The 58,231-nt window shown below is 46.5% G+C and overlaps 1 long non-coding RNA gene and 1 pseudogene across 2 annotated transcripts; one reads left to right on the top strand and one right to left on the bottom strand.

Annotated features, from left to right (window-relative positions):
• Nucleotides 1-1,767: 1,767 nt before the first annotated feature.
• LOC144376213 (uncharacterized) lies at nucleotides 1,768-4,576 on the bottom strand. The gene is made up of 3 exons (XR_013436442.1): nucleotides 4,371-4,576; nucleotides 3,365-3,440; nucleotides 1,768-2,225 (listed from the first exon to the last, which is right to left on the bottom strand). It is a non-coding gene; the product is annotated as an uncharacterized LOC144376213 (long non-coding RNA).
• A 35-nt stretch (nucleotides 4,577-4,611) lies between these two features.
• On the top strand, nucleotides 4,612-32,191 carry LOC144376212 (ribosome quality control complex subunit TCF25-like; annotated as a pseudogene). Its single transcript, XR_013436441.1, has 16 exons — nucleotides 4,612-4,924; nucleotides 12,421-12,515; nucleotides 13,158-13,222; nucleotides 16,009-16,091; nucleotides 17,642-17,772; nucleotides 18,282-18,381; nucleotides 19,074-19,167; nucleotides 20,201-20,257; nucleotides 20,383-20,459; nucleotides 21,757-21,915; nucleotides 23,319-23,413; nucleotides 28,343-28,501; nucleotides 29,309-29,393; nucleotides 30,045-30,124; nucleotides 31,533-31,605; nucleotides 31,953-32,191. The product of XR_013436441.1 is annotated as a ribosome quality control complex subunit TCF25-like (transcript).
• Nucleotides 32,192-58,231: the final 26,040 nt, after the last annotated feature.

The raw sequence follows: 58,231 nt of genomic DNA, 5'->3' as shown, positions 1-58,231 counted from the left end.
ATTTCTTATTTTTAAATTTTGAGACAGGGTCTCACTGAGTTGCTGAGCTGGTCTTGAACTTGCAAACTTTCTGCCTCATTCTCCTCCCAGGTAGCTGGGATTACAATTGTGCTTCTTTAACTTTTTTTTCCCCTAGTACTTGGAATTGAACCCAGAGGTGCTCTACCACTGAGCTACATCACTAGTCCTTTTTTTTTGTTTGTTTTGTGTTTTGAGACAGGGTATTACTAATTTGCCCAGGCTGGCTTTGAACCTATAATATTCCTGGCTCAGCCTCTCAGGTTGCTGGGATTATAGATGTGCACCACTGTGCCCAGCCTGGAATTTATTTATGTTAATGAATGAATTTTTGTGATACATGGGATTTAACCCAGGAGTGCCCTACCACTAAGCTACATCTCCAGCCTCCTTTTTAATTTTATCTTTTTGGGGATTTTTTTCAGGGTAGGGGTACTGGGGATTGAACACGTGTGTGTTTTACCACTGAGCCATATCACCAAACCTTTTCATTTATTTATTTTTTTAAATTTTGAGACAGGATCTTAACGAAATTGTTGAGGGCCTCACTAAGTCTCCTGAGTCATGGGAATTGCAGGCATGTATCACCATTCCCAGCTTATTCTATCTTTTTTTTTTTGAGAGAGAGAGAGAGAGAGAGAGAGAGAGAGAAGAGAAGAATTTTATTTTTTTAATATTTATTTTTTAGTTCTCGGCGGACACAACATCTTTGTTGGTATGTGGTGCTGAGGATCGAACCCGGGCCGCACGCATGCCAGGCACCGCTTGAGCCACATCCCCAGCCCAGCTTATTCTATCTTGAAACAGGGTCTTGCTAAGTTGCCCAGACTCTCCTCCAACTTGCAATCCTCCTGCCTCAGCCATCCAAGTCAATAGGATCACATGTCTACACCACCATGACTGGTTTGGCTTTGTTTTAACTTAAGTCTTCAGCAATCACAACTTCGGTGGCCCAAATTACACATGGTTCTTTTCTGGCCAAACTGCAAGTTTTTCAAATCTTTCTGCTATGTTTTTTGCACACAATTCTCATGACAACCCTGGCTAAAATCAGCCAACAATGCCCGTGCTGTAGCTTAAATGCTGTGCTGCCTTGAAATTTCCCCCACCAAAAAAAAAATAAAAATAAAAATTAAAAAATAACACTAGTCCATCACCTTTAAATGCAGCCTCACACAGTTTCAGGGCATGGACAAAATGTAGACAAGTTCTTTGCCAGAGTGTCATCCGTGTGGCCTCTGGTCCAATTCCCAACAGTCCTTGTTCACCTGAAACCTCATCAGTGTAACTGGGAAGGAAGGTTCCACTCCTTGTCACGCTCCACAAAAGCTCAGGAGACAGACTGCTGAAAGGAAACAGCCTCGAAGCTGGCTTTGTCTCAAATCTCCATCTCTGGGGGTTTATGAGAGCAGTTTTTAGAGGGGAGAATAAGGGCACAGTGGCTCAAAAGGCAGAAAATCCCTTTTCTAAGAGCATGCTCACCTCTGTTGCCTCCTTATCACATTAAAGGGAACCTTGACCTCCTGGGGTCAGTGTCTGCATTTTTTTTTTGGATTGACAATTACCTTTTGAGCTGAGGTGAGGAAAGACTTAGCAGAGGGCTTTCTTTAGAATTTACAATACCATGAGAAAGAGTAGTGTAGGGACGAGGTTGACAGAGGAGGAAAAAGTAACTTGAAGAAAAACATCTTTCCAAGGGAATTGAAGGGAATACTTTTGTTTGTTTTTTTAAAAAAAAACTTCTCAGAATTATGGTTACATCAACACAGTCTTTAATGTCTACATTCCTATCAGCATTCTAGCTAATGTGCTCCAACCAGAATTGCCTATTATTCTCAGATTATGGCATTCTAAGCTTTTCCTAGAATGCTTCTCTTAATTTTTAAGTTCCTCCTGGAAACCAGCTCCAGAGGCTCTGACCCCACTGTCCCACACCAACTCTGTGTGCTAGTCAGCTTTCCACCACTGTGATAGATTGCCTGAGACAAACAACTTAGAGCAGGAAGTATTTACTTTGGTCCACAGCTGTCTCTGCTGCTCACACCTCTTGTTACTTTTGGATCTGCAATGTCCCCCAAAGTCTCGAAGCTTGGTCCCTCGGTGGTGGCACTTTATCCAAGATGGCTTGGCCCCGACACTTTGGATCTGTGATGAGGCAGCACATCATAGTGGCGAGCACATGGCAGAGCAGAGCTTCTTCATGGTGGCTAAGAAGCAGAGAGGGAAAGAAGGAGCTAAGGTCCCAGTACCCTCAAGGACATGCCCCCAGTGAGCCACTTCTTCTGAACTGGCCCCACCTCCTAAAGTCTCCATCTTGTCTCAATAGTGCCACCACCTAGGGACCAAGCTTCGAGACTTTGGGGGACATTCAGATCCAAAAGTGACAAGAGGTGTGGGCAGAGACAGCTGGGAAGGCTCTGAGGGGTGGGATTATCCTGGGAGGCACTCAGGCACTCTCCATCTGGGAGGCCAGAGGCCAAGCCTGTTCTCTGACTCTGCCCCAGTCATTCTTCCCTCCAGGCCCTACCACACCTGGTTCCATCCTGATCACTCACTCCTCGGTGGCCCCAAGGGCCCAGTGACACTGGGTGGTCCTAATATAGGGAGAAGCAGCTCTGTAAACAGGTGCACATGGCCATTCTTGGCCTCACAGCCTAGGATATGTACAAAGACTGAGTTATGGCAGTTAGTATATTTTCTCAAGGTGGGAGCTTGGCTCTGAAGGACTACCTGTCTTTCAGGACAGAGAAAGTCCTCCCTGGCTCCACTATAAGGGTACCTATCACAAAATGAGGTTCCAGGGCCCACTTCTGTCCATAAAACCTGGTCATCTTAGGGTTGCACACAGAAGAGCTGCTGAGGTCACTGGCTGCACCTGCTGGTCCAGAGGACACTTTGGTCTCATTTCTCAGCCTGTTGCCCTCATTCTCCATGGAGATGATGTGCCTGGAGCTCATGGGAGCTTGTGGCTCCAGGCAGGCTCTGTGCTGAGCACCTTCCTCCTCACACACACCCTGAGGTGGTATGGTCCTCACTGAACCTTTCAGATGAGGAAAATGAAGTATCTGGACACTCACTCAGGAATATGCTAAGACCTTAGCCGAATCCTGTTGACTCCAAGTTGTAACATCTGCCCAGGGTTGGAGGAGACCCAGAAGGAATATGACTGGTAATAGATGGGCTTGTGGGAAAGAATATTCCTATCATTTGGGTTCATGAAATTCAAACACATAAAATTAGAGCAGCCAATAAAAATCACCAACTCCCACTACTTTAAGCCCCCTCACAGACTGCGTATACTCACATTTTTTTAAATTTATGTTTTAGTTGTAGTTGGACACAATACCTTTATTTTATTGTTTCATGTGGTGCTGAGAACCGCTGAGCCACTACCCCAGCTTCTTGTCCCCATATTTTTGTTCCTGTTTAAAATTAAGAAAACAGGCAGACAGGGTTAGGAATTTTCCTGTCAGAGCTGGTAATAAAAAGATTATGTTTAAAAATTAATAAAAATTACAAAGTTCATGTTTGTGCAGCACTCTCAAGGGTAGATGTTTCTGGGAGCTAAATACTATTGCCATTACTTCCTGATTCTATAGATGCAGAAATTGCACCGGGCAACACATCTGTTCACATTGCCAACCATGGGTAGACCCAGGTTCTGATCCATACAAGCAATGAAATCCCTTGTACAAATAGTGGAAACATCTTGGGCTGAGCTCAGGGGAGCTGCCTACAGCACCCACACAAAGCTCTTCCTGAGACTACTCACACAGTGAGTTCCAAGGCAAAGTCAAGGAGAGCAACCAGTACTTTGGTCTTCAAAGCCAGCCTTAGCAATGGCGAGGCACTAAGCAACTCAGTGAGACCCTGTCCCTAAATAAAATACAAAATAGGGCTAGGAATGTGGCTCAGTGGTCGAGTGCCCAGAGTTCAATCTCCAGCACCAAAAAAAAAAAAAAAAAAAAAAAAGATTTGAAGAAACATAACTGACAGCTTCTATAACTCCTATTCCAGACTCCTTCAGACTGGTCTCTAGAAGTCTTCAGTCATTGCCCAACACTTCGCTTGTCCCTCCACACAGAGTAACTCAAGATCTCCCTTCATGCTTTGTGGGGTGGAAGGGTGTCTGGGAATTGAACTCTGGGAAGCTTCTCGGTTTAGATGTGCTCACTCCTATTCAGTAGAGAACTATCTCTTTGCAGCGTAGAGGCTGGCTGAGAGGGGGCGCGGAGCCCCCGACACACAGGTAGACCACATGAGACACTCAGTCGCCAGCAGACCGTCCCCTTGACCACCCACATGTCACAGTCACCCACCTGCGCGCACCCCTTCCTCCCCGACCCACCTACCAGGGCCTCCAGCCCTCTGGGTCTGGGTCTAGGCCAAGGCTGCGGGTTGCTCTGAGCCTATGCGCCCCAGGCCCCATGACAACAGGTCATCTGTACCCAGCACACTCGAAAACCCAAAGCACTGTACTGCAGCCAGCCAGGGTCGCTGCGCGGGGGCGCCCAACTCTCGCGAAAACTCGCCCGGAAGCGCCTGCACCTTCTTTGGTACTAACGGTGACAGGGAAGAAGTTGCGGAGAGCCGCAGCGCGCAGGCGCCATGCACCAGCGCACCCTCAGTGCGCAGGCTCGCCAGCCGCTTTCATTTCTGCTCTTCCTTCTCTTTCTCTCTAGACGTCAGGCCGTCGGGTCCTATGTCGCCCCAGCCCTCCAGAGGCTGAGGGGGGAACAGCGCGGCCAGGAGCCCTTCAGGCCGGTGCCCGCCCTGCAGTTTGTCCTCCGTGATGATGATGACGCAGAAGAAGAAGGACCAAAACGGGGTCTGGGGGCCGGCGGCAGTCCCGCGCCCAGGTGGCTCAGGGAAGGAGGGTGTCCAAGTCAACAACCAGTTCAAGCTGGTGAGGAGCGGGGCAACCTGTGGGGGCGGGGGGCGGAGCGTGACGTCATGGGAGGGCGGGGTGGGTGTAAAGTTGGGTCTGTACTGCGGTGGACTGGTGGGCGGGGTCTTGATGTCATGGGTGGGGCCGGGCTACGGGCAGCTCTGCAGTGGAGAGGGCGGGGCCATGACGTAAGGGGCGGGGCTAGGGCGCGACGGGGCGAGCGGGGACGGTGTAGAGGGCAGGTAGGGTCGCAGAGGAGAAGGTGGGGCTGTGCTGATTAGGGGCGGGGCTAAGGACCAAGTAGGCGGGGCGAGCAGCTAAGGGCCCAGGTGATGATACTGAGCTGCATTGGGCAAGGCGGGGGCTTCGCTAAGAGGGTGTGGCTCTGACCTCCAGGGGTGGGACTAAAGAGGAAAGCTGGGGTGGGTAGACGAAATTGAGCTACAGCGGGGAGGGTGTGGCTTCTTACGGTGGGTGGGGTTGTGGCGGGCAGGACCGGCTAAGGGGGTCGAAGTGAAGGGGATGAGTGATGGGACTGCGCTGCTGCAGGGAGGGCGGCTGCTGCTGCGGGGACGGTGGTGTGTGATGATAGAAGTGAGGCTGGGGTGAGCAGGGGCGGTGTCAGAAAGGAGGGGGTCCCCTCACTGCAGAGGGGAGGGTGGGGCAGCGGCGTTCAGGGGCAGAGTGCCAGGGCAGAGTGCGGCTGTTGACTGCGCTGCAGTGAAGGGGTGGGGCAGGGCTTCCTGATTCGGATCTTCCTAGATTTCATAGTCTAGCATCTCCAAAATCTTTCAGTTTATTCGTAACACCTCTGCCTAACCGGGGATGTTGCATCTTGCTCCTTCCTGCCTCCCTCACCTAGGTGTCCGCTACAGGGAGGTAAAGGAAAGTGAAATGCCCGCTGGTCCCACAATGTTTTCCCCTTAGCACGGGCCTCATTTGTAGTTTCTCATTTGTATGGGTTATCTGATAGTGGCTTCTCTGAGCTGGCAGGTAGCATGACTGTTTTGCTCACCTTGTTATCAGTCTCAGTTGCCCCTGAGTTTTTATCGAGTTGGCAAGTTAAAAGGCTATAATGTTAAAAGACATTGTGGAGTATGGAAATTGTCCTTAGATAGTTTGGGGATTTGCTTTAAAAGTTGTTGACCTTGCCACTTAAGAGCTGGTCTAACCCCATAGTCTGGTGGAGGTGGGACTGAAGTCCCTTCTTTGAATTCTCTGTCTGTACCCGATCTCTTCTATTTCTCAGCCTGAAAGTAACTCTCCCCAGCTTTCTATTTCTTTCTATCTTTTTTATTATGGAAAATTTCAAACACAGAGATATGGTAGTACAGGTAGTTCATGTGTCCATCCCCGCGTTCCCTAATTATGGACACTTGGCAACTACTATCTGCCTTGGACTTTCACTCCCTTCTCTCCAGGGATGACTTAAAAACATCCCAGACAGTACACCACTTGCCCTTAAACTTGCCAGTCCTGTTTCTGACAACTCTCAGGATGCACCACTTTTCATCCTGTCCCATTATTACCAGCTCAGGATCAGTTGTGAAGTCTGCCACTTCACAAACCTTTTGTCCTTATTCAAATGCCCTCCAGATTGTCTTTAAGAATAACTCCCAGGCGGAGGGCATTTACATGTTCTGGGTACCACTCATTTCTTCCTCACAGTCTGGGAAGGGGGGTGATGTTGACAGCAGCGGTGACATCTTCAATTTATACTGGGCTGTGGCTCAGTGCTGGATCCCTTGCCTCGGGCATTGGAGGCAAGGGCTCCATCCCTAGCACTGCAAAAGAAGAAAACAGAAAAAACCCACATACACATAATTAAATTTAGGCTTTTTTATTTGAAACTTGTGCTCTCTAAACCACAAAATTATATTGTCCCTGCTGGTAAAAATTCGTGGGTGAATAGAGAAATAGAGGTGTTCAGGGTTATGAAAAAAAAGAAGAGATGATTGTATATCTGAATGGGAAAAAATGATGCTTATGTGAATCCCTCCTTGAAATCACTCTGGTCCAAGAGATTGGCTGGGGCTTTGTGATTGTGTAAGCCTTCTGCTTGTTTGGGGTGTTTTGTTGTGTTGTTGTTGTTGTTTAGTTTTGACTTTTGTACTGGGGATTGAATCAGGGGCATTTTATTACTGAAGCAGGGTCTTGCTAAATTGCTGCATGTCTCACAGAATTGCTGAGGCTGGCTTCAAACTGGTGGTCTTCCTGTCTCAGCCTCTCCAGTTGCTGGGAGCTTGCATTGTGGTGCTGGGGATTGAGCCCAGGGCCTCATGCATGCTAAGTATCCTCTTCCACCAAACTGCACCCCCAGCCCCTGCTTTCTGAGGGTATTAGTATCACTGGCTTAGGTCTCCTTCCCAGTCTCTGTATTTGTGCATGAGCTCTATATCTGTATCCATGTGTCCAAATGCACCTGACCTTACAGACTAGGGCTTACCTGCTCCTCAGGCTTCCCTGTCTCTGTTGAAAACCACATGCCAAGATCAGCCACCTGGAAGATGTCCCTGGTCTCTTGACATTTGTGCAAACCATTGAAAAGTCCTGCGTGGCTCTAAGTGCACAGGATCGTGACCCATTCTTCCCAGTCTCCACCTCTGCTTGTCCAGGGTGCCTAGACAGCTCTCCTCACTTGCTTTTCTAGCCTGCTCTGCTCAGCCACACTTCCCTTCCTTTGCTGCCCTCTATGCCTACAGTTCCCCATGTTCAAGTACCAACACATGGCTGGATCTTTCCTCCCTCAGAGGCAGAGTCTCTTCCCCGTCATACCGCCATACAGTCTGATTATGGTCACAGTTGCCCTACAGTCCCATTCCCTCTATTCTGGCCCTTTTCCATCTCCTGCGAACATACTGTATACATTACTTGTTTGTTCTTTGTGTTTTGCATGGGTTGCTTCCTGGGGCTGAAGTGTCTGCTTCCTGAAAGGACTTTGTTGCTAGCTGTGTGTCCCCATCACCCAGCAGGCATGCACAGAGCTCCTCCTGGAAGACCGAAGGCATGTCTTCCTCAGGGTGCAGGCTCCTGGGCTGTAGAGTCAGTGACTTCCATTCCAATGTGGGATCCACCTCTTCTGGATGTAGGAGCATTGATGAGATACCTGATGAAAGCTTTGGGGATGCTTTCCTTGGCCTTGTGGGACTGTGGTGAAGACATGCTGGGCCCTCAGTGGGCACTCAGCAAGCACGGAAATGATGTGATGTTGAAATGGAGGAAGCAAGAGAGCTTTTCTAGAAGAAAAGCCTCCTGGGGAAATGGACGCAGACACCTATAGGCCTGCTCCTCACCTGCGGCCTAGAGTGTGGACCTTGGTGTCATGCATGGCTCATGGGTGTTCCTTTGGCTTTGGTTAGAAATCACCTTTACTGTCTCAGTCAGGGGGTCCTAAAGACAGCTTACTGAAGTTAAGTCAGATGAAGTGCAGTCAGATGCACCCCAGGGGTATGTAGTGAGTCTTGACAGAGGCATGCACAGCATGAGTACCACACCACATTCTGAGAGCTTGCCACCCTGCAGCCTGTGCCCCCTTTCCCTGCGTGTGAGTCCTGCCTGTGTCTGCATTTCCCACCAGCAGAGTCTTCCAGAATGTGCTCTTTCCTTCTGTCCTCGCTTGCTTAGCCTGTGCTTTTGAGTTTCATGCAGGCTGTGGGTTTTCGCGGTCAGCTCCTTCTTGCTGAGTAGCAGTGTATTGCAGGGTGTTCATTCGTGGTGTTTCAGGGGTCTGACTCAGTTCTGGTTGGGGGCTGCTCTGCCTGGAATTGCTGAGCTCTAAGGACAAGTGTTTTGTGGGTTTGGGTTTCATTTTGGCTGATGGGGCATCTACAGGGAGAACTGCTACATCGGGAGTGGATGCGTATACCTGGACCAGCAGGTGCTGAGTGCTCCTCCAGCATTTTATCCTACCTTCCTATGGGCTGTGTGAGGCTGAAGGTGCTCCAGCCTCCAGGGAATTGGTGTTGGCAGCCTATGCCCCCAGCCCTCAGCAGGGACAGTGCTCCTCACTGGCTTTTGATTTACATTTCAATAAAGATGTTGTTGGGTGTCTTTCCATGTGCCTATTGTCCATTTGTTTGTCTTCTTTTTATTAATATTTTTTAGTTGTAGATGGACACAATATCTTTATTTTATTTTTATGTGGTGCTGAGGATCGAACCCAGGGCCTCACATGTGCTAGGTGATCGCTTTACCACTGAGTCACAACCCCAGCCCCTATTTGTCTTCTTTTGTGAACCATCTCGTCACATTTTGCAACCTGTAGTGGATTCCCAGGCTGCTCTGTGAGCATGGAGCACTGACACCTGGGCAGACATGTGGCTGCTCATCTCTTTATTGCATTGAAAAATTTTTCCTCAGTCCCTTTCAAAGAATTATGTGTGTATGTCTGTCTTGTTTTCGTGTACAGTATAGTTGCTGTTCCCTGATGGTAATTGAAATACGTTTAAATTGTGCTATTAAATAAAAAAAAAATTTAAAAATAAATTTCAGTGTTCAGGCTGCTGCTGTTAGGCTGGAATAAAGACTTGAAATGCTGTGGTGGTTTTAAACTTGCCAACACTGTGTCATCTTTATTTTTGATAGTCATTTGATTTTTTTTTTCCTTTGGTACTGGGAATTGAACCCAAGGGTGCTTAACTACTAAGCCACATCCCCAGCCCTTTTTAATTTTTTTTTATTTTTTTAATAAATTTTTTTAGTTATAGGTGGGCACAATATATTTATTTTATTATTTTATTTTTATATGGTGCTGAGGATTGAACCCAGTGTCTCACGCATGTTAGGTGAACGCTCCACCACTGAGCCACAACTGCAGCCCCAATTTTTTTTCTTTTGAGACAAGTTCTCACTAGGATGCTTACAGCTTTGATAAGTTGCTGAGGCTGGCTTTGAACCTGCGATCAGCCTCAGCCACTAGGATTATAGGCATGTACCACCACACCTGTGATAGTCATTTTATTATTTTTTAATTATTTGTCCTGAACTTCTCAGAAGATGATATATAGTCAGTCAAAAAATATATGAAAAAGTGTTCATCATCACTAGCAACTAGAGAAATGCAAATCAAAGCTACTCTAAGATTTCATCTCACTCCAGTGAGAATGGCATCTATTATGAATACAAACAACAAGTGTTGGTGAGGATATGGGGAAAAGGGAACACTTATACACTGCTGGTGGGACTGCAAATTGGTGCAGCCAATAAGGAAAGCAGTATGGAGATTTCTTAGAAAATTGGGAATGGAACCACCATTTGGCCCAGCTATCCCCCTCCTTGTTCTATACCCAGAGGACTTAAAAACAGCATAATACAGGAATGCGGCCACTCAATGTTTATAGCAGCACAATTCACAATAGCTAAACTGTGGAAACCACCTAGATGCCCTTCAACAGATGAATGGATTAAAAAAATGTGGCATATATACACAATGGAATGTTACTCAGCAATAAAAGAGAATAAAATCATGACATTGCAGGTAAATGGATAGAGTTAGAGAAGAAAATGCTGAGTGAAGTTAGCCAATCCCCAAAAGCAAATGTTGAATGTTTTCCTGATATAAAGAGGCTGATTCATAGGTAGGGAAGGAGAGCGTGAGAAGAATAGACAAACTCTAGATAGGGCAGTGGGGTGGGAAGGGAAAGGAGGGGAGGGGGCATGGGGTTAGAAATGATGGTGGAATGTTATGGACATTATTATCCAAAATACACGTATGAAGACATGAATTGGTATGAATATACTTTTTATATAACCAGAGATACGAAAAATTGTGCTCTGTATGTGTAATAAGAATTGTAATGCATTTCGCTGTCATATATAAATAATTTTTTTTTAAAATTATTCTAATTAGTTACACATGACAGTAGAATGCATTTTGACAGGGGCTGGGGCTGTGGCTCAGTGGTAGAGCGCTTACCTAGCATTCATGAGGCACTGGTTTCCATCAGCACCACAAAAAAATGAAATATTGTGTCCATCTAAAAACTAAAAAGTAATTTTTTTAAAAAAAGAATGTATTTTGACACATCATACATAAATGGAGTATAACTTCTTGTTTTCTGGTTTTACATGATGTAGAGTTTCACCGTTCATGTAGTCATGTGTGCACAAAGGGTTATAATGTCCGATTCATTTTACTGTTCTTCCTACCTCCATCCCCCCTCCCTTCCTTTTACTCCCCTCTATCTAATCCAGAGCGCTTCTAGTCTTCCTAGCCACCCCACTCCCACTTGCTATGAATTAGCATTCACATATCAGAGAAAATATTCTGCTTTGGTTTTTCGAGATTGGCTTATTTTGCTTAGCATCATATTCTCCAGCTCTGTCCAGTTATCAGCAATGCCATAATTTTATTCTTTTTTAAAGCTGATTAATATTTCATTGTGTGTGTATATATATATATATATATATATATATATATATACACACACACATATGTGTATATGAGTATATATATATTTATATACATACATAAAAATATATACATTTATATTTCATTGTGTGTGTGTATATATATATATACACATATATATGTGTGTGTGTGTGTGTATGTATATATATATATATATATATATATATACACACACACACACACACACCAATCACATTTTCTTTGTCCTTTCATCTGTTGAAGGACACCAAGGTTGGTTCCATAGTTTAGCTATTGTGAATTGAGTTACTATCACCATTGATGTGGCTGTATCATTATAGAACTTAGTCCTTTGGGTATAAACTGAGGAGTGGGATAACTGTGTAAAATGGTGGTATCACTCTAGATTTTCTGAGGAATCTCCATGCTATTTTCCAGAGTGGTGACAACAATTAGTCATTTGATGTTGATTGCATCAAGAACAAAACTCCCTGCTAGGCATAGTGGTCATGCCTGTAACCCCAGTAACTCTAGACGCTGGGACAGGAGAATTGCCTCATCAGACATGAGGACAAAATTATTTTAACATGAACAAGAACAATATTAGAAAATTATAGGGCTGGGGATGTGGCTCAAGTGGTAGCCTGCTCGCCTGGCATGCGTGCGGCCCGGGTTCGATCCTCAGCACCACATACCAACAAAGATGTTGTGTCCGCCGAGAACTAAAAAAAATAAATATTAAAAAAAATTCTCTCTCTCTCTCTCTCTCTCTCTCTAAAAAAAAAAAAAGAAAAAAGAAAATTATAATCCTTATAATACTCCCCTTGTTTTTTTAGTTTGAAGTATTGGAATTGAACTCAGGGGTGATGTACCACTAAACTGTACCCCCAGCCCTCTATTTTTCACTTTGTCACTGAGGTTGCTCAGGCTGGCCTCAAATTTGCCTTCCTCCTGACTCAGCCTCCCAAATAGAGTCTCTGGGGTGACAGGCATGGCAAGTCGTCTTCACATCTGGCTCAGCTCTACTTCGCCACGTACACTGTGACCCCTGTGCAGAAATGCCCTCGGCTTGTTTCTCCAGATAAATGTCGAGGATCTTGAGGACGACCCGGGGGTGAATGGAGAGAATCTGATTGTGTGTTAACAGATACTGCAGTGTCAGAGAACAAAGGAAGGATTCAGAGTGGAAACCCAGAGACCAAGCGGGAAGGAAATGTGGCCAAGGCTGCACCCCTGGAGCAGGTATGGGGACCCTGTGGTAACGAGGAGGCTGGCATATCAGGGAAGGGCTGTGGCATCCTGCCACGTGCCACCTGTGTCGGGTTTTTCTTGGAGGTATAATTTTCTGAATTTGCTTTGGCTGATTCTGTAGGAACCCTGATGAAGTTTGTGCTAAAGTCCTTGAGATCAGTGGCGGCCCCAGGGGTACTGCATGCAGGTCCCTGCCCTGCCTGCTGCCCACTGTGCTCCAGGCAGCTCTGTGCCTTCTGGGAGCAACCACTTCTGGTGAAGCGTCACTGAGGAGCTTCTCGCTGCCCAGAGGAGCTGGCCCAGTCAGGAGCAGGTGGGAGCCCCAGGCAGCCTGGACCAGCTCTGCAGCAGCTCCCTGTACGAAGCATGGCAGATGAACACTGGACCCACAGGGGAGACCTACCCCAGGTTCTCTCCTAGCAGTGACCCACTGCATCCCTTGGGTGCCCCATGGGGCCAGTAGTGGTCAGGTCCTATTGCAGGTGGCAGATTTAAAGAAAGCAGGCCTAGAAATCACCTTTCAAGCCCCAAATCATTGTTCTTTGGCTGGACTCTTACTTAGCTTTCTGCAATTTCAAGTCATTGTAGGAAAGCCTGACTTAATTTTTTTTCCTCACATTTCCCACATTCTAGACACTTGAATCCGACACAGAACTGAAACGGTATTTTGGTGCTCGAGTGGTCCTGGGGGAGCAAAGGTAAGGCCCACAGTAGCTGCATTCTCAAGCTGTTTTTACCTGCTTTCATTTCTTATGGGTGGGGGAGCCATTGAAAACCCTGGGGGAGAGTACTGAAAGCCACACTGGACAGATGGAGCCCTTCCAGGGCCTGGGCAGATGGCTGAGACGCCAGGAGGCCAGGCTGTTTCACACCTTCTCAACTGTGCACCCCATATTTTTTAAAAAGGTCCTACAAGCTGTTAAACTTTGAATCCTGAAATTTTAGACAGATCCATTTTGTTTCTCCACCAGCAGGAAAAATGACAAAAAGTTTGGGTTCTGAGATCAGTTTTATGTCACCTAACTCGTTCCTGGCTAGTCAGCTTCTGCAGTGTCAGCTGATGGTGAGCAGGCAGTGGAGTGTCCCTTGGCTTTTCCAGGGGAAGTCAGAGCCCATCCTGGGACTTTCTGTAGGAGGTGGGAGTTCCACTCTCCATCTCCGTACCGAAACATCCGGAAGCTTGTGTCTTTTTAAGTATGTGTTTTCTGATTATAGAGCTGAATGCTTTTTGTTAAAGCTCTGAAGCAGTGTAGAAATGTTCCCCTCTTATTCCGATCACCTGTGGCCATGTCCTCAGGCCTTTCTGCACGCCTCTCGAGGAAGCTGTGCTGGCTTTGGCATGTCGGAGTCCCAGGTGTCTTCTGTGCCTGATGCACAGGGTTCTTTGTTAGGCCAAGGATAGGCATGTCCACACCTTGGCTACAGGCCCCCTGCATCCATGCAGCCCTCCGAGAAGTGGCCCACTATGGGTTTCCTTGAGTACCTGCGCCTTGCCCAGCTGCCCTCCCAGGAACGGTGCCGCCGAGGCCCACCTGCACTCGGTCGTCCTCAGCTACATTCTCGACCACACAGTGCCTTGAAACTGCGTGAGGTGTGCATGTGGCGCCCCTGTCTGACTGGTGTCTGTTGGGTCATGAGTGGGCCAAGGATTATTTTCAGACTTCGTTTGTTCCCACTTTCCTTGTGTTTAACAGTTTTTGCCTTGTATTTTTGTTTTTAAGTGTTTGGGGACTCATGGGTTTCTGACTTCTGTGTGTTTTGGGTTATTTGTGAAAAGCACTTACATGAGCCACTACCTGCGCTGCTCAGGCCGAGTTCTGCCGTTCAGCCCAGCTCTGTCTGCCTGCCCCTGTGTTACATTTTTGCATCATCTTATTTTTGTAAATTATAGTTATTATCAGTCATTAGTTAATAATTACATTTGTTTTTTAGTTTTTATGGTGCTAGGGAGTGAACCCACAGCCACACACCTCCAAGCCACATACCTCTGAGCTGCCCCCTGCACATATTTCAGTTTTATGTATCTATTTTTGAGGTGAGGCCCTCCGTGCTTCCCAGGCTGGTCGCACACTCATGAGTCTGCATGGGCCTCCCCCTCAGCCTCCCAGGCAGCCAGGACCACAGGTCTGTAACCAGGTCAGCTCACTTACTACCTTTATAGTAGCACACATTTTTGTTGTTTGTTTCTTCAAAAATTTAAGTCCTGTTGAAGTATGTTCAGTGAAAAGCTGTGGTTCCCTCCTTCTTGGTCCCCCACCCTTGTCCTGTTGTTCAGAGACCAAACCTTAGCTCCTTTCTGTTCCTCCCTCCTGGTGACCATTCAGGGTTTCCATATAGCTGTGCACTGATCTTTGGGGGGAATCTGACTTCCTCCTGAGACAGATGGGGTCTGCTCCCTTCCCCCTGTCTGGGCTGTCTCCACACCCTCTGTGTTGCGACCCTTAAGGTTCTCCTCCTGACCCTCCCTCCAGCATCCATCAGGGCTCCCTCCTCCCCTAGACTTCTGGCTGGCAGCTCACCTCAGACAGACCTGGCGGTGCCCAGGATGCTGTAGACTTCCAGGCACTGGTGGATTCCTTTCCACTGCTTGCTGCGTGTGTAGAGTTGTGCCATGTTGTGCCTCTCAGCCTCTGGCCATGCTTTTTTTGTGTGTGCATTTGTTCTTCTCACACAGTTTTCATGTCTCTTTTTGAGAAAAGAAAGATGCTGTTTTGTCCTGTTCCGGGTAGTACAGCTCCTTATTCCTTGTTTTGTTTTAGTGAAATAGGGCACTGTTGAAAAGCCTAGAGATTGGTCTACACACATCCACATCCCATCACTCAGCTCAGGGTGCAGCCCTTCCAGGCCTGGCTAAGATGCCACCTGGCAGGGGAGCCAGACGCCCTAACAGCAGCTAAGAATTCTTGCCCAAAGGGGGCCTGGTACCCTCAACTTGTCGTTCACACAAGAGTTGCAGGGAGCTGGGTGCCTGAGGACCCTTAACACTCTGCTCTCGGTCTTCTTCCTTGCAGAAATATGCCAATTTCCTCCTCAGTTTTCCTCATTGTTTCCATGTTTTTCTTTTCAAAGATTGGAGTCATATTGCTGGGGTCTGGGTCAGAGGTCCACTTCCCTAATTTGCCTCTGGCCACGGCCAGGCATTCCTCTTGTGCAGCCTGTCCCACAGGAAGCAGCTTGTTTGCTCAGGGAATTTCAGTGGCCTTGAGCTCCTGCTCTGCACCATGTTCTAGGGTTTCACTTTTGTTTCCTTTTTGTCCCTCTTGCCTTCATGCTGGACTGTTGGCCTCCCTGTTCCCCTGGACCTGATGGTAGCTGCTTGCACAGGTCGCAACTGGGGTCCCCTCTTCACGCAGCAGTGCTTTGCTCTCCCTCCCTGTGTGCCCCCTGCCCACTGCTCTGCCTCCAGGGAGAGCTGGAGGGATTGGGCGGCCAGCCTGGCCCCTGGCCCGTGGAGGTAAAGCTGTGCCTGTCTCCTCCTCCCCAGGTCGCAACAGAGGCAGCGTGTATACCCCAAGTGCACGTGGCTGACGAACCCCAAGAGCACCTGGCCACGGTACAGCAAGCCAGGTGAGTCTGTCACTCCTGCAGCAGGGGGCTGGCACGCTGGCCTCAGTGCCTTCCGGGTGGGCCTTGCAGCACCATGTGCAGCTGTGTGTGAGGTATGGTGTTTCTGAGGGTGCAGCAGCCTGTATGACCCCAGCTGGCCTGACCTGTGCAGAAGCTTTCAACTTCCTTGCCGTCTGCCTCGTCCTCTGGGTGCCATGCTACAGGAAGCAGCTGAACAGAGGCTTGCATTTTTAAGTGTTTTTTTTTGTGTGTGCTGGCACTGAGCCCGAGCCCTCCAAGCCACACATGCCAGGCTGGGTTCTGCTGCTGAGCTGCATCCTCAGCCCTTGAGTTTGTTTTCACATTATGATAATTTGGGGGCTGGGGTTGTAGCTCAGTGGTAGAGCGCTTGCCTAGCATGTATGAGGCCTTGGGTTCGATTCCTAACACCACATAAAACTAAATAAGCAATATAAAGGTATTGTGTCCATCTACAACTAAAAATATTTTAAAAAATCAATAATGTATGATAGTTTTACATTTAAAGAAAACAGCCATGCAGAAGGTGCAGGGTAGGAAGTGAATGCCCTCTCTGGGCATCGGCTGCACAGCGTAGAGAAGCATCCAGACAGCCCTCTGCAGGTTGATGGGGCACATACTGTAGAAGAGGTCATGGGTGTGTGGAGGACATGTGTGGAGGGTGGTAACCAACGCACCTCACCTGCTGTGCCTGTGGGGTTGGGGACTCTAGAAGAATCCCCTTGGACTCCTAGTGAGGATCGCCTGGGAGTTCGGGACCTGTGCTTGTAGGATCAACCCTGATGCCTCTCATGTATCTTCTGTTCCCACCAGGCCTCTTGCCCTTCTAGCAAAGGAACCCGAACATGGTAGAGATAGGGGCTCATTGTCTCAATCTGCAGGACTTGGACCTTGGGCTGGGCTCTCAGGAAGGAGTAGCTCAGGGGAAGCCCATGAGAACCATTGGCCATTTAGCAGTTGTCTTAGCAGACTGAGTTTTTCAGGTTAGCCAGAGGAAATGGTCCCTCCACACAGTCACACAAAAGGAGCAGAACCATATTTGGTCAGGGGTTACACGTGGCCAAGGCCTCTGACCTGGCCCTGTGCCCACTGCACGCCTCCTGCCCCAGCCCCTCACAGCCACCCTGGCTGCTGGTCCCAACCAGCACCCAGATGGACCTCCATGCTCCCATCCCTGAGGTTTGTTGTCCTGGGCCACTTCGGCTCCATCCTTTCCCGGAGCTCATCTGAATTCTATAGAGAAGTGAGTCTTTGTGGAAAGCAGACAGAGGCCAGCTCCCGGGACAGCCCAAGCAAGCAGTGGGAAGCAGGCCCAGGTGTTCTGAGAGAGTCTCCTCGGACGTCAGCCTCTGGCCCAGAGGCAGCCCAGCCCCAGGCCTGGGTGACCTGTGAGACCCCTCAGATCGAGTGGGTTGGTATCACAGAGTCCTTTCTGAGAACAGCACAAGGGAGACTGTTGGGGCTACTGTGCTCTGTAGAGGCGCCATGTCCTGGCCTCCAGCACACCCTCTCTGTGTACTCTCACCTGCCAGGTCTGTCTATGCGGCTGTTGGAATCGAAAAAAGGCCTTTCCTTCTTTGCGTTTGAACACAGTGAGGAGTACCAGCAGGCACAGCACAAGTTCCTGGTGGCCGTGGAGTCCATGGAGCCAAACAACGTTGTGGTGCGTGGGCCCTGCAACTGCCAGTGGGTGGAGGGCGAGTACCCCGGCAGCTGCTCCCCTGGCAGTGGGGCCCCTGGACCCGAGGGGCACTGTGGAGACTTGGCACTCAGGTGCTCTCCTGCTGGGAGCTGCGTGTAGTGGCACTATGGTCCTTCCCAGGTGCTGCCTCTGTCTTGGGCCTCACTGGGGAGGTAGGGGGAGCAGGTAGATCCTGCTGGCCCCATGTCCCCCATGTAGGGGGGGCGGGAACCTGCTTGCTTTCAGTCCTCTGTTCTGAGACCTGGGAGCCAATACAGCCCCACTGAGCAGGCAGTGTCCCCAGTTCCCACCTGGAGCCAGGTCCAGGCCTTGGCTGGGTAATAGCAGTGCACACTTGGAGTCCAAAGGGAATTTAGTCTGTCACCTGGTGATCATGTCTCCTGGTGTGCACAGGTCCTGGTGGACTGCAGGGATGTCCTGTGGGTTCCTGGCTGTGACCTTTCTACAGAGCTGCCCTTCTTTTCTGGTAGGTTCTGCTCCAGACAAGCCCCTACCATGTGGACTCACTCCTGCAGCTCAGTGATGCCTACCGCTTTCAAGAGGATCAGGAGATGGCACGAGACCTCATAGGTGAGACCCAGTAGGCAGTGCAGCCTGCCTGTTCTCGCCACTAGAGCAGATGCAGGTGGCAGGACGTTGTCATGTAGCACTTTGTGGAAGGTGTGTCATGCCTGGTTTAATGTGTCCCGGAACTGGGCAGCCATCACTGCAGTCCATTTCAGGAAAACAGCCTGCCATCTTCTATCTTCCCCCAGGCCCCAGAACCCCTGACTTCTGGTCAGACTCTCCATGGCCCTACCTGTGTGGGGAGCCATTCAGTGGAAGCACTGTGCGTGGTCTCTGCCCATTGGTTGTGTGTCCCATGTATGGTGTGACCCAGGTTTGCGTGTGCTCTTGGCTGGATAGTACTCCCCCTTTGGACAGACGTGGTTGGCGAATCCGTCATCAGTTGGTGGTTCTAGTTGCTCTTCCGTGTGTGCGCGCACGCTGCTGTGGGCGTCTGGGCCATGTTTGTATCACCTGGGGACTGGGCATGAACAGGACATGTGGCAGTTGCACCCCATGGTGTCAAGGGCATTTCTCATTCAGGCTCACATGTTCTGTGGCTGCAATTAATGCCGTGGCACCAGGGAAACCTAGGAGGTCCCATTGCAGGATCCCAATTCTGTGACCCCTTCTTTCCAGTGCTTCGCTTGTTTGGGGTCTTGGGAGTTGCAGGCGCCTACTGTGGCTGACTCCTGCCTCTGTGTTGCTGCCCACAGAGCGAGCACTGTACAGCATGGAGTGTGCCTTCCACCCCCTGTTCAGTCTCACCAGTGGGACATGCCGGCTGGACTACCACAGATCCGAGAACAGGTGAGCTGCCTCTCCTGAGGGCAGCCCTCCCTGTGGGCCTGGGATACTTCTGCAGGCCACACAGGCCTGTGTCTTGATTCTTAAATCAGTGATGCTTAAGTCAGATTCAGCCTGACAGAGCAGACCTGGGTCTATACTCTGCTTTATGACATTTCTGTGCTGACCACCTCTGGCATCAGCCCCGAGGCAGGCCTGCATGACTGCAGCAGTCTCCCTGCTGTCCTGTGTGTATTCTTGCTGCTCTGGGCAGCGCTGCTTGGCTGTGGCATAGCCCCCACCTTATGGCCACCATGCCCTGTCTCAGTGCAGCAACTTGGCTGCACCGGGCACTCTGTCTAGACTTTCTCCACTGGTTTCTTTTTCTAGTAAACTCTCAGTTCTAAAAATAAGTCTACATGATGACTAAAGTCACACAGCTTTATGTACCCAACAGTAGCACCATTGAAATTTGAGAGTAAATTAAGATCATAATTATAACCGTTTTTAGCTCATTTCCCTTGAATGACAAGTAGCAAACCAAAAGCATGATAATGATTTCAAAAAGCTTGGTTTTCAGGGAGCTGAGGCTGTAGCTCAGTGGCAGAGCTCTTGCCTAGCACATGAGAAGCACTGGTTTGATCTTCAGCAGCACCACATAAAAATAAATAAAATAGAAAATATTCTGTCCATCTACAACAACAAAATTTTTAAACTCTTTTTTTAAATATTTATTTTTTAGTTGTAGGTGGACACAACACAGTGCCTTTTTTTTTAATGTGGTGCTGAGGATTGAACCCAGGTCCCACCTGTGCTAGGCAAGCGCTCTACAGCTGAGCCACAATCCCAGCCTCAACAACAAAAATTTTTTAAAAACTTTCAGTACATTGGTGTGTGTTCAGCTCTTCAGGCACACACAAAGCTTCTCCCCAGACACAAAAGGCATTCGCAGACTCGTATGAGGACCTGGACACTGGCGTGGAGCCAGGTGGCCCTCAGAGGCTGCTCTGCTGTTTGCTGCCACTTGAACTCACATGGACCTTTTTGGATGTAAAAGCTTCTACCTGGCCCTCTACAAGCAGATGAGCTTGGAGTTCTGCAAGCTCATCCTGAGGTGAGTGTCCACCAGGGATCCACTCCTGCCAGTCCTCACGGCAGGGGCTTGTGGGCTGCAGAGACCCTGGGCCCTGACATTTTCCTTGCTCTCTTTGCTCTCCCCTCACTGTGCTGCCTGCGAAGCCTTGAGCTGTGCATGCTGTTGCTTGTTGCGGGCCCGGAACTATGAGTACTTGATCCGCCTCTTCCAGGAATGGGAGGTAGGTGTGCGCTTGCATTGTGACTAGTAGCCATGGTGAGGCCATGAAGCAGAGCCAGGGTGGGTTCCAGGGACCTCCTGCCCTTTAGTCTCCCTCATCTCTGCTGTTGAGCAGAATCAGGTCTTCCCAGAGGGAAGCAGCCTTGCATCAGATCCCCAAGATGAGCACACAACTGCATCGAGTGTGCGTGTAGAGATGGTGCTTAGTAATGGACAGTCAGGCAGACCACAGAGCTGGGCATGCTAGGCACAGAAAGGGACAGCCACTCAGTGAGGGAGGTTGTGATGCAGGGCTGACAGGGACCCTAGGTCCTGAGTGTGGGGACGACAGTCTGGGTAGTCACGATTGGTTACATGTTCCAGGTCAGAGTCGCACATAAATGCCACCTGCCATCCTGGGGCCCCCAGACCCAGGAGAGTGGGGTTTGTCTTGGACTCCACTGAGTGCTATAGAGCATGCACTGTCTTGCTACAGGTGGGGTTTGCATATAAGTCGAAGCAGCAGTATAGGTGTGTTGGGTCAGGCTCCACGTGTGAAGATCAGTCTCACCTCTCCCTTTAGTGTAGCTGCTGCAAACTGAGTGGGACAAACAGCTGAACAGAGCTTGTCCAGAGGGGGCTCAGGCCTAGGAGGGGAGGAGGGGGAGGAGCCTCTACTTGTTCTACTTTTCTGCTTGAACCTTTCACAGTACATATTTTTCGTGAATAAAGAAATACATTTTTCATAAAAAATAAGTAATGAAAAACAGGTAAATCATTTAAAATCACATAACTCTTTATACAGTTAGCCAAGAAGTCTCACTTCCAGGGATCTAGTTTACAGAGATTCCAGGAGCTCAGGAGAATGGCTATAAGAAACCCACGGGGTCCCCAGAACCAGCCACAGAAGAATGTTTGTGGTGGTTTATAAGATTACAGAACTCTGTGGAGACGAGCATTCCCTGTTAATGGAAAAGCATGGAGTAGATCATGTTTGTTACATCGCACACAGAGAAAGGCGGGGAAATGTTTGAAGAGGGTAGTGGCCCCTCTAGGTGGGGGCAGTCATAGCTTGGCTGCCTTCACTCTGGACCCTGCTGTGTGGGGAGAGAGAGTCGCTCCTGTCCCCCACAGTGCTGAGCCTGAGGGGCTCAACAGAGCTCTTTTCCCACTGACGTTGCCCTTCTGCACATTGAAGACCCCCAGGTGGAGCAAGTCCTACATCCAGGTGTGGGGGTGGCCCGCTTTGTCAGCTCACTGTGGTGCACCTGGTCCTCACAGAGGGCACGCCCCTCACCTGGCCTCTTGCTCCCTTGTAGGCTCATCGGAACCTGTCGCAGCTCCCAAATTTTGCCTTCTCGGTTCCATTGGCATACTTCCTGTTGAGTCACAGACAGACCTCCTCCAGCATGAGCTTAGCTTTGCCAGAGAGAAGGCCTCCCTCTTGATCCAGCAGGCACTCACCATGTTCCCTGGAGGTAGGTACCACGCTGGCCTGTGCAGCGGTTCTTCCTGAGGGTGGAGACCTGGTCCCAGCCCTGCCTTGTGCTTAAAGAAAGCTGTGTTCTCCAGCCAGCCTAAAAACTGCTGATGTTGCAGTTAGCTGATTATCCACCTCAACGGGCCAACTGCATGCCAGCCAGGTGGGAGGGGGCCTTGGGTGAGGGACAAACTGTGTGTCCACTAACTTTGCTGTTAGTTACAGGGCAGGAGAGAGATACAGGGTATGCACATTGGTGTTTAGTGTTAGGGAGAGAAACAGCAGCAGAGGGTTGAGCAGGGCCTGGACCTGATCCAGAGGCAGTATGTGGTACGACCCTGCATTTCCAGGGTGCCCCCCCGCCACACTAGGCCTCTATCTGCACCCAGGGCAGGCCCAGGGGCCTGCTGCCTACTCAGGCAGCGGGTGGCGAACCTTCTTCACAAGCACGCAGGAAGTGATCCTCTAGAGGAGGCTGTCCTTGTGCTTGAGGGTAGGAGTGTTTGTGACAGAGGTGTGCACACACTCGGTGACTGCCCCTCTGAGGGGAAGTCCCAGAGTCAGCACTGCTTTGTTGGCTCTGATGAAGCCATGGAGAGGCCCCAGCACTGGGTGGACGCGAGCACAGGCAGACCCACCTGCAGTGTCCAGAGCTCCCTGTCAGGAGCAGAGCCAGCTCACCAACTCAGGGCTCAGCCCATCATCCCAGCAGCCACCTCTGTCCCCCTTGGGTTCGATGCAACTGGGAGCCCTCGGTAGGCCAGCCGAGGTGGGGGACACAGGGCCACGGGGCCCACGTTGAATAACAGAGCTGCCATTATCCCTCAGGAGAGACCCTACTGCGGCTTGTCCCTGGGAGGCAGTTGGTAGGCCGGCTTTTCCAGCAGCTGCCTCTGGCAGGGTCTCGGCATGTGGGCAGTGTAGGGAAGCCCTGCCTACTCAGCCGGAGAGTACTGCATGGGGACAGTACTAGAGCTGGAGGGGCCCTGACCCAGAGGACTGGACATCCAGAGTCCGTGACCATGTGTTGGCCACTGTCCTTACCCTGGGGCCCTGTGGGGTCACCTCCTCCAGGGCACTGGCCGACCCACTCCCACCAGTCTGTCCTAGGGTCTGTTGCTCATGCTTGAAGGGTGATGGCAAGTCTCCCTGAGATGTGGAAGGGCACTTTGAGGACAAGGGTCTGCCTCCAGGGTGCAGAGGTACCTGCTCATCCTTTGTGGACCCCCATCCTCAGCCACTCCCCCTGCAGCAGCTCAGAACGCTGCTCAGACTCAAGGACCCCGTGGCCTTGCAGCCTCTGTGACGTCATGACTCCAGTCGTGTCTGTGATCAGGGCCCACAGGGCCCCAGGTCCTTGTCCTGGCCACTGAGCACCTGAGCCCCTGCTTCCTCCTGCAGTCCTCATGCTCTTGCTCGAGTACTGCAGTGTGCGGCCCGATGCCAGATGCCACCGTCTCCAATCACCACTTCTTTGGACCACATGCTGAGATAAGGTAGAGCCTTGGTACCCTGCTGGGATAACACCTGGTGGACATCCTCGTCGCCTCCTGGGGGCCCTCGCTTACCCTCAGGGCAGTGGAGGGGTGGCAGGTGCGCTCTGCACCACAGGGTCAGGGTGTGTGTGTGGCTCTGTCACCTGGAAACCTGCTTCAGCCTGGTAGCAATCTCGGAGACAGGAAACCCCTGGGGATGTTGGTTACTGTCCCCTAAGGAAGGCCTGGAGTCTGTGTCCACATATGGGTCACCTTACATCTGAACAGAAACACTGGTGGGTCAAGTAAATGGCCTCTGGCCTAAGACATGAGGTTCACCTGATGCCTTTTGACAGGAGTGGGCAGCAGGGCTTAAGGTCAGACAGCATGACCCACAGGCACTGGCTGTGGGCAGAGGGTCTCTTGTTGCTAGTATGTTCCACATTCTGCATTGGCACATATCACTTTTTTCATGTTTCTCATAAAAAATACAGAGGAGACAGCCAGGTGTAGTGGCACAGCCTATGATGCCAGCAACTCTGGAGGCTGAGGAGGGGGATCCAGCCTCAATAACTCAGTGAGACCCTGTCTCAAAGGAAAAATAAAGGGGGCTGGAGTTGTGGTTCAGTGGTGGAGCACTTGCCTTGAACTTGTGAGGCACTGGGTTTGATCCTCAGTACCACATAAAAATAATAATAAAATAAAGATATTGTGTCCATTTAGAACTAAAAATATATATAAGATATGAAAAATAAAAAGGCTGGGGATGTGACTTAGTGGTAGAGTACCCCTGGGTTCAATCCCCAGTACCAGAAATAAAAAGAAAACATAAATGAAAGAAAAACATGTTATGGGGGTCCACCCCAGAATCCCCGTTCCCTAGGCAGCCTTCGTCCTCTGCACTTGCTCTCTGCAGACACACATGTACACTGAGCAACTCAGTTCGCTGAGGAGCACAGACAGCACCAATTCGAAGTCGCAGACCTGTATACCCTCCCTTCAGGAGGTGAACTATCCATCAGTAGCAGAGAGACAGCCTCTTTTTGCTCCAGAAGGTCCTGCTGGGGGGTCTGCTCACAGGCTTTGCACCAAAGTCAGGCCCCACCCTGACCCAGGCTTTACTCCCAAAGCCAGCCCCCATCCTGCACCCTGACCTTGCTCCCACAGCCAGCTCCCTATCCCTGACCTTGGCTTTGCTCCCACAGCCAGCCCCCTGCCCTGACATTGGCCTTGCTCTACCCAGCTCCCCATTCCTAACCTTGTCCTTGCTCCACCCAGCTCCCTATCCCTGACCCAGGCCTTGTTTCCACAGCCAGTCCCCCATCCCTGACCCAGGCCTGGCTCCCACAGCCAGCCCCCTGCCCTGACCTTGGCCTTATTCCACAGCCAGCTCTCCATCCCTGACCCTGGCCTTGCTCCACCCAGCTCCCCATCCCTGACCTTGGCCTTTCTCCTCCCAGCTCCCCATCCCTGACCCTGGCCTTGCTCCCACAGCCAGTCCCCCATCCCTGACCCTGGCCTTGCTCCCACAGCCAGCTCCCTATCCCTGACCTTGGCTTTGCTCCCACAGCCAGCCCCCTGCCCTGACACTGGCCTTGCTCTACCCAGCTCCCCATCCCTGACCCGGGCCTTGCTCCACCCAGTCCCCCATCCCTGACCCAGGCCTTGCTCCAACCAGCTCCCGATCCCTGACCCTGGCCTTGCCCCCACAGCCAGCTCCCCATCCCTGACTTTGGCCTTGCTCCACCCAGCTCCCCATCCCTGACCCAGGCCTTGTTCTCACAGCCAGTCCCCTATCCCTGACCCAGGCCTTGCTCCACCCAGCTCCCCATCGCTGACCCTGGCCTTGCTCCCACAGCCAGTCCCCTATACCTGACCCAGGCTTTGCTCTACCCAGCTCCCCATCCCTGACCCAGGTCTTGCTCCCACATCCAGCTCCCCATCCCTGACCTTGTCCTTGCTCCACCCAGCTCCCTATCCCTGACCCAGGCCTTGTTCCCATAGCCAGTCCCCCATCCCTGACCCTGGCCTTGCTCCCACAGCCAGTCCCCCATCCCTGACCCTGGCCTTGCTCCCACAGCCAGCTCCCTATCCCTGACCTTGGCTTTGCTCCCACAGCCAGCCCCCTGCCCTGACACTGGCCTTGCTCTACACAGCTCCCCATCCCTGATCTGGGCCTTGCTCCACCCAGTCCCCCATCCCTGACCCAGGCCTTGTTCCCACAGCCAGTCCCCCATCCCTGACCCAGGCCTTGCTCCACCCAGCTCCCCATCGCTGACCCTGGCCTTGCTCCCACAGCCAGTCCCCTATCCCTGACCCAGGCTTTGCTCTACCCAGCTCCCCATCCCTGACCCAGGTCTTGCTCCCACATCCAGCTCCCCATCCCTGACCTTGTCCTTGCTCCACCCAGCTCCCTATCCCTGACCCAGGCCTTGTTCCCATAGCCAGTCCCCCATCCCTGACCCTGGCCTTGCTCCCACAGCCAGTCCCCCATCCCTGACCCTGGCCTTGCTCCCACAGCCAGCTCCCTATCCCTGACCTTGGCTTTGCTCCCACAGCCAGCCCCCTGCCCTGACACTGGCCTTGCTCTACACAGCTCCCCATCCCTGATCTGGGCCTTGCTCCACCCAGTCCCCCATCCCTGACCCAGGCCTTGTTCCCACAGCCAGTCCCCCATCCCTGACCCAGGCCTTGCTCCACCCGGCTCACCATCCCTGACCCTGGCCTTGCTCCCACAGCCAGTCCCCTATCCCTGACCCAGGCTTTGCTCTACCCAGCTCCCCATCCCTGACCCAGGTCTTGCTCCCACATCCAGCTCCCCATCCCTGACCTTGGCCTTGCTCCACCTAACTCCCATCCCTGTCCCAGGTCTTGCTCCCACAGCCAGTCCCCTGCCCTGACCATGGCCTGTTCCAACACCCAGCTCCCCATCCCTCACCTTGGCCTTACTCCACCCAGCACCATATCCCTGACCCTGGCCTTGCTCCACCCAGCTCTTCATCCCTGACCCAGGCCTTGCTCCACCCAGCTCCCCATCTCTGACCCAGGCTTGCTCCCACAGCCAGCTCTCAATCCCTAACCCTGGCCTTGCTCCACCCAGCTCCCAACCATGACCCAGGTCTTGATCCACACAGCGCCCCATCCCTGACCCTGGCCTTGCTCCACCCATCTCCTCATCCCTGATCTAGGCCTTGTTCCCACAGCCAGTCCCCCATCCCTGACCCAGGCCTTGCTCCCAAAGCCAGTCCCACATCCCTGAACCTGGCCTTGTTCCCACAGCCAGTCTCCAATCCCTGACCCAGGCCTTGCTCCACCCAGCTCCCATCCCTGACCCAGGCCTTGCTCCCCCCTGCTCCCTATCTCTGACCCAGGCTTGCTCCCACAGCCAGCTCTCAATCCCTGACCCTGGCCTTGCTCCACCCAGCTCCTCATTCCTGATGCAGGCCTTGTTCCCACAGCCAGTCCCCAAACCCTGACCCTGACCTTGCTCCACCCAGCTCCCCATCCCTGACCCAGGCTTGCTCCCACAGCCAGCATCCCATCCCTGACTCTGGCCTTGTTCCACCTAGCTCCCCATCCCTGACCCAGGTCTTGCTACACCCAGCTCCCCATCCCTGACCTTGGCCTTGCTCCAACCAGCTCCCCATCCCTGACACAGGCCTTGCTCCAACAGCCAGCCCCCTGGCCTGACCCTGGCCTTATTCCCACAGCCAGCTCCCCATCCCTGACCCTGGCCTTGCTCCACCCAGTTTCCCATCCCTGGCCTTGGTCTTGCTCCACCCAGCTCCTCATCCCTGACCCAGGCCTTGTTCCCACAGCCAGTCTCCCATTCCTGACCCAGGCCTTGCTCCAACCAGGTCCCCATCCCTGACTCAGGCCTTGCTCCACCCAGGTCCCCATCCCTGACCCAGGCCTTGCTCCCACACCCAGCTCCCCATCCCTGACCTTGGCTTTGCTCCACCCAGCTCCTATCCCTGACCCTGGTATTGCTCCCCCAGCCAGTCCCCTGCCCTGACCATGGCCTAGTTCCCACACCCAGCTCCCCATCCCTGACTTTGGCCTTGCTCCACCCAGCCCCCCATCCCTGACCCTGGCCTTGCTCCCACAGCCAGCTCCCCATCCCTGACCCAGGCCTTGCTCCACCCAGGTCCCCATCCCTGACCCTGGCCTTGCTCCCACAGCCAGCCCCCATCCCTGACCCAGGCCTTGCTCCCACAGCCAGCCCCCTGCCCTGACCTTGGCCTTATTCCACAGCCAGCTCTCCATCCCTGACCCTGGCCTTGTTCCACCCAGCTCCCCATCCCTGACCTTGGCCTTTCTCCTCCCAGCTCCCCATCCCTGACCTTGTCCTTGCTCCACCCAGCTCCCTATCCCTGACCCAGGCCTTGTTCCCATAGCCAGTCCCCCATTCCAGACCCTGGCCTTGCTTCCACAGCCAGTCCCCCATCCCTGACCCTGGCCTTGCTCCCACAGCCAGCTCCCCATCCCTGACCCTGGCCTTATTCCCACAGCCAGCTCCCCATCCCTGACCTTGGCCTTGCTCCACCCAGCTCCCCATCCCTGACCCAGGCCTTGTTCCCACTGCCAGTCCCCAATCCCTGACCCAGGCCTTGCTCCACCCAGCTCTCCATCCCTGACCCTGGCCATGCTCCCACAGCCAGTCTCCCATCCCTGACCGAGGCCTTGCTCCACCCAGCTTTCCATCCCTGACCCAGGCCTTGCTCCCACACCCAGCTCCCCATCCCTGACCTTGGCCTTGCTGCACCCAGCTTTCATCCCTGACCCAGGTCTTGCTCCCACAGCCAGTCCCCTGCCCTGACCATGGCCTTGTTCCCACCCCCAGCTCCCCATCCCTGACCTTGGCCTTGCTCCACCCAGCCCCCCATCCCTGACCCTGGCCTTGCTCCCACAGCCAGCCCCCCATCCCTGACCCAGACCTTGCTCCCACAGCCAGCCCCCTGCCCTTACCCAGCTGGTGAGTCCGTACCTCGGGAGGTCGCACTTCCTCTGGAAATAGCCTGCCACCATTAGCTGGCTGGAGGAAAATGTTCGTGAGGTTCTTTAGGCAGTTGACGCTGGGGACCCCGCTGTGGAGGCTTGTGAGAACAGGTGAGATGCTGGGTATTCGTGCAGGTCAGCCCCTCCTGCCCTCTCTGGGCACCCTCTGATGTTAGATGCTGTGGGCCAGAGTGGTTTCATGTCTACTGCCGCTGGCATAGCCCTGCTCTCCTGTGGGTGAGCATGTAGACCCCAAGGCTGCTGCCACTGTCCAGGTGGGAATGTAGGTGTGGCATGGGTCTGCCCATATTCTGTCCTGCCTACTGCTGTGCACCTGGTTCTCACATCTGCTATAGCAGGTGCCAGGCTCACACCTGCTGGCAGAGATAGCAGCAAGCAGCAGCCCTTGCTCACTCCCACCCATGGTCTGGCCTTTGGCCCTGTTAGCATTGTGGTCTGGGACTGCTGTGGCCAGGCTGGGTGGTACAGTGAGGACTCTGTGGTCTGTGCTGGCCAGGAGTCTCCCCTAACTGCCCAGAGGAAGCCCTCTGCTGTTTAAGTAAAATTGAAGAAATGATGGGAGAGTGGGGGCCCTGGAACCCTGGCCCTCACAGCCAGTATTCACTGTGCACTCATCTGTTCTCCACACTAGAGGGGATGTTTCAATGGGCAGGAGCACGTTCTGCTCCCTGTGCAGCTTCTCCGCCCCACCCTGTCCAGCAGGGGCAGGCCCCATGCCGCAGCTGTAGTGACACTCGGGTCCTTCAGAGACTCACTCAGCACACCATGGACTGACTGCCTGGCCATCTGGGGGTGAAGCTGGAGATCCTTGGGAGATGGAGACCTGCCAGGGAGGAAGGGCTTAGCTGTTTGCAGGGTGGGCACTGGTTAATCTGCTGCTGTTTGCCCTGGCCTCAGGCAGAAGATGCTCTACCAGCGTGCACCCAGAAACATCCATCGCCATGTGATCCTCTCGGAGATCAGGGAGGCTGTTCTTCCCCCGGTAAGGAGGAGGGCGTGATGGTGGGCTGTGTGACCGTTCCCCTCCTGCTCCTGGCAGCCCACAGGCAGGACGGTGGGTGAGGCCAAAGGGGGCATGAGTACCTTCCCTCAGCCTATTGGGGTGCTGGTCAATCCAGGAGCAGCTGGACCCATAGTCTTGGCCCCACATGCCTTGCTGGTGGCCAGGCCTGCATGCAACACTGCTGGGAGCAGGCTGCTGCTGTGGGGAAACCTCATGGGCACCACAGGTGTGTAGGAAGAGGCAGGTCAGGCCGGCCAGGACAGGGGGTCCCTTGGGGCCCTCGACACCACTAATTTACCTAAGCTGCTCTGCTGATCCTCAGGACAGCACTTCCAATCTCTTCTGGCCAGGAAGGCTTGTTCTGATGAGTAGTGACAGCGTGGTGCTGGCGGGAGAGGGTAGAGAGGCCGGACAGGGCTGTGCCGGCTTTGTGTGACTCGTGGTTCAGCCCGTGCTGTGTGGCTTGGGCATCACAGTGAGTTTGATCATGGCATGCGTGGGCACTTCCTGTGTGCCTGACCTTTCCCACCATGCCTCTGCCCAGGGGCAGAAAGCCAAGCCCATTCCCTTTCTCTGTTGAGTGACCTGCCCCAGAAGGCTCTAGCATCACTGTTTCTCCCTTTTCTAAAGGATGTGACCACACAGTCTGTGATGGGGTTTGACCCTCTGCCTCCCCTGGATACCATCTACTCCTACTTCAGACCAGAGAGGTAATGCCCTCACCCCCATTGTGCTTGTGCAGACCCAGGTCAGTGCCTCGGGGCTCCCCGGAAGGCAGCCCAGAAGGCCAGGGGTCAGGCACAGGGAAGAGGGAGCAGCAGTGACACTCAGGACACAGCTGCCTTTGCACATATTCACCCAACTCTGAGCGTTTCTTTCCAGATTTTGTAGCAGGTACTAGAAACGCAGTGGGAAGAAGAATAAGAAGCCACTCTGCCTGTGGTCAGCTGCCGTGGTAGGAACAGATGAGAATTGTAGAACCTAGAGATAAGGGTAAAGTCCAAAGTGCACCGAGAGATACCCAGAGCAGCAGGAAGGCAGCAAGAAGGCCTGTGAGGCTGGGCAAGGAGAGTGGGTTGGTGGGACAGAAAGTGACAAAGAAACACATCAGAGCCCGCCTCCAGGCTGCCCCCGGAGTGTGGGCAGCTTTCAGAGCCAACAAGAGCCCTTTCACCTTTACTTCTGGTGTTAGGGCCACACCTATAATCTCAGCTACTCAGGGCTGAGACCAGGAGGATCACAAGTTCAAGGACAACAGCTTAGCAAGACCCTTTCTCAAAATCAAAAGGGCCAGGGTTTAGCTCAGTGGCAGAGCACTTGCCTAGTATGTGTGACCTGGGTTCCATCCTGGCAGGGGAAAAATGTGCTGAGGAGCTGCTTGTCTGGGGTAAGCCCCAGAGCTGCTGGCAGCCCTCCCTTTTAAGGCAGGCTGCCTTCCATCCCCACCTTTCCCCACCAACTTTGTAGAAGTTATAATGGGACTGTGTGTTCACAGTGAAGCCTATTGTGTCAAGCTCCCCAGTAGCTCAGGAGGAGGTCATTAGTCAGCGGTACAGAGGCACCTTGGTCTGCTCTCTGCCCACATGGGCTTTATCCTCCTCAGAGCATGGGTGTGGCCCTGGCATCCAGCAAACAGTGGCCGTGGTGTCCCCTGCCTGTGGCTCTGTTCTCTGCTGGCCTGGTGCTGAAGGAAGTGTGCATCTGCGGCCCTTTTCTGTTTTGTGATGCTGGAGATTGAACCTGGGTGCTCTACCCCTGAGCTACAGCCCCAGCACTTTTTTAAATGTTGGAGCCATCTTGCTGATTTTCCCAGGTTGGCTTTGAACTCATGATCCGTCTACCTCAGCTTCCCAAGTCGCTGGCACAGGCATGGCCACCACCCCCAATGAGACTGCAGTTCTTCTTGGAAACAAGGCCTGTGCCATGGCAGAGGACAGCCTGGCTGTGGTCATTTCACAGACTAGGCTCCTTGAAGAGCCACCCCCGCGCCCCTTCCTTTCCTTCCCAGTTGTCCTTGGGTGTCCATGGCCCCTCCCCAAGCCAGACCCTGACCTGCGTTGGGAGGAGTCAAGGGGAGTCTAGCTTTGTTTTATGACTTCTCTTGACTTCCTGTTTCAGGTTAAGTCGTGTCAGCCATGGAAACATGGTTGCCCTCTTCTTCCGGTCACTGTTGCCAAATTACACTGTGGAGGTAGGTTGGGCATGTCTCAGCTTCTGTGCTGAGTGGTTCAAGCCAGTCGTCTGCATGCAGATGTCCAGCGTCAGCACCATGCTGGGCAGTGCAGGAGCGGGGCCAACAGCTCCTGGGAGCCGCAGGGCTGCTTGGCCCCCTGCCTCGCACTGGCCTGGGTAGACATGTGCCTTTGGTTTTTCAGAGCTTCATGTCCTCGACAGGGACCTGAGGAGGGTCCAGGTCCTGTGCTGGGGTGCAGGCCGCCCCGGGCTTGATGACGCATCTCCCTGCTTGGGCCCCATGTCCCCAGTCCCAGCACAGAGAGGCCCTGCTCAGACATGTCTCGCTGCTGCTTCCTCCCCCAGGAAGGAGTGCCTGGGGGTCTGAACCACAACCAAGGCTTGAACCGGTTGATGCTGGCCATGCGAGACATGATGGCCAGCTTTCACTTCAGTGACCTGGAGGCATTGCGGGCGGACAACCCCCGAGGGGGAGGGGGACTGGGACTGAGCCACTTAGGCTGCTGCGCCCAGCGCTGTGCAATTATGTTCCTGATTCTGTTCTGGTCTGGATTGACCCTGAAGTAGAAGTGCTGGATGTACCATCTGCCGTGTCTTCTGTTCCCTGCAAACTTGGATGGGTTTCTTCCCTGCTGCAGGGGCTCCTCCTCCAACACTCAACTCCACCTCAGCACTCAGGAGTCCAGAGCCAGCCCTGGCCCATGTGCGGCCCACACCAGAATCTGGAACACAGGGCTCCAGGGGGATCCCTGGTGGTGTGGGATCTCCAGGCTTGTATTGAGAAGAGATGTCTACATGACTGGCCTTCAGGCCACAGCCCAGTTCTTTTCGAGCAGTTGGGGATAATGTGGGGGGCTCCCTCAGCTGGACACTGCAGCCTCTCCAAACTTGCGAGTTTTGAACTTTCTGAGCACACATTCTACCTTGGAGCTACAGCCCCAGCCCGGTACTGTATTAGGAAAGTGGAGGGCTGAGACGCAGCTGAGGGGTAGAGCACTGGGCTGGCATGTACAAGGCTCTGGACCCCATCCCCAGCACAGGAGGGAAGGAAGGCAGGAGGGAGGAGAGGAGATAGGGAGAGAAGGAAGGAAGCTGGGAAGCTTCAGGGGCAGTGTCCGGAGGTGAAGGAGAAGCCCAAAAAGCAAGTTTAGGAAGAAAGTTGTTGAGGGCAGATTGGGGGGTATAGGACAAGTTAATGGACATTTGTTCTGGGGATAACTGGGAGCTCCAATAAGACCCCCAGGTTGGCTCACAGCTGGCCACACAGCCAGAGCACACCAGAGCCTCAGCATCATTGTGCCTTACCACTGGAGGGACAGATCATGTGACCCAAGCCAGGCATGTTGGCCACACCTGTAATCCTATAATCCCAGCAACTCTGGAGGCTGAGGTCAGGGCTAGGGATGTAGCTCAGGGATACCATGCTTTTCAGTCCCTGGTAACCAACAGAGGAATATCCTGTCTAGTTCTGGAAGGGTCAGGAAATTGAGGGGTTGTGAACTGTGCCAGTTCTCTCCTGGGCCCCCTTCACAGTGCTGATCTTCTGCCCCAAGAGGGGCCAGGAAGAGGCGCAGTCCCAAATTTCAATGTTGGCCTAACGGGGTTTGGTAGGGGATTGCACCCATCTTCAGGTTGGGCAGCACCCGAGCTTCCACAGCTGGGGTGGTCTGTGGGGGCAATATACTGAGAAAGGTTTGTTCTCTGAAAATGACAGGCAAGCAGGGTACCTTTCCTCTTCCTGCCTTCAATCCAGATATGTGATATCTGGAGCCACAGCAGTGATCCTGCATCCAGGAGCCAGGGAACTCTGAAATGGATGGCCAGCACTCTAGCATTAAAGCAGAGAGAAGGGCCCTGGGCTTGAGGGACCGGCTCAGCTGCAGGCCTGCTTCCTGAGGCCCTGAGCCCACAGCACCTCATGGTGCACTTGGGCTTAAGCAGTGCTACAGCTGAGCACGCTTCTAGAGTTGCTCACATCTCTGAACAGCCATGAAGGCCTAGCTGCCAAGCAGGCCTGGCTCCTCTTTGGACCACTTGGCCTCAGCAGGAGGACCTGTGTGATGGGCAGGGTGGCTGACCAGCTGTGGCCTTTCTCACCGAGCTAGACAAGGTGGGCACCCAGGAGCAAACCTCCCTGTCACCTTCCAGACAGGGACTTCAGAGGAGGCTGACATTGCCAAGATGTGGCCAACGCCCTTCCTGAGAAGCTGTGCTTGGGCATGAGGGTCAGGTAGTGGCCCCACTCTCCCCGTGTGGGGAAGGCCTGTCGATCCTCAACACCACATAAAAATAAAACATATTGTGTTCACCTAAAAAAAAATAATAAAAAATAAATATTTAAAGAAGAAGGCACCTCCTCTGAAGTCCCTCTGCAGTGCTCGGGCATGTGCTGGTCTGGGCTGCAGACCCTCAGCACTGGCGTGTCACCTCCTCCTCTTACCCCACAGGTCAGAGTGGGCCCGGCAACAACTGGGTCAAGGGCCACTACATGGAGGGCGCAGAGCTGGTGGACTCGGTTTTAGATGTGGTGTGCAAGGAGTGTGAGAACTGCGACTGCCTGCAGGGCTTCCAGCTGACCCACTCGCTGGGCGGCGGCATGGGCTCGGGCATGGGCACGCTGCTCATCAGCAAGGTGCAAGAGGAGTACCCTGACCGCATCATGAACACCTTCAGTGTAGTGCCCTCGCCCAAGGTGTCGGACACGGTGATGGAGCCCTACAACGCCACGCTGTCCATCAACCAGCTGGTGGAGAACACGGACGAGACCTACTGCATTGACAATGAGGCGCTCTATAACATCTACACCATCAAGCTGGCCACACCCACCTACGGGGACCTCAACCACCTGGTGTCTGCCACCATGAGCGGGGTCACCACCTCGCTGCGCTTCCCAGGCCAACTCAACGCCGACTTGCACAAGCTGGCGGTGAACATGGTGCCCTTCTCTCTTGCATAACCTCCCAGCTTTGGAGTGCAGGAAGCCCATCTGAAGGTGAAGATATTCTGCACCTGACAAGTTGTATCTTCCAAAGAAGGCCACAGAATGGCTTCCACACCACAGGCCCGGCCACAGCCCTGCCACTCTCACCAAGAGAGTCTAACCCCTTCCTCTAGAACTCAGAATGGCCTTTTGTAAGAATAGCTGCAAAAACAAAACAACAACAAATACCCCAAAGAGAATGTGTATGGAGCTCTAGGTTGGGTTCCCCATCTGGGATAGGCACGTCAGGGTGAACATGATAAAAGGGTTCCTGTTTGATGCCAGTGGGTTTGGGGTGGCTTTCTGGGTTAGTCAGATTTTCCTCCCAATGACAAAAATGTCCAAGAAGAATTTTGAGGAGGAAAAGTTCATTTTGTTTCATGGTTTCAGGGTTCAGTCCCTGATCGGTCAACTCCATTGCTCTGGACCTGAACTGAGGCAGGACATCACGGAGGAAAGTCCTAGCAGAGGGAAGCCAGGAAGGAGAGAGGGCAGGAGGAGCTTGGAACAAGATCTATAACCCTCCAGCCCTGCCCCACCAGGCTAGTTATCACCAGGAGCCCATCAAATTGCTAATCTGACTAGGTCACCATTTTATAATCAAATCATCCATCTCACCTCCTGCAGACCTCATGTGCAGACCATAACAGCTGCTATATGGGGATGGACAGCCACTTTGTGCAGAAAGGAAAAGCAGAATTCTAGTTGGTTTTTCAAAGTTAAAGCAGAAGGGACTTCCTCATCATGAGCACAACTGGTGTAGCGAGGCTCCAGAAAACTGTCCTAGTCTCAGGTTCAGTTGTGTTGTGTGGATCTGTCTTGAGCAGGCATGTGGAGTTACCCATGAGCTTAGCCCCCTCCCCCAAGACAATCACCTCCTATAACTTTCTTTTCTTTTTTGAGACATGGTCTCCTTGTGTTGCCCAGGCTGGTCTTGAACGCCTGGGCTCAAGAGATCCTCCCTCCTCAGCCTCCTGAGCAGCTGAGACTACAGGTCAGAACCACCACCACAGCATTTTTGCAATTTTAATGTAACATCAGCAGTGTCTTTTAAGTGGTGAAGAAGAAAGAACCACACCATAAACAAACAGGTGGGTGGGTCACAACTCTACGTGGGGAGAGAAGATCCAATTGCAACTGGTGAATGGAATGTACCAGTTCTGATGCCACGCAGGATCTGGGCTAAGTCAAGGCACCCTTCTGCACAGCTCTACCCCAGCACAGCTGCCTCCGCCCCCACGCTGAGTGGAGCTCAAGTGCCGTTTGGTACACTCAAGCACACAGACAGCTCACTCCTGGTCACTGCGAGTGAAGGATATGGACAACAGGCCTCAGGGAACTTCCCTTACTGTCCCCCACCTGCCCTCCTGCCCTGTCCTAAATGAGCTGGCCACCAGAACTCCTTCCACGACCTGGCGGTGCTAAGCCCTATAAAACCCAGCCCTTTGTTGCGGCCTGCCACAAATTTCCCCTCAGAAGTATGGTTCATGGAGGTCTGCCTCCATCCTCTTCTTCTTTTTGTATTCTTCTATGTGCTTTCAGTGAGAGTGGTGGCCAAGAGGGGTGGGGACAGAGAGCACCTCAGTTCCTCTTCTCTTCTGTTCCCACTCACCGCAGGTCAGATGGGTGTCCAAAAGGGACTGATGGAGCTGCCACACTGTACAACTCCAGGTGGTCATAACTGAAGGAGAGAAGAGTGCCCCTGGAGTTGCACATGCACAAACTGTGCCGCTGCCTGCAGTCTGGGAGAATGGTAGCTCAAAGATGGTGAAGAGGCAGCTGGGCATCTCTCATCTGCACCAGTGATTGAAATGCCTTGGACCAGTTCTGCTTTGATAAATCTGCTTCCAAGATAAAGAATGACCACTTTTCCACAGAGCTTTCTCTTTGTGAGGCTCTCTCCTAGGACTGTACACATACACCTCCCTGAACCTTCCCAACCTGCGCATGCTGCCCTGAGCAACTTTGGTCTGTCTCCCAGAGTTCCCAACACATCATAAATAAACAGACCATCAGAGAGGCCAGTGGAGCTTTACCCTGCTGCCATACAACAGGAATGAGCTTGACTCCTCTTTACTAGCTTGAGATACACTGTTTTGGTTGACCATATGTAAGTCCCCTCCTTCTGACCCAAACTGCAAGAATCCTGGACATGCTGACCACAGCTTCTATGAGTGAGTCCCCCAATAAATCATGCTCTGTACTACCCTAGACCTGGCTGCCTCTTTGTGGTCTTCTGACACCTCCTGGACAGTTCTCCCACTCCAGGACTCAGTTTTTCCTTTGTCTGCATTTCACAGAGAAGATGAGGAGGCTCTTTACTAGCTTGTCCTGAGTCTTGGTGAAGGTTGTGTGTCTCCCCTCTGGGCTTACAGTGGCCAAACATCTGCTTCCTCCAGAGCACCTTCACCAATAAGAGCTGCAGCTTTGCTCCTATGGCCGAGGTGAGCCAGTACTCCTTGGCCACCTGTGCCTTTATTGTTCTGATTTTGAGACCAATCACTTCCTACCCCCTTACCCACCCTTCAGACCCACAAGCGCCAGTGTATAGTGTGGGCTATGTGACAGGATGGGGAAGGGTCAGGGAGGGGAACCTGGCACCTACTAGTCCTCTCAGACATCTCTGTCTCTTGCAAAATTTCCCCCTCTGGGGGACTTCACCTAGCATTGTACTAGTGCTCCCCTCCTCCAGTGGGTGGCCATGGCCATTATTACCCATGGAAAACTGTAGCCCTGATGCTGACCTTTTCCATTCTTAGGAGCAGGATGATTGTCCGAAAACAAAGATTAACGAAAACAGAAAACACTGGGCTCACCAAGGTCACACTCAGAGTTAACTGAAACTGGCCAGCATGTCTCAGAAAGGGGGAGAATAAGTGTCCAGGCCCTCCTGGCATCCCTGCCGTAGCCACCTGGATTACCCCTAATAATCAGACTAATTGACACACTGAACCTAAAATCTGTTAGAGATCATAAAATGCAATGAAAAATTTGTTATTATGCAAAATATGATTTCTTTTACTTTTTTATTAGTTGAAATAATACCAATACTTCCTATTATGTGTTAAAAATTCCTTAGGGACACATATTTGTGATTTTTCTTCTACTAAATGGCTTGGCTCTTGAAAACTATGAAGATTCACCTCCTTCATGCTCTAGGTGAATGTAGGCTTTGAACTACTCAATCAACCACATCTCAGTCCTCTAGTACCACCTTCTCAGGGCTACCATAACTCAGTCACAGAACTGGAGGCCACCTTAATTCTAAGGACCTCATTTGATGCTAAAGACACTGGTAGTCCCTAGTCAGTTGCAAAGATGCTTGTTCTTTCAACATGTTCTTTCAAACCCATCAGTTGTCACCATTAGGGCACTACTGAGAATCTGGAATGGGACTCCTACTTTAATACACAGCAGCACTGCTCATGATGGCTCCCAGTTAGAGGAGCTCTCTACTTCAGCTAACAACATTGCAGCTTGCAAACATACCAACTGCATTTATCACCAACCAGCCCTGGGCCAGTGGCTGAATTATGTGCAAAGAATCAGTAACATCCACCTTTTTCCTTTTAAAAACTGTACTGCAAACTTGTCCCTAGGGAGCAGATATTTTAACACATATTTGATATACATGTTCTAAATTCTATTTTCAAAACATAATTATTCAAGATTTATTCTTTCATAGACTGAACAGCAAAGAAATCCTTATATACAAATGAACAATTTTGTGTTTATACTGGAGTTCATAATTTTATTTATAAATTAAGAATTAATAAGTATTTTTAAAGGTACAGAAAGCCTTTAACTCTATTCAAGATTTATTTCACCAAGAGGATTTCTACAGAGAATGATTTAAAAAGACATCAAAAGGAATCAGAGGCTGAAATAAAGAGAAATAGGAAAGGTATCACTAGACAAGGAATACTGCTCTACTTCCTCAAGTATGTTGGCCCTGGTTTGATTATCATTACAATGTGTTGACTAAATACTATTCCACTGTGTCAACACTGTCACACTTCCTCTTCAGCCACCTACGGTTGTGCCGCTGAAACTCTCATACAGCAACCTAGAAGATGGTGGAAGACAAAACATATCTTTATAACACTGACATTCCCCATTGTGTGTTAAAAATTGCTTAGAGACACATATTTCTTTTTTATTCTTTTTCCTTTGTGGCATGACTTGGCTCTTTATTTGGAACTGTAAAGATTCACCTTCTTGGTGCCCAACCTTTCCTCTTAAGGCCAGTTGCAAAACCAAAAAATAAATTTTTTTTTCGCTAAATTATTGCTCTAGTCTTGCTGTTCCTGAGTCTCCTCTTGCGATTATTCAAGGTATTGTTTTTCCAAAACTTCCTGAGAATTTGTATCATAAAAATTTCTGGAAATAAAATGGAACTGTATTTTGAATGTCTTCTGCCAATCTAGACATTATTTGCTCCCTATATCACAGTTATCCTGTGATGTTCTTACTCTGCAGCAATCTAAGGCAGGCTCCAGTTAAAGACTTCAGTTAGCATTACTCCTTCTGAACAAGAGTAGCATCCAATGTTCTGTGTTCCTATTTACGTTGATTGATGATACAAAGCCAATTAGTGCAGGGATTTGAAGGAATTTTAGGCTATAGCGGCTGCCTATCTTATCTCTAGTTTACAGCTTCTGAAGATACATGGGTCTGTAACTGAATTTGTTTGAATTAAATGTCTAGTAAAAATTCTCCAGAGACAGCATGTAAAAAATTCACATATTTTGAATGTGTACAATGTACTGCCTTAATTTCTTTAAAAAGCGTTTAACAAATTTAAAATTCCTTTCTTTGTCCATCTTTTCTCCTAAGCCCAACAAAATACTTGGTTGTGTTACTCTTGTTGTTTTAAATATGTACATAGAAATGATAATAATCAAACACTTGCAAATCACTAGGAACACACTGGTCCTTCATGCAGTAATTCTTTACCTATCTGGACACTGCTACACTTATGGAATAGACTACATGAATTTGACTCCCTGACTCACTGGGTGATTTTTTTTTCTTTTTGACTGTTATTTGTTAACAAACAGTCAGAAAAAAAACTACTCAATTTGCCTCATTTTCTCTGTTTAAGTGACTCAACTTTGATTGTTCTATAGCATTGATTTATTCTCCAGGAGCCAACTTTCTCATTCTTCTGGGAATATACAATCTTAATTCAGTGATTTATGTGGTAGCAATTGACTAGCAATAAGTACTAAGCCTCCTAGAACAAATAATAAGTACTAAGACTCTCAGCAGTAACTATAAATTCAAAACACTGCAGAGCTGTGAATAAGCAGCATTTACTTCACATGCTTTATAGATGCTATACTACTATATCTTGGAGAGATGAGTATCTTACTTCTAAAAATTCAGAAAGATCATAGGATACCCCAAACTTAAGCTGCTGAGTAACTGACTTGAAATAAAACCTCAGAGAACACAGAACAGCCTCCAGAAAACCAAAGAAGTTTCATCAAGGCAGCAGGGTTTGACATATTCACAAATTGGATGCTTCAAAGAAAGAAGATATAAAACTCATAATAGAATTTTACAGGATAGACTAAAAATAAATAATCAGGCATCCACAGAATTACCTGGAGTCCTGAAAGAAATATACAACACTAACTCTGTTCTCTAATTACTAAGTATCCAAAATACTAATTGCATTCAGTCTGAGAGAGAATTTCATGGAATAATCACCTTCAAATAACCATTATGTGAGCAATATTTTCTGAGATAAAACACAAGTGAGGCAACACTGCCCCTCATAGTGCATGAACACTGCATACCAAGGGCCTTATCAGAAGATCTTTATTACTCCATTCCCCAAATGAGGGTGGGAAGAGACTTCAGACCACTCACAGCTTTCCGAAAAGAGAGCAACTATTGCTCTGACTCATTGTGCCCAAGCAAAAGCATTTTTGCTCTTTCCAGGCTGTGACCTTAGTGCTGTGGATATAGGAGTCTCATGAATCTACAGCTGCTTTCTGCAAGATCCTGAGAAGTAAAGTCTGCAATAGCTGATGACTTACCAAGGTGAGCTGAAAGTCTTGATTTCCTGCAGTGGAAAGCCAGCTCCTGTTGGCTGTGATCTGCCTGGTTAATTACGGCTTAGAGTTGGTCCCTGCAGGCCATGTATTTGAAAATCACAGGCTGTGGGCTTTCTCCATGAGAAGTTTTGAATCAGATGGGAGCCATTATGCTGCACTCAAGTCCATGTAGGGTCTTGTGGGCAGAAAGGGGTAGAGAGGGAGGAAGCAAAACATGTCTAGGCTGAAATGAGTATAAACATCATAGGCATCTCTTATCTTAATTAAGGTTTTTTAATCATCAAATCTCTTTGAGATTCAGATCATCATAACTGGAATTCTTAAGATATCAATATTAAAATTTGAAATTTACATTACCATATATTTGCAGTAATTATATTTGGTGAAATCTGTTTGACAATTTTGTCAACATTACAAAAGGGTCTATTTCTGAATTTCTGTGATCTAACACCACAAATTATGAATATTTATCTTTTTAATAATCACAGTCCTTTCTGAAGTATCTTTCTTCTGAAATAATCAAATATATGTATAACAGATATATCTGAGGAACAAAAAGACTATATGATCATGAAACACAATATAAAATATTTATTTTGAAGTGCTGCATTAAACTCAGGGTCTTATGGATACTAGGAAAATGTTCTACTTCTGAGGTACAGCTCCAGCCCTAAAATAAATATTTTTGACTAAAACTGACCAAAAAGCTACCAGCAACTCATTCTGCGGCCAACACTAAAATACACAAGATATTTGAGCACTTAATATATCTATTCTTGGTAATAACCATAGGGACACAAACATCAGCTCCAAAATTCTGACAGATTTTTGTTATATTATCTCTATATATTTCCTGTTTTTTTAAACAGAATATGTAGGCATTTATTTTATTACACATCCTTAAATCACCAGCTCATCATCAGAACACCCAGACATGTATAATTATAATCACACTCAATGATCTCGACATTTTGCCAATTTTTATCTTTGGAGAAATAGAGCTTTGAACTCATTTTATTTTTTTCTTAAACGTTAGTTTTTATTGATTTGTAATAATTTATCATATTTATGGGGTACAGTGTGATGTTTCAATACACATACACAAAGATGTGCTGATCAAATCAGGTTAATTGACCTTTCCATTTCTTTTTCATTACTTTGCATTTGAATCCTTCAAACTCTTCTAGGCTTCACTACAATATATATAATAGGTTCCATAAACTATTCACCCCGTGGTGCTGTGGAACGAGAGCTTGTTGTTTTTTTTATTTTCTAGTTATACATGATAGAGGAATGTATTGACATATTATACATACATGGAATATAACTTCTTATTCTCTGTTTGTACATGATATAGATATTATATATGCATATAGGAGAGTAATGTCCCATTCATTCTACTGTCTTTCCTATTCCCATTCCTCCTCCCTTCCCTTCATTCTCTTTTGTCTAATCCAAAGTCCTTCGATTCTTCCCTGTCTACCTCACTATTGTGAATTAGAGAAATTCTAAAAGTATCTGAGAAATAGTTCTAGCTAATTGTGCTTTGGTGCCTGCTACCCAGTCGACCCGCCTATCCCCATTCCCTGTTTCCAGCCTCTAGTAATCACTATTCTTCATTTTTGGGAACCTGACAGTAAGTTTTAAAGATTTATATTTTCTGGCACAGCTCAAAGTCTCATGGTTCTCAGTTTGTTTCTTCACTGTTCAAACATATGAACCTGACAATACACACAATTAGATTTATTTTTTAGAAATGTGCATGGGTTTCACTAAAAGAAAAGTTTTAACATTCTTGCATATACTACTTAAAGCTTTCTCAATCACAAATTTCCTGTTTCTTAATGAAAAAAAAATAGAAAAAATTAAAATGCCTTCCAAAATGTTTACTGAAGAAAAAACTTTGACTTCTTTCACTTTCTCCCCAATTCAACTTATATCATAAACCTATAAAAGCTTACACGGTATAAAGGGTCTAAATTTCAGTGGTATAAAGGAGACTTAAAGTTGCGTTAACTCTTGTCAATAATACCAAGTCATATGACCATCTCTGTATAAATGTGAACTTGGTAAAAATGATGAGTTTTTCTCTATATAAAAACATTCCAAGTTACTGAAGACACAAAATAGCTGTGCAGAGTTTGTGCTGCTATATGAACAAATGCAATGCTATCACTTCTACCATGAACAAGATTAAAATACCAAAACAATATTGAAGGAACCCTCTGAGAATTCCCCACAGGACCCTGCCCCTGCTGTGGAAACCCAATGCCTGTCTCATTTTCCATACCATGTAGCAAGGGACAAATCTTACAGCCACACTGCTGTTTACACAGGCCAAAAATGCAGCACATACAATCAGAAATCCAAGAACTCCAATGGGCAGGCAAAGAACTGTGGCTCAAAGCCTGTGAAGAGCAAGGTTACAAAAATATCCAAAAACTAGCGAGAACTGGAACAAATTGAACTAACAGGACTAATGTCTATTTTTATTCAATTGCATTAGAATAAAAGACTTAAGAGGTTATCTCACTCTCTCTGTTGGCTAACAGAGGCTGTGAGTATTCCCATAGCCACTTTTAGTCATATTTTTACTGGACAATTTGTATTAAGTCAGCTAGGCATTTAGTTTCTGTAATTACCTACTTCACCTGCAGAAGGATTTACCAGTGTTAAAGAAAATAGGTAGAAGACTTGTGAGGCTTAGGAGCTCATCAATTACAATGTCATACTGTCATTTAGTTTCATGATTTTTGACATATCAAAAAATGATGTGCCTAAACAGATCATATAGAGTATTGGCCAGTGTGATAGATGTATGATCTTGCATGGTTAAAATATAAGAAATCTCTTCCTTCAAGTACAGAAGAGGAGAAGACTGATAATAATCTCTCAATCTAGTCTTTTGGAAAAAAATCATAATTTAAATGATTGCCCTTTCTAGTGATATTATTTAAAAGACACACCATTTTCACAAGACATTACTTTCAAATACTCAAAAAAATATTACCTATCAGAGAACTTTGAGATCACATAATTTGTTCTTTGGTTTCAAGGATAAGCAAACAGACCAAATAATTAAAGAGAACAACACTTGGGAACAACAAATAGCTGCTCTGTAGTCTGAATAGCAAATTAAAACTGAAGAAATTAATTGTAATTGTGAACAAATTTTTAAAGGATTTTTGAACTATCCTTAAATCCCACCACATGAAAACATGTTCTTCCAACTGACTGAAGCCCCTTTCATCCGCACTCATACAGGGTGACCATTGGTGGCTCCTAATCCACTGTCTAATGTTCAGGCAAATAAACTTGCAGCTAATTTAACTTGATGATTTGGTTTGATTAAGCCTTATACAAACAACAACACTAATCCTGTATCATACAACATCTACTGATTTCTGTTTATTCTGCTAAAGTATGTCTGCTTTCCAATTTTTGAAACTTTCTACACTGAGCAATACACCTTCAAGCTATGTAAGGAACATATCTTGACAACAAAGAAACATGTTTATTTTATGCATTCAGATAAACATATATTCAAAGCATACCTGCTATGCTCATGTCCACCTCCCCAAAAATAAAGAAGAAATATTTTATTAAAAATATCATGTCAATCAAGGAAATTGATTCTGTCACTTTGGGAATTGATTCAAGAAAAGGTACATTAAAAAAGAAGTCCAATACATTTCTACACATTACCTCTTTGGAGATGAAGCCACCTGCCTACATTTCCTCTGATGGGGAAAGCGTATACAAGTTCAGAGAAGAATAGGACAGTAGTGTGTCCAGATGATTTTTACCAAGTTCACATGTAACTTGTCATATTCTATCTTAAGATGAAGAACTGGTCAAGAAACTTGTGCTCAATATCATTAATAGGGACTCGCTAATAAAATCAATAGCATCTATCCTGCATCTACAAGAAAAATTTGGTCCCAGTATTGTGCCTCTGAGAAGTACAGCCCCATGCCAGCTTTCTCAGAAGTTCTTCCACTATGTTCCTTTTCAGAGAGAAACAGAGGTTATAGATAGATGTTATCCTTTATTCAGCTCAACTCTTACTCTACAGATGAGAAAATGGAGGCCTAGAAAAATTGACTTGCCCAGCCTAACAAAATAATTCAACTTCACTACATATTTCTGGGCAACCTAGGGCTAGTCACTGAGCTTTCTGAATTAGTAAAGATGTTCAAAGATGGCAGAGGTCTGAGGACTTCCTAGGTACCTTCTACAATTAAGCCCTATCCTATATTTCATATGATAAAATTCCAGGAGGAATTAGAAAATAGAACTAGATCATGGACATTCATGTGCACATAAAGACAGTGGTCAACCCACTCCTATTTATGCCTAAAATCTCTGAACTACTGGGCCCCACCACATAGTCCATTTGTCAAAGCCAAGAATAATTTGGTATCTGTGCCTTACTGAGTTGAAGGGTGTCAGCTCTTAGTGATAGCTTTCAGGCTCTAAGTGACAGCCTTAAAATCTCAGCTCTACCCCAGAGCCCTGGGAGAGCACAGGGGTGACGCCTGTCATGTCCCCACACTGTGTGGGTCCTTCTAAATCAGTATTTATATTAGGGCCCTTTAAGGACTGCCCCTCTTGTCATAGTTCTGAAGTCTTGAGATTTTTCATGATTTACCTGAATATTTTCAGAACACGTAGGTAGATGCTATGAGATGCACCTAGTTATCCCTGTCACTCATCAGCTCTCTTCTGCAAAGACACTTTAAAAGCTTTCTGTTCAGTACAGCCTCATTTCCATGGACATTCAAAGGATAGTCATTCCACTTTAAAAAAAATCATGAGGCTCTACTCATTCATACATGTGGTTGTTTATTATTGTGTTTAGAAGAATTTCTGCTTTCTTGATATTACAAAAGAAATATATATATATACACACAAGGGCCTAATATGTCAAATCAGAGAACTTCAAATCAAGAGTCCAACTAATACCATCTCCAACTGATGGAAGTACAGAAAACATGGATCCTTCCCCATCATGCTTGAATTTTGGCCACTTAGATTCTGTGAATAAACAAACATGCTAATAACCACCTAGGAAAATAGCCCAGAGTGATGCATGCATGCATTTGGACTGGGGTTCAAACTGCCTATAAGAACAAAGGGAGAGGAAGAATGGGAAAAAATTAATCTAAATGGTAATGTATGTATGCATTAATTTTATACTTGGAACTCCAATCCCTGTCCTGTACTCCACCAAAGAATAATGGCCCCATGATCACTTGGTTTTAATTTGGCATTATCCAAGTTTATTTTGGAATACCATTAGAAGAATCACAATAAAATTGAATCAGTTAACAAACCAAACCATGGGCCATATTTATCAGTCAATTATTTTTTTTCCTCAATGTTACATGGAATTATGTTTAGATCAGCTACTGATAACAAACACATTTAGTAAGTATCTGCTTTGTCTAAGACCCTTTTCTACTGTAATGGGAGAGTTTGTTGAGTAAAAGAAACTATCTCAGTTCTAACTCTGTGACTGTGGCCACATCCTTAGCACAAAGTTTCTGAGATCAGATTTCCAGTCCCTTTTAAGTGAGTATTTCCTTAGCAAATTCTTACCCAGCAAAGTAAAAGTAAGTGGACATACAAATGAAACTGATCACTGGATATGTAATGGGGTAGGTCACCTTATTTTGCTTATCTGTGGAACTCCCACATCTGGAACTCAGCAGTGTAATTCCAAACTGACACTAGATCCCTGGGATTCATTTCCTACAAAGTTAGATTCATGACAATTCATTCTCTGCATTACGTCTCACAGTTTATGTGGGAATAGGATTCATTCACATGGAATAGTTGGGTTTCTCCCATGAGTCCTGGGTCTTAAACCCAGGGCCTTACACATACTAGAAAAGTGTTCCACAACTAATCTATATCCCCAGTCCTGTATAGTTTTTATTTTGAGACAAGTTCTCACTAATTTGCTGCGCCTCTTGTTCAGTTGAACTTACTGTCACCTTGTCTCATTTTCTCACAGGTATGTACTAATGCACCAGTTCCATGAAAGGGTTTTTAATAACAATAGTGGTATACCCCCAGCAGGAGGGACTGAATGAGGCATTCTTGAAATGTCTTGCTCCTCTTCTAAAGACCAAGGAAAAGGGAAAGTGCTGTGGAGACAGGACTCCAAACATCAGGAGTGATACACAAATTTAAAACAAAGAAATAAGCAAAAATTCTAAAATGAACAGAAATAAAAGTCAATAATTAGAAAAACATGAGAATTTCAGGGGCTCTGTCATATGCTTCTAGAAGCTAATAATTAGTGGTCAATAAAGTTAGCTTGAAAACTGACAGAATAATTCTTGAGGAAGAAGATGGGTGCAGTTACCAGTCCTGGCTCCAGGCTCAGAGCTGTGAGTCACTGTCAATCTCCTCAGCCTCCTTCCTCCCTCATGTGCAAAGTATAGGTAATAATTACTTTACCTCCTGTGCTTGTTTTGAGAATTCAAGGAGTTAAAATATGTAGAGAACTAAAATTGGGCAGGCATATGGTAAATTCTGAATATGTGTTAATTCTTTCCATCTCCTTCGCCATCAAACAAGAGCAAGACTGGACAGGACCTGAAAGTTTATCTGTTTTCTCTTCATCATCGAGAGCTCCTGCCACATTTGCACCCTATCTGGTACTTCTGAGGTGTTCCTCATTCAACTTCATGTTGACATCCTAGCCACACCTTGTCTTTGGAAGACAAGAACTGAGAGCTATATGTGTGCTAAGAATGAGGAACAAAACAAGATATCACACTGTGTTTTCTGGTTGCAGCTTATTTATTTTTAACTTCCCATTATATTTTATTTTACTACACTTATTTTCCATTTACTGGTTCTTTTTTTCACTTTTTTCCCTATGCTGTTGTATTTGATACTATTAATTTTTAAAGCTACTTTAAAATCATTGGGAAATAAAATTGATCAAAATTAAACCAGCCAAAAATGAGTTTGTGAAGAACTATTGCTTCTTGTTTTCTGGTACATAGGTGCACAGACACAAACACATATGCACCAAATAATGAATGGGATATCAGAACAGAAAGGAGAGGCAGTGGGTAGTGGAACTTAACAGGAATGGCAGGTGGTTCCCACATAACCAATGTGAGTTTAGGTGCAAGAGAAAGTGTCCCAAGCCTGGGAATATTTACCCCCGTGTTCACAGTAGCTGGGCAAACACCTAAAGAATATAGACACACTTCTGTTTCCACATTCAGTCATAATAAAATGTCCATCTCACACTAGTATAGTAAAGGAAAAGGTGAAGGACAACAGTCAACAGAAACATTTCAACAGGACCAATGACTGTGGAGTCTATTCTCAAAGTCAACTAACTTTCCAGCACAAGTCAGTAAGTGCAGTACATGTTACCAGTTCTCATGCCTTGTGTCAGGTACATTTTCAATGCTTCTCTTTTTCAGAAAAAATTTTTGCTTCTCACAAAATCATAAGATTAATTTCATACATGACCAGGATATAAGCTGCATACAATGACCATAGACAAAAACACATTTCCACTCCATCCTTTCAAACCCTTGTGATGTGACACTGCAGATCTTTCCATAGACAGGTACAGACTACATCTCAGCCTTGAATCTGAGTTGAGCATGTGACCAACTTTGGCCAAAGGCCATTTTAACAACAGCACAATATTTAGTAATCAGGCACAAAAAAGGACCTTAAATATGTTTCTGGTATATATGAAATATGAAGGGTTTTTTTTCCTAAAAGCACAATAATGCAAATCAAGAATCAATACATGGGACAGAGTAAAACTATAAAGCTTCTTCTCAGCAAAGGAAACAATGAATAATATGAAGACAAAGCCTACAGAGTGGGAGAAAGTCTCTGCCACACACACGAGGTAGAGCACTAATCTCCAGGATATATAAAGAACTCAACAACAAAAAATAAAATAAATAAATAATTCCATAATAAATGGGTTAAGGAGCTGATATACAGTCGATCAACAAATATATGAAATAATATTCAACATCTGTAGTAACTAGAGAAATGCAAATCAAAACTAAGATTTCATCTCACTCTAGTCAGAATGGTAGTTATCAAGAATACAAACAATAAGTTTTGGTGAGGATGTGGGGAAAAGGTACACTCATACATTGCTGGTGGAACTGACTGCAAATGGGGGCAACTAATTTGGAAAGCAATATGGAAACTCTTTAGAAAATTTGGAATGAAACCACCATTTAACCCAGCTATCCCACTCCTTGGTTAAAGTTTTATAAGGATAGAAACAGAAGTTATTTATTTTTTATTTTTTGGGGCAGGGAGTTATGGATTGACTCAGGGGCACTCAACCACTGAGCCACATCCCAGCCTTATTTTGCATTATTTTTATTTAGAGTTATGCTCTCATTGAGTTGCTTAGCACTTTACTTATGCTGAAACTTTTGAATTCATGTCCCCCTACCTCAGCCTCCCAAGTTGCTAGGATTATGGGCATGCACCACAGTGCACAGCCAGAGTCATTTAGTAGCCCAGTGGAGACATAATCTCCAAACAAAATATGGCCTTACTTCCTGTTGAAGTTCAGTTTACATCTAATTATCATATTTTAGTATTTGTTGTCCAATGAGCACATAAAGTCCTACAAGTGATTTTCAACCAGTTTTCTCCTTTCTGCTTGATCTCTCACTAGTGACTTGGTTTGGGGGACTCATAATTCTCTTATGTAGGTCATATTTCTAGTGTGACCCCCCAAATTCATAGATCCTGGTCTAGAGAGTTAAAAGAGCTAAAACAAGAATAAGAGTATTTAGGTTAGATGCTTAAAATATTTGATGACATTAACTCTGAAATAGAGTTCAGAAAGAAACTGTGTAACCCTAGAGCTAGGAGAACAACTCTAAATGAAAAAAAAATCTCTTGTAGTCTTTTCCATGTAGTGCTTCTAACTTAAAAATTGTGGTAAAAAAAATTGTAATCAGTCTTATTTTTCATCTATATCAAACTTAAGCATCAAATATCAGAAGAAATTTACCTTTATTTTGTTTAAGGCAAGAAAATAGCACATATTGCATTGTAGAAGCTTAAAAAGCCATTAAACCTGGATAGAAGTGTAGCTCAGTACAGAGCACTTGCTTGGCATGTACAGGGCCCTGGGTTCACAGTCTACAGCATCATGCTCCCAAAAAGAAAAAAAAAAAGTGTTTTATAATAATGATGGCTAACAAAAAAGCTCATATATATATATATATATATATATATATATATATATATATATATATATATATATTCATATGTATACAAAAATATATAAATATGTGTGTATAAATATACACATGAGTGTGCGTGTGTGTGTGCACGTGCATGCGCGCACACACACACACGGTAACTTGTATCCATGTGAAAACAACTGTAAACAGTTCCAGCTAATATTGCATACAGATTGTAATGCTAAATGAACCAAGATTTAGACAAAACACTGACTGAATTAGTTCCCTCAGTTCAGCTAACAAGGGACCTCAGCATGCTGGTGGTCAAAATCTTTTGGTTTATAAAAAGAAAGAAAAAATTTATTTTTACTCCCAGGTTTTCATACCAATAAGCAAGACATTCATTCCATATTCAACATTCATGGAGTGACTTGCCCTGGTTCAAGTGGAGTTTAAATTGTCATTAATGCTCAAATTCAAAATTGTCCCCAATGTTCAAAGATATCATACTCTACAATTAGAGGAGGTTGCAGCCAAAACAAGTAGCCTCCATCTGAGGTACTTTCTCTGGCATAAGGGGGAGAAATATAACTTAAATTATAGGAATTCATCAAATTACAATGATATTACCCCCCAATAAACCCGTCATAATTTGAAAATATCACAGTTGAAAATTTGTTTAACAAACCTAATTTATCTACAGAACATTATAACTTACCCTCATCTAGGTTAAGCATGCTCAGAACACGTAGCTTAGCCTGTAGTATAAAACCCATTTTATAATAAAGCACTGAATATCTCATTTAATTTATCAAATGCCTATATCGAAAAAAAACACTGAACTCACAGAACACCACAGGGTGTTAGTGTTGGTCGTTTCCCCTCCTGATCACAGAGCTTATTAGGAGACAAAGCTGGCTGCTGCTGCTTAGTACTAAGAGAGCATCTGCCATAAACCTGCCAGGCAAGGATAAGAACAACATTAAAATGTCAAAGTATGATTTCTACCAAATGTATATGGTTTTTGCATTATCATAAAGCTGATAAAAAATAAGTCAAATTATTCTAAGTCCCAGACTGTCTGTATTTTGATAATCAGTGAGTATGTAGGTTTGAAAGACAGTTAAAAAGAGACACATCTGTTTTCTTAAGACTACCCAGAATTAGGCTAATGTCTTCTAGTGTTTCAAGTATACATCTGGTTACCAACCCTCAACTTCAGATAAGAGTCACATTTTAAATTCTGTGACAACCTTACTTTCATGTAGACAGACTTATGCATGCTGACTCACCATAAGCAACCTAGAACTTCTTATTTAAAAAGGAACAGAATCTATAGTTACTTCTACTAGTATTATAAATATCTCATTGATTCATTTTTTAATTTATTTCAAAGATGACTGCTTTTAGACTTATGAGTAAGGACACTGATGAGTATACAAAGGCACCTGTGCTTTCTCACCTGCTCAGATGGCTCTAACTGGATGACCAGGTGGGCACAGGCTCAGCTTGAGTTTCCCATCAGTAAGAACAACGACAAGAGCCCCTGCCCAATGTAGAAACTGACATGTCATCAACAGCCCATCTCTGTTCCACGTTTGAAATTAGAAACTGATGGCCACTGAATCCTCTCTAGAGGTGTTCAGCCAAATAACTCCGGGAGCTCAGGAGGTCACAGGGACTATTTGAGGGTGTGAACAAAAGAATAACACATTTCCCTGCAAATACAGTAAAGGAGGATATTAGGAAAGTGGAGTGGTGGAAAACCTTTTGGCTAAGAAATTCCACTCCTGAAAATTCCCATCAAAATAAAAGCCTCAGTATCTGCAAACACCTATGCAAATGTTTGTACTGGGGAAAAGTAGAGATAAGGTAATTACCTTCAGTAGAAAAGAGAAGAAAATATTTGTACACTTTCATAATGGAATGTTACATAGCCACTATACGATAGAACCATACTTGATAACTCAAAAAAATTCCCACAATGTGTTATTGAGTCAGAAAATGCAGAAAAGTGTATTTGTAAATACTGCCAAATTCAGATAGATGAGTATTTATAAACATGTACATGAATATGAGCCTGTGACAGATCTACATGAGATTTGATTATGCTGGATGCAATAAGCTAGACAAACTAGTCCAATAACATGTCAGTGTTGGGAGGAAACACAGCTCTGCATGGAGAAGGCAGAAGGAAAGCAAAGAAAGCCAAGCAGAAAGAAAAATTGGGAGGTGACTTCAGACAAATGGTATGAGAAGCTTTGGCTTTTCCTTCCCTCTTGGACACACAGATTCAAAGAAACACAGATCAAGTCCCTTTGTGAAAAATGAATAACCCTATTTTATGAGCAGCACAAAACTAGCCACATTGAAACTGGTAGCAAAATCCATGAAACCCTAACAACATAAGTCCTTCCCAGCACAGTGTCAGAGTATCACTAGGAAATTGCAGCACCAGCTTCTTCCTGAGGAGGGAAGGGTGGGTCTGAACTGTACGTCCAAATCCAATTTTCTGACTTTCCTGAGGGCTACCCTGGGTACTTCACTTCTTGCATGAATGTGAGTCCTAACAGGAAGTGACCCTGGGTGAGAGTCCCTGACAACAAAAAGAAAAATGTGGAGGATATCTATTAAGCAAGTATGCTCTGTAGCCCTTCCTAAGGCTCAGCGCAGAGTTCACTGCTGAAACCCCCAAATCCCAGGTTCCTCATGGGAGGGAAAGAGATGGACTGCGTGTCCAACATTCTAAATTTTCCAGGGACTGAATTCTACCCAAGAGTCTGATTCCTTCTCACCTATCTTGAAGCAAGTGAGAAGCTGGCATGCTGTGGACATGTAGCAGACACTGAGAACAAAGATGGTAGTTTAGACTAGCAAGTATGCACCTGCCACAGTCCCTCAACTTCGTAGAACTAAAAAGTAAGCAGATGGAAACCACCAAATTCCAGTTCCCGAGGAGGAAAAGGATTAGACTGTATGTATAAGTTTCCAACTTTTTCAGGGTCTGCCATAGAGACTGGCTTCTGTCTTGTTTACCTTAAAGCACTAATGGTATCCCCCAGATATCTGACACACTGGGGGAAAAGGTGGCAGTTTGGACTATCAAGTAAGTACTTATCATACATATCCTGTGTTTGTTGTTCAATAAAGTGGGTAAAGAAATCACCAAATCTCAGTTTTTCCCTGCAAGGGAATAGCTGGATCAAGCATGCAATGTTTCAGCACTTTCAGAGACTGTCTGAGGGACTGACTTTATCTAATCTGTCTAAGAGCACTGGTGAGACCAGGCATATTCTAGATATACAAGGGAAACTGAGAATAAAGGCAAAGTTTGGACTACTATGCAGTCATCTTCTGCCCTCTCCTGGCTCAGCACAAAATAATCAATGAGAATCTCAGAGCCTGGCTCATCTCTGCAATGAAGAGAGAAGAAAGAAAAATATTCCAAACATTCAGAATTGGCTTCAGTCTCACTGTTTTCAGAGCATGAATGAGATCTGGTACAATCTAGATGTCTGTGTGCTTCTGAGACCTCAAAGGAGTCCAGGTGTGCTGCTGCACCAGAAAACCAGTGATACCACAGACAGAAACCAGAAACAGCAGAAGATTGTGAATTCATGAAGGAAAGAAATAAATAAATGCAAACAAATATGAAAAGAACTTCCCTAACTGGGAATTTACAAAACCAAATCCAGCAAAGACACATACACAGAGAGTTTGAAAGGTCCCTGGCAGGGCTTCCTACTGAGAGTCTTGTTCTATAAAACTCCTATTTATGAAGACTGGAAAAGATGGTTGCTTTTTCTAATGTGCAGGTATTAACTCTAAGAGACAAGGAAAATGAACAAATAAGAACACATGCCTCTCCAAAAGGAACAAGATGAAACTTCAAGACCCCAATTTTACTGACACATAATATATGAGTTACCTGGCAAAGTATTCAAAATTAACTTGAAAAAAAATAAAGAAAATGAAAATTTTAGCAAAGGTACATGTGAGCTAAAAGAAGTCTAGACCTCAAAGAAAACAGTAACTGCATTGAAAAATTCACCAAAGAAATTCAGTCTGCATCAAAACATCATACTAGATCAAGCTGAAGAATCACTGAATTTGAAGACAGGTCATTTGAAATTACCCAGTTAATTGGATAAAAAGAAAAAAACGTGAAAAAGAATGAAGAAAGTTTGGTGAATACACCATTGAGTAGACCAATATATATAATGAATGTCCAAGAAGGAAAAGACAGACCCAAAAACTTACTCAAATAAATAATGGGGAAAAAAACTTTTGAAAATTTTAAAAAAGGAACAACTAGACTTATAAAATCCAAATAAGTCTAAATAAGATGAACCCAAAGAATTCCACATTGAGAGAAATTATAATTGAAATGTGAAAAGTCAGACACAAAGAGAACTGTGAGAGCAGCTAGTGAAAAATGACATATCACATACAGGGAATTTTCCCCGAGGTAGTCAATGGCTGTCTCAGCAGAAACTTTGCAGACAAAAGGGCAGTGGAACATTTTCAAAATGCAGAAAGGTAAAAAGCAACAACCAAGAATGTAATATCTGACAAAATTGTCCTTTAAAGTTGAAGAAGACATATATTCCAAAACAAAGCTGAAGAAGTCTATTATTACAAGACCAGTCTTACAAGAAATGTTAAACAGATTTCTTCAAGTTAAAACAAACCAAAGCTAAATAGTACCATCAATGCATAGGTAAGTATAAAACTTTCTATTGAAGGTAAATACATAGATAAATGCAGAATAATATATCATTGTAGCAGTACTGTGGCAATTGCTCTTAAATTCTAGTATAAAAGTTAAAGACATAAGTCTTAAAACAATAGTATAAGATATGTTCTTGGCTACACAAAACAAAATGATATAAATTGTGATGTTAATAATATAAAGTCCATGGAAAAGATTAATAATATGGTTTTTATATGCAATTTAGTTTTTATTAGTTTGAAGAAGACTGTTGTAACTATACAAAATTTTAAGTAAGTCTGAATGAAATCACATTAAATATATGGAAAAGAAAGAGAAATCAAAGCATATCTCTATAAAAAATCAATAAAATATTAAAGAAGACAGTATAAAAGGAAATCAGGGACAAAAAATGTATGGTAGGCTAGCAATGTCTTTCTGTAGTACAATAAAAATTAAGTATTTGGTATTTGTACCTGGTTCTTGACACATTGCTCCTACAATCTTTGAAATCTCCAGTGGTCTAAGTGCCTTCTCTATGCTCCTAAGGACTGGTGACTGAATGCTACCTCTACATGCCTACAAGATGGGAGGTGGTTGCCAGAAAGACCAAGAAATCATTAGAGGCATGGAAATTTCCTCTGCATTACTTGAAGTCTGAGAAGGCATGAAAGGATAAAGGTTGAACTTAATCTCCAAAGGCTATTGTCTTACTCTATCTACCTATCTCACAAAACATCCATAATGTAGGTTGAAGAATAGTTTGTAGAATTATGAAATTTCTTAATTCCTGTAAAGAACATAAGATACTAAGAAATTATATTTGTACATTAACTATGTTAGCATATTCAAATAATAGTCATGTAAGGTTGTTGTTTGAGGAAAATTCCAAGCATCACCTGGCAATCCGTGCCTAGTCCGATATAAATAATGTTTGAATTAATAACTAAATCTGATGTAATCACTCTAGCAAAGCAACTCTTTCCTCTTGTATATATGTGTGTGTGTGAGTGTGTGTGTGTGTGTGTGTGTGTTTGCATATATATACATGTATATGTGTGTGCACAGGTATTCAATTTGCTACAAGAACATGTCCTTGCTTTCTAAAAAGACACTGCAAATCTCAACATTGCAGCATTAACAACCATAAAACTTAATAAACTCACCTAATTTGTGTGTTGCAAATACCAAATAATTACAAACAGCCATTAGGGACTGATATCAGAAGCATATGCACAGGCTCTGTGTTGCCTGAGCTAAATAACTACAGTGTATTTTAATGTAGTATGTGTTATATGAAATCCAAACAAAGAGATTCCATTGTAAGAAACTGATTTGGGGTAAGGGAGGATGATATGATATTCATCTCTGTACAGCCCCTTAAAACTGATTTACTGCAATGGCTTGTAGAAGTAACAGATGTTTATCTGAATGAATATTCATTTGTTCACATCAAGTCTCAGTAGACAACTCTTTCCTTTTAAGAGGTCAAATTTTCCTCTTATGCAGTGTTTACTATTGTGGTTTCCAATTTTCTATTTAGAGGATATAACATTAAGAATATATGTAAAGTGGAGTCTTGAAGGATAATGATGTAGAATCTGAAGCAGAGATAAATACGCTAATTAGAAACAACGAAAATTTCAGATATAAACATTGTAATGACTTACCTTATATTTCCTGACAGCATGGTGATCATTTCTCATCAACCAATCATGAATTCTCTCTCAAATTACCTTATTATCACACTGTTGGAGCTATAAAAAAATTTATTTAAGAAAGAGTATTATCAGGCTTGTGATGTGCATCAGTGGTACAGCACTTACCTAGCATGCATGAGGCCCTGGAATTGGGTCTCCAGCATTGAAAAAAAGAAAAAGAAAATAAAAAAAGAAATAACATTACCAAAAAGTGAAGTGACTTCTTTAAATAACCATAGAAACCAAATAAAGAATTTTCTTGTGAAGAATCTTTAGAAATTATACAATTCTATATGAGTAGAAATTATTATCATTTGGAAGCCTGTCTGCATTTCTGCCACTTGCTATACAAAATATTGCTTTCTCCCATGCATACTTTTCAAGAAAACAGCAATATCAGAATTACAGATAGTCTGTTTGTTTCATAAGTTCATGTATTAGGGCCAGTTTATCATACCTATAGTTATTTTGGCTCTGCAAAAGATTATTTTGGCAGAAGTTTTATTAGTGTCTCAAATTGTCTTTTAAGAAACTTGGCTAGGTTTATTGCCTAAGATGGCAAGTTATAAATTTCAAACCTTATTATTGCATACTCCCAATCCCTTTCCCCAAGTCACTAGTACTATGAGATTTTTCCAGTGCAATGATTCAACATATATTTGTTACAGAATTCCATAAACAAATAGGATAATTTTAGGAGCAGAGTTATAATGAGATAGTGGTTTGGCTTTTTTTTTAGTGCATGAAATGCCTAATATATTTGGCAGCTTAATTAATCTCAATTATCTATGGAATTATTAGAAGAACAGATATAACATGTACACTAAAATATGAAGCTAATTCAAAACTATTTGAGTCAGCCTTCTTTCTCAAACTCTCAGACATCTATCTATCATGGGAAAAGGTACTACTACATTAACAAACCTAGCCTTAATAGCAACTGGGACAAAGTGCCTTAATTTTTATTATTTCCTTAGAGTGAGGGGGCTTTTGTTGTAGCTCAGTGGTAAAGCATTTGCCTAGCATGTGTGAGGCACTAGGTTCGATTCTCAGCACTACATATAGTTTCTAGGATGAATTATGAGCACTGGAATTGCAGAGCCAACATGTTGCTTACTGTATGGGTTTGAAACATATTGTTAAATTTATAAAAATTATACAGCATATTCATTGAGTGTCTACTCAAATATTGCTTCTCTTTAGCCTTTCTTACTCCCTTAGGCAAAAATGAAAACAATTAAGTACTATGCACTAGGTCAACAGCTGATCAAACAACCAGCCAACAAAGTCCCTGCCTCTTGATGAGCTTATAGATTTATTAATAAGACAGACATTTATTAGACAACCATACACAAATATGTCATGACAAACTAACTTACATGATCCTTCTCCTGCACATCTCTTGAACTTTATATCTCACTCCTTTATGACATTACCCTTAAACTTAATTGGTATATTTTTTCTTCTATTAGACTTAGTTGCTTAAGGGCAGGGACAAACATTTGTGACTATAGTGTCTAAGTGGATCAGTTTCTGCAGTCAGACAATCTTAACGTACATCCTGTCTCCACACTTATTTATGTATCTTTTGGATAATTTTTTGGCCTCTCGTGCCGTGCCTCGGTTTCTTAATATATAAAATGAATGGGGATAGTTATAATATTAACCCTATAGTGCTGCAAAAAAATTAAGTCCTAGGACACGTACAGAACTGAGAATAGTGCTTGACATATGGTAAGTGCTTAAGAACTATTAGCTATAATCATCTTTCCAGATCTAGCGTAAACATTTTGTAATGTCTACTGCCTAGCTTAATAGATAAATGCATTTAACTCTATCAATAATTCTGAGTTCTTTAACATAGTCAACAAATTGATAAATGACTAGTCTTAAAAATTAGTATGTGCTTTTGCAATGACATGAAATTGAAAGTTTGATTATAATATAATCATTATTTTG

The sequence above is a fragment of the Ictidomys tridecemlineatus genome, chromosome 3 (genome assembly GCF_052094955.1).
Source record: "Ictidomys tridecemlineatus isolate mIctTri1 chromosome 3, mIctTri1.hap1, whole genome shotgun sequence".
Lineage (NCBI taxonomy): Eukaryota > Metazoa > Chordata > Mammalia > Rodentia > Sciuridae > Ictidomys > Ictidomys tridecemlineatus.
The sequence above is the reverse complement of the archived record's forward strand: the minus strand, read 5'-3'. Positions and strand labels throughout refer to the sequence as shown.